Source organism: Carettochelys insculpta, chromosome 7, assembly GCF_033958435.1.
Source record: "Carettochelys insculpta isolate YL-2023 chromosome 7, ASM3395843v1, whole genome shotgun sequence".
NCBI classification, from domain to species: Eukaryota; Metazoa; Chordata; order Testudines; family Carettochelyidae; genus Carettochelys; species Carettochelys insculpta.
The window spans coordinates 39,639,379-39,711,467 of record NC_134143.1 but is presented as its reverse complement, the minus strand read 5'-3'; the positions used below and the strand labels follow the sequence as shown (position 1 = coordinate 39,711,467).

Below are 72,089 nucleotides of genomic sequence, written 5' to 3'. Positions count from 1 at the left end.
CACACTGTTGGCTCATGTTGATCTTGTGCGACCTTTAAATCCCTTTTTGCAGAACTCCCTCATAGGCAGTTATTTCCAATTTTGTACATGTGCAACTGTTTGTTCCTTCCTAAGTAGAGTACTTTGCATTTCCTCTTACTGAATTTCATATTATTTACCTCAGACCACTTCTCAAATTTGTCCTGATAATTTTGAATTATCATTCTATCCTCCAACACACTGGCAGCTTCTTCCAGCTTGGTGTCATCTGAAAACTCTGTAAGTGCACTCTACGTGTTGTTCTAAATCATTGATGAAGATATTGAAGAGAACCAGACATAGAACTGATCTGTGAGGAATCCCACTCATTATGTCCTTCCAGCATAACAGTGAATCGTTGATAACCACTTTCTGGGAATGGTTTACCAACCAGTTACGCACCTACCTTTTAGTACTCCCATCCTGGTACATCTTCTAATTTTTTAGTGAGAAGGTCACTGGAAATTGTAACAAAAGCCTTACTGAAGTCTAGGTATACCACATCTAGTGTCTCTCCCTATCTACAAGGCTTGTTACCTTGTCAAGGAAACCTACCAGGTTGGTTTAACATTATTTGTACCTGACAAGTCCATGCTTACTGTTTCCTATCACTTTATTATCTTCCAGACATTTGTAAATGGATTCCATAATTGTATGTTCCATTATCTTTCCTAGTACAGAAGTTGAGATGACCAATCTATAATTGCCTGTGTTGTCCTTGTTTCCCTTTTTATGGATGGGCACTATATTTGACCTTTTCCTGTCTTCTGGAATCTCTCCCATCTTCCCTGACTTTTCAAAGATAATAGCCAATGGCTCAGATATCACTCCAATCAGCTCCTGGAGCATTCTAGGATGCATTTCATCAGGCCTTGGTGACTTGAAGACATTTAGCTTAGTAATTTTAACTACCCCTCCCCCATTTTAGCTTCTGATCCAACCCCAGTTTCTCCAGTATTCATTAAGTTAGGTGTTCAATTGCCACCAACCTTCTTAGTACAAACTAAACCAAAGAAATCATTAAGCACCACTGCCATTTCCACATTTTCTGTTATTGTTTTTCCCTCTTCATTGACCAATAGGTCTACCACGTCTTTGGTCTTCCTCATGCTTCTAATATATTTGTAGAATGTTTTATTCTTACCCCTTATGTCTCCAGCTAGTTTGAGTTCATATTGTGTCTTTGTCTTTCTAATTTTGCTACTAAATAATTTTGGGTTGTATGTTTATATTTATCTTTTGATATTTGACCTATTTTCCACTTTTTGTAGGCCTCCTTTTTGAGTTTTAGATGATTCAATGTCTGCAGGTTATGTCAGAGTGGTCTCTTGTAACACTTCCTGTTTTTTTCTGTGCAGTGGAATAGTTTGCTCTTGCACCCTTAGTAATGTTTCTTTGAAAAACTACCAGCCATCTTCAATTGTTTTTCCTCTTAGACTTGCTTCTCATGGGAGCTTACCTACCAACTCTCTGAGTCTGCTAAATTCTGCCTTCTTGAAATCCAGTGTCTTTATTACTGTTCTCCCTCCTACCCTTCCTTAGAATCATGAACTCTACCATTTCATGATCATGCTCACCTTATCTGCTTTCCACTTTCAAATTCTCAAACAGTTCCTCTTTGTGTAGCACAATCAAATCTGGAACAGCCTCTTCCTGAGCAACTTCCTGTACCTTCTGAAATAAAATATTGTTTCCAGTACATTCCAAGAACTTGTTGGATAACCTGTGCTCTGTCGTCTTATTTTCCCAACAGATGTCTGGGTAGTTGAAGTCCACCATCACCACTAAATCTTGCATTTTGGATGATTTTGTTAGTTGTTTTAAAAAAGCCACATCCACCTCTTCTTCCTGGTTACATGGTCTGTAGAACACCATGACATCAGTCTTGTCTTTTATCTTTTTATCCTTATTCTGAGAATTTCAATAAGTCTGTTTCCTGTTTCCCCTCTCAACTTCAGTCTAAGTATATACATTTTTAACATATAAGAAAATACCTCCTCCCTTTTTTGCTTGCCTGTTCTTTCCGAGCAAGCTGAATCCTTCTGTGCCATTATTCCGGTCAGCTGTATAATCCCATTTTAAAGTACCTTTCACCCCAAAGGATAATAGCTATGTCATGCACAGAGGCAGCCCTTCAAAGCGCCTCACTTCTCAACATTGGCTCGGCCTTAGAGATTGACTGGAGAGAGTTCAATGGAAAAAAAAAACAGGAAGGATAGAATCTGTGAGGAATGAAACCTATTATATAGGGAGAGCTCAGAGAACTTAATGTGTTCAGGCTGAAGGAAAGCAGACACAAAGGAGAAACTGAAACTGTACATGCCTAAAGTGACTCCACATGGGGAGTCAGAATTAAGAAAGGAAACCGTCTTGAGTCGACAAACTCTCAAAACACATTTTAAAACAAGAAACAAAAACAAGCAACCCCCCCCAGTTTGCATTGTGTGCAAATGCATTTCTGAAGAAATAGGTATGTTCAGAATCCTTACAGGTATTCAAAGCTGCCTCTGGGTTGAAAGCCAGCTCTCTCCAGTGGGTCTAAGAACTGAAGTGCTGAGCTCTGAGGGGCTTTAGCACACCTTTGAAAAGGTAGCACTGCCAAGGAGAGGCTCTCAATTGAGTGTGAGCATTTTGAAATGCCCGAGTCCTTCATGGATCCCTTCTCAAGGGCCCAGGAGACTCCATGGGTTAAGAGCCCTCTCACTAAGTTTCTGGGGCCAGGAATGGGCCATTCACCATGGATTATTCCCAGCCAGTGCCTAGTTGGCTGTGAGTGTGGAGATTTAATGCTCACAGTGATTCAAAGAGAGGGTTTTTGAAAATATTTGGGTGGAGGAACTAGTAACAGAAAGATCTGATGCCAGGATACTGCCAAGGGATCCATCTTCCCACAGGAGTGGGAGACACTGGACATCATCCTATGGGAAGAGCTTTCAGGAACCTGTGGGAAGAGCTTCCAGAGCACATGGCTGCAACAGTCTCTGCCACCTAAACTCCTTGCAGAGCTGCTGGTGCACTAGGGCTTTACCATGGAGAGAGACAATACGGCCACCTACAGTTTGGAGATGGTCAAGTGAGAGTTAGGGAGATGGAAGTTTGATTTCTCCCTGTTTGGGCTGTTTTAGCTCCACTGCCTTTCAGTTCCACCTCTCGGAAACTTACACCAAAGCTGTTATTGTGGTGTCTGTGTAGCTTCCACCATCACATACATCTGGCCAGTAGTCTGTAGCTGGGGTATTTGGATGCCCCTTGGGTCTCGCTCTGTTGCCATGCACTTGTGAGTGGCCATCCCTCTAGTTTGCACTCTGCGAAAGCAAAAGTGAAGAGTTGACCTTTGCAATGTGTCCTGAAGTTTGTCAGTCTCATGAGTAAGGCACGGAGCAGGCTCTTGCTTGTTCCATTACGTTCCCTCACCTCATGGACAGTCCACATTGTGCCTATGGAGAGCAGACATCATGGTAGGTTGTGATGAGAGAGGGAGAGAGATTGAAAGTCCCTCAGAGAGCCCAGGCTAAACCCATTGATGGGTATGAAATTAGAGAACAGACCTCAAATTTAGCTCAATACGTTTGGCAGGAAGTCAGTTTTCTAATGCTACGTTTACACTACACACTCATAGTGGCAGTGTGCAGTGTACACCTAGTTCTATGCTGCAGAGCAAAGTAGGCTGCAACCACACTGATGTGTGTAGCTACACTTCAGTGAAAGGCTCCAGCAGTGGGGAGGAAGCCAGGGAAAGCTTCAGGAAGTCCTCACTGCTGGAGGCTTCAACTAATTTGATCTCCTCCCATCCTAGTTCAGTTTTGTCTCTCCGTTATCTCTGCTATTACAGCCCATGCTCCCTTTCCCCCTAGTTCCAACCCTTCTCCCAGTTTCCCATGTTTTTACTCACCTGTGGGCTTTGGTCACCTGCCGCCATCAAACTTAAAGTCTTCTTTGCTTGGTTAATCAGTCAGTCTCCAAATATGCTCTTTGCTTTCCCCACCCCTGCTTAGCAGTCCTTGCTGGAATGTCATCCTGTGGCCAAGGGTGCCGAAGCTCTCCTGATAACACCATCTTTGCAGCCAGGTTCTGCATGGATCTGTCTCTGCCTTGGCCCCTACCCCTGACCAAAAGGATAGAAGAGACTTTCACATTCTTTCACTTATACTGCCTCCACAAACCCTCCCTAATATCTCAGATGCAGGCAGCCAGCATGCCCGCCAGGGTGCTACATCAGGGCAACTGATGGGTGTCTCTATCCCACTCAGAAGAGCATTTCCAGCTACCATTACTTTTCATTTCCTCCTGAAAGTGGTGGCTGCAAACCTCTCAGCCCTGGGAGTACATGGCTTCCCTTCTCCTTCTTAGGCAGGTGATTCCTCCTCTGTCCTTTCCAGGTAAGTGTATTGTTTTGTCATCACCATGGTGGTTGGTTGGGAGAAGGGATGGAGCACTGCTTGCTGTCCAAAGTACCAGCAACTGGTGTTCTCCCTGTAACAGAGCCAGCTTCCAGTGTCCTCTCCATGGCAGCGTGGGATTGCATTTCACACAAGCGCTCTGACTGCAAACTAATGAATGTTTAGAACGTTTCTGAAGTCTTCCAGTGAAAGAGAAACACACTGATTACTTCAGGTTGGTCAAGTTACCTAATGTAACATCCTCACATACCATAATGTTCTTGACATGGTGACTGACCTGCTTGAAAGGTACGTTCTTGGCCCCAAAAAGGTTGCTCAGAAAAGAGTAAAAATTACCATTCTTTGAGTTGAATAGTGACCCACCAGAGATTTTGTGAAGCAAAACACAGCATTGTAACTGGAATGCAGAAAACACAGAGCTCAGGTAACAGAAATGCAGGAGGATGAGAGGCAAAAATGGAGAACCGAGGTCACTCCACAATGTGGTACAAGTTTGGAGGTTTTGATTATGAGAGCTTACGAATGCAAGTGTTTTCCAGGATGTCTGCATGGCAATGTAAGTCTGTGCTGGAGCTCAGCTCAAGTCTAGCCCTCGCCTTTATACTCAGGGCTCAAACCCCAGGTCACAGGGCCCTCATCTGAGCACAAGTCAAGGTGGGACTCGGTTCAAATCCTTTTGTTTTCCAGTGTAGATGAAACTCCTCTCGTGTTAAATCCAGTAGTTTGCCAGATGTATCCCTCAGTTCCATGGGGGCAATTTCCTTAGTTCTCTCTGTCCCAACAATCTCCAGTGCAGTCTACTGAAAACGGAAGCTACCCCCTCCCACTTGGCAAATGGTAGCAGGTCTGGTCGGTGTTCACCCCTTCGGTTCTAATCAGCAATCTGCAAACAAACTATCTGAGAACCCTGGTGACCTTTGCCAAGCAAACTACTTCATGGTCAAGGGAGTACAGACAAATTTTGGTAAATGTGTGGCGCGAGCCCAGTAAAACTGTGGATTTTAGCAAAAGCTCCTGGCATGACCACACATGCTAGCAGAGAGCTCAAAACCTGGCAGCTCTGCATTTTCCAGCCAGATGATGATTCCAGGGAGCTTATTAAAGAGCTGGGGGACAGCCGATCTTAGCGCAGCATTATTAGGGCCTTCCATGAAAGCATGAAGGGGACCGTCGTATATGATGGATCCACATCCGAACCCTTTGAGATTCTCAGCGGAGTGAAGCAGGGGTGTGTGCTGGCTCCAACACTGTTTGGCATCTTCTTTGCAGTTTTCCTCAAATATGCCTTCGGAACTGCTACAGAGGGCATCTCTCTCCGCACGAGAACGGATGGCAACCTCTTCAAACTGTCCAGGCTTAGAGCGAAGACCAGGGTGCTTACGAAGAGTCTAAGGGAGTTCCTTTTTGCTGACGATGCAGCTATTGCTGCTCACACTCAGCAGGAACTGCAGTCACTCATAACTCGCTTTGCAGATGCATGTATGGAATTTGGCCTCACAATCAGCTTAAAGAAGACCCAGGTGATGGGCCAAAAGTGGGTAATGAGCCATCTATCAACGTACTAGACTACGAACTGGAAGTCGTCCATGAGTTCGTGTACCTAGGCTCAACAGTCTCGGACAGCTTGTCACTTGACAGTGAGACCAACAAGTGCATTGGAAAAGCCACCACAACGTTCTCCAGGCTGACGAAGAGAGTATGGGCTAACAATAAGCTCACTCTACGCACCAAGGTGCAGGTCTACACAGCCTGTGTTTTGAGCACACTGCTGTATGCCAGTGAAACATGGACTTTGCGTTCAAAACAAGAGCAGTGGCTCAATACATTCCACATGCGCTGCCTTAGGCGCATACTCGGTATCTCACGGCAGGACAAGGTCCCCAGTAGCGCAGTGCTTGAGAGGGCAGGCACCGCCTCCATGTTCCCCCCTCTCAAACAGAGGCATATGTGCTGGCTGGGCCATGTCTCACGGATGACGGATGGCCGAATACTGAAGGACCTCCTCTTCGGCGAACAGGCGTCTGGAAAGAAGCAGAAAGGGCGACCTAAATTGTGCTACAAGGACACGTGCAAGCGTGACCTCAGCGCTCTCTCTATCAGTGTGAACACCTGGCATTCGCTCGCCTCAGACAGGCACGCCTGGAAACAGGGAGTGAAGGAAACTCTTGTTATGTATGAAACTACCTTGGTGAAGGAAGTGGAAGACAGGAGAGCCCTCAGGAAGATCCGTGCCCGTGATACCAGAGCGACATCTGCCTACTGCTGCTCACAGTGCGGAAAGGACAGCCACTCCCAGATTGGACTGCACAGCCACAGAAGATGCTGCTCGAATCAGTCCAACTGGGGCGCAAACCCATGATCCCTCGGGATCGAAGGATGACTACTACTATTAAAGAGCTAAGGAGTGAGTGCTGACAGACCGGGGACAAGGACCGCGCTGCAGTCAGCTTGCCAATGCCATTCACATTTGGTGATGGCATTGACTGGGTACTGGGTTTTGGGCACTATACCCAGCATGGAGCCAATCATGCTCCATGACACCCTGGCGAGCTGGAATTGTGCCTTGTTGGCCTCTGAGTCAAGCAAGGGGACTGGTCGGAGCCAGCAGCAGGCTCCCAGTGGACAGTTTGAAATGACTTTTGAAATGGACCCAGCCCCAGAGCAAGCTCTAGATCTGAATTAATAACACATTCTTGGTCCCTCTTTAGAAGATGGTTTGTTTTGTTTCCCCCTTGCCTTGAGAACAGCCTGCTATCCAGTCTGCAGCAAGCCCATTGGAGACAGAAGCTGCCCCTGCATATAGCAAGCGAATGACTCAAATTTACAGTTTATTAAAGGAGTGGGAGGGATTGCTGTTGTAAGAAGCAATAAAAAAATGAGTGCCACCTGCCAGCATATGGTCCGTAGCAGCAGCTTGCATCATGGTGCCTTGGCCTCCCACTCCTGCCCTCTCCATCACCACGTGGTGATTTGGCATTTCAAACAACCTTTACAGTTGTTTATGAATATTTTAACTGTGAAATCACAGATGTGAACTAGGAATAGATTTTCAGTAATTGGAAGTTTGCTTCCTGGCTCTGTGAAGTTGCTTGTGAACAGTGAAGTAAGTCTGTGGGTATTTGTTTGTCAAGCGGCATTCTGTTTCCAAAGCTAATCCATGTAAGCTAGCTGTAGCCTATTTCTCCAAAGCTTTAAGTGGGGTGTCAGTTTTTTCCCAGTACTGAGCTGGGTGGCGGTAGAGCAAGGCTGTAAACTTCAGTCTATTTGCATAAAAGAGTAACTCTGATAGGCTACCCCGTTGGGCAGTCTGACCCAATCCTGGCTGCTAATAGCTGCAAGCCTTTTCTGAAACAGGCATTCCACATAGCTGGTCATGGTGTGGGGAAGGGTATATTTTCCAGGCTCCCTCTATAGTTGATCAGTCCACTCCACTTGCAGATACAATGTTTGGTCACTATGTGATTGAATAGTTCCATTACATACACTGCAGGCTTCCTTTCAGGAACTTGGAATAACATCTCCCTCTGCCAGTTAGGCACCACATAACCAATTATATCTTCCAAAACGTGAAAGACCTGAAAAACAGAAATGTGTTTTGCAGCAAGGCTGCTATACACGGCAATTAGTTATGACATTTCTATGTAATAGAAAAAAGTGATAATTTGAAATTTACCATTGATTCTGCACTTCTGTATCTGCAGTTAAGAAGGCTGTGTCCAGAGAGCGCCCTTGATGATCCCTTGATTCGAGAGTGTTCTCCACCACAGATCCCAAAATCGCAACTCTGCCAGCTGTGAGTACGGACACTATTTGGTAGACCAGCCGCCTGCAGGGAGAAGGTTCTTTCTTTTTTCTTCCTTCTCTCCCTTTTCAGCTTCAAGGGCAAGATGCTTCTCCTCAAAATGGGCCACTTCCTGATGGAGGATATGATGCTATGGGGATTGGTTGGTGGCTGCCGCCTTCTAGCTTGTGATGCCCACATCAGTTTTCTTAAGATGTGCTTTCAGTGCACCTTGGTAACATTTCCTCTGATCACCACAAGCGCTTTGGCCATGGGTGAGCTGAGAGTAGAGGACTTGCCACTTAATGAGAAGGAGCTTCTAGAGGCATTGTTGGTGCTACCACTCCAGAAACATGAGGTGTTGATAGGTGTTGACCCGGGCGAAAGGTAGCAAGATATGTAGGTATATAAATTTGGGAAGGCTCGCCGATCTGACTTAAAGTGAAGATTATAGGTTCGCACCTCCCCCGAGTTAACGGTGAGATCTGAAGCAAAGCCTCAGGCCAAAGCCGGAGGTGAGTTTTCGGGATTCCCAGTCACAACACAGACAATGATCTTAACAATACCTATGCTTTATTTAATAGTACAAGAGTACATATGCAGCACTTAGCCAAGACACTACAATAAAAATATATCGCGGTTAGTACTTAGATTACAATCAAAGATCTTACTTAACAATATTACTAAGCAATACCTATTGTTTTACTGATTAATCTTATGGTTTTATCCTATGGCTAGCAAACAGGATGCAATACTCACTGACTTCTTTGGAACTTTTTAGAAGCAGAGACCAGCTCGCTTCCACCTGTCAAAAGGGAGTTATTTCAGTGGTTCAGAAAAGGAAGAGGTTAGCTAAGGGTTCTAAGAAATAACAAGAGTAGAATATAACAAGAAGAGAGAGAGAGAGAGAGAGTTGGGTGATAGGCACAGCTTCACACGTGTCGCATTGGGCGTTCGTTATGCACCCTTCTGTTCTCCCAAAGGATTGTTTTATACTCTTTTTCCCTTGTGCTGACTAAATTAGAGTCTGACATAATTGAATCTTGAATACCTGCGGAGACCCCGTATGTATGATGACCTTTTCTATTCATCCTGTTTTTCTCGAAACAGAGTTTAAAAGGGAAATTCCTATCTTAGCCCCTTTTCCTGAAGATATTGGATGACCTTTTATTCTTTTCCATAAGTGAGAGACGGTTTGGGCATATTTTGCTATTTGAGAGGTGTTTTTAGATGGCCCAGACTGAAACGATGCACCATTACTGACCTGACCTTAAACCTACTTATAAAAAATACTTTGCCCAAGCTTTTCCCCCCTCATGCCCTACTTACTGGGCAGGCCCCTTGCATTCCTGCTGACAGGAAATAAAGTAAGCATAGATTCTTCTAGGCCTCAATTAGCCAAACTATCATGGCTTCCTTATATCTACCCTAATTCTAATACGATAAGCTAAGCACAGGCAACATAGGCCATCTGGCTTTTGCATTCATAAAGGAGCGTAAGAGTAACAGTTTTCTACACCTGGATATTAGTGGCCTGCCACAGGTCACAGTGCATGACAACATACTGAAGCAATTTTCTGGAGGAAGCACTTGTGCTCGGGATCCTTTGCTGGAGCTCCCTGTCAATGTCCTGTTTTGAGAAAGTTGGCTACCGAGCGAGCAAAAGTGCTGAACTGCCTCCAAAATCTGACCCTCACTTGTGATCTGTGGCAGGTCCATGTGCAAGGTGTGACGCAGGCTGATAGAGCACTTCAGTCTTCTCAATACTGAGTGAGAACGAGCATGGAGGAAACACCCCCTCACAATATGTTTTGGTTCACTTTATAATGCTACATTTTTACATGATTTAAACAATGTTTTTGAGGGGGACCGTGCTAACCCTCAGCCATTCCTTGGGAAAGCAGGAAGTTTGTCTGCAGCTCCTGGAGGGTAAGGCTCAGGAGCCAGTGGGTGAGTCATTTAAGACTGAGAGGAATAAAATTCTGAGGGTACCACAGAAATGCTGGCTATTGGAGAGGACCCAGCCAAAGGAAAAGAGGAGGTTATGAGAGCCCACAGATCTCCTTTTATGAGGTACAGAGTCGTAAGGAGAAGCTGGAAGAGGAGATGCAGAGGGTTTGGTGCTGACCTTGGAGACAGGACACAGTCCCTGTGTTGGAACTACATCCCCCATCCCTCACTAAAAATACTGAGTCTCCTCCCACTCATTCAGGATTTACACATAGTATCTTGGATATGTGGGGATGCTTCAGCGGGCCATCAGTTATGAGAGGCACTCAAAGGCAAACTGTGGAGGGCCTGTCTCTGTAACACCTAGAATTCAGGCAGGGGATGTCATCCAACAGTATATTTCCATGCCCAGGGTGACAGGGCAAGGCACTACTGTCCAGGTAGGAACATATTGGCTCTTTTATTGTGCATTTAGCTGATGTTTTGCTATGGAGGATCTCTAAGGACAAAGAAGCATATCAATGCTCTCTCCACACAGTGTTCACAGTTAAGGACGCTCATTCTTTAGACGTGCAGAAGCATGCACCAGACCCTGAGGGTTTGGAGCTGTGCGCTCTACTTGTTGAAACTTTTGCTAAGTTTGAGCATAGGCATGGGAGGATAGATTTGTGTTCCAGGACAGGATTCTCTCTGCAGAGAGAATATTGGCAGCCTAGAGAGGCAGAGGATTTAATCCATAAGGTTGTTTACAGCCTGAGACCACAAAAAGTAATCATTCTTAAAGGGCTGCGACGGGGAGTACAGTATTGCAGACACAGCGACTAAGTCTGTCTGCTAAGCTGAAAAATGAATATTGAGGCACAGGGTTAGCTTAAAGCTGCCAAATGCACTGATTGAAAACAGCATTACTCTGGGTGAAAAAATATATGGTTTACCATCCCAGAATGCAGTAGCTAGTGAGGCCTTGGGAAATGTTTTAAGTGGCAATGAAAAGGCGGGGCTGAGTGATGTAAGGAACTGTGAGTTTAAATGTTTTGCACAGACTCTCAGAGCACTGCAGAGCTCAGAGGGGACTAGACAATTGGGATAGTACCCATGTTGGTGTTAGAGTGGAAGTGGAAGTGTTTAAGAGGATGTTTGTAATTAAACAACAATAAAAACAAAGCAAAAAGGGGAGGGAGAAATACTTAGTAGGCAAATAGAAAAATAATAATGTAACAACCAATATCACCATCAAAGAAAGAATAGTAACAGAATAACTACTGAAATCTCTGTTGGCTGAGGCCTGGAAAAGATCAGAGAAATCAAAGTGTCAGTAAAATGTAGTGTAGATAAAATATAGCCATTAACAGACCACAAGCCAAAACCAACCATAACAAGTTATCTTGCCCAGGTTAAAAAACCAAAACCAAAACCAAAACCAAAAAAACTTATTCAAAGCTGAATTAGGAGAATAAAATTACAGCTCAGAAATGTGAGCTGCTTAATTTAGGGGAAGCCTAGTGAAAAATGGGAAGTTATTTTTATGGCCAAGTTTCTGTAAAGGAATAAGAAGTGTAAGAGCAGGGGTTTGTGCAGCACGTCTCAGATAAAAAGTCATTTCCAAAAGCCATGTGTGAGGGTCCTGGCTACGCAATGGACAATGCTAGTCCATCAGGATATTTGGTTTGGTGAAGGATGGAAAAGGGGTGGTGAATCAATGGTTGCATGTGATGCGGATGAAACCATACAGGGGAGGAAGACATCTACTGATGTGAAAAAGAGGGAAATGAGAATAATTACTTCTTATGTTTGATCATCTTGTGAGGCGTAATATGCACCATCTTGGGGCCTGTGGAATTTGGGATACAGCAGAGAAGCAAAGCCAGGAGAGTGCATGAGAAGCAGAATGCCACCCAAGCCTTATGGTTCCCAAGCAGGAAAGCCTTCAGTGTTCTGGTGCAGACTGGATTGCGACCAAGGTGAAGGATCCTGCAGCCCAAACACGTCTCAAGAGCAGGGACCTGGATTGGGGGAACCTATAAAGGGTGGTTTGTTCAAGTGGGATAATAACGATTAAGCTAAAACAGTGGGAGGTCCTGTGGCACCTTATAGACTTACATGTATCAGAGGTAGCCGTGTTAGTCTGTAGCTTCGAGAACAACAAGAAGTCTTGTGGCACCTTATAGACTAACAGATATTTTGGAGCATAAGCTTTCGTGGGCAAAGACCTGCTTCATCAGATGTATGAGTGGCGGGGTGGTTTCAGAGGGGTGTTTAAAGAGTGGGGTCCCAGTAAGAGGGAGGGCCAGAGCTGACAAGGTCTATCCAGCAAGGTGGAAATGGCCCATTATCAATAGTACTTATCAAAAGAGTCAAAAATAAGTCAGATCAGATGGGGGATGTGAGTCTTTGTCAGAGTCTAATGGGGAGGTTTAGCAGATCACTGAACTACTGCCCAGGAATTCACCAACCATGTTGAGAAAGTGAAAGAGACTCAGATTTTGACCTACTCTGTGAATGTCATTAAGGACTGACAGAGTACCACTACTTTTCCTGAGCAGATGGGAGTAAGAATGCCTCCTACTCCAGAACTGAACCAAACTGATGAACTATGCTCAGAAAGAGAGGCAGGCGCTAATGACAAATTATGAACATCTGGTTACATATAATAATATACAGGACCAAATACCTGTTGTAGTGAATGTAGCCAATTACAGATTACCACAGCAGCTCACTCATGCAAAATATGTGCACTTCTCAATGCAAATGACAGCAAAATGGTGCAAAATTTTAGACAATCAGTGGCTGAGGGTGGCATTGGAGGAGATTTGGTGGCCTGAAAAGGGAAAGAGATGGAGGAAACAGAGAAAAGTGTTAGTATTAGGTGTCAGGGCCGTGGCAACATTGCCATGGAAACATATGGCTGTCACAGTGTTGTGGGAGGCAAATCAGAAAGTGAACATTCAATTGCAAAACTTGTTAACCAAGCTAAATGCACAACACAAACAGGGTATGAGGGAGGTTCTCGAGGACGCTTGGGGGCTAGAAGAAAAGGGCAGCTGTTCTAGGGTAGTGGAAGCAGTACTGCTTGAAATGGATAAAATCATGAACTATCCATTTGTAATTTGTTTGAGTCAATCACCTGTTTCTGGTACAGCAGATTCCTAATACAGGAAGTACAAGCAGGATTAAGGGAAACACCTGAGTTCATAAAAAATCAGTTGTTGGAAAAATGAACAGAAATAACAGGAACAGCTTTGTACAAGGTTAGTTGTAACTCTTTGGTCTATTAGACTCAGAAAACATGCAATCTTGATGAAACTTGGATCCTTCATGTGATACTAGCAATACAAGTGGCTACAGGATTAAGAGAGGAATTAAGAGTATAGAGTATCCTGCCTACAAAGATGCTGAAGCACATTAAAGAAACATATCGCTTATTCTCAGATACTGTGAAGGCTGGGAGCAGGGTAGCAGGTAGGTGGTGTGGAAAGTCCCAGATATGTTCTGCTGTTCCAGGACTCATTTTCCCAGGCTATGTCATGAAGATGTACTGCAAAGCTTATTGCTAGTATGGGAATTATCTTGGATAAAGAAACCCCAAAATTGCACAACATGGTTAAGGCAGTGGGGATAACATCAATGCAAGTTTGCAAAGGCTGGAGAAGGCAAATATTGTAAGATCTTGCAAGTTGCACACTTTCAATATGGGACACCATTGAGACAGCTGGCCAAATTTTGGCTTAGTTCCAAGAAAGGTTACACAAACAGGTGACAAGATAATTTTGTCATCTGCTGCTTATTTGATCCATGCAGCCCTAGACGCTGAGGTAGTGTTAAGTCAAGTCACAGCACCATTGCGTTTAATGGGCAGGCCTTAAGGAGTTGACTTTCAGAATCTTTGTTACCCTTAAGTCAGGAGAGTGAAAATATTCAAAGTGACATAGAGGTGCTGGGAAATACTCTATAGCCAAGTTTAGCATTCAGCATTGGGGAACATTCATGCATAGACATTATATCAATGGGCTTTGTAACTGTGCAAGCCATACTACTACTGGAGAGTTCACATGGAAATGCAAGATTAATGTATACAAAAGAAAAGATAGCAGAAAGTTATATCAGTCTGTGTAACTGGAGACTGAAGCGGTATTGTCTGCTCTTTGAGGTGGCTGAGATGAGCTTCTCCTGACATGCTCCCCACTTGTAGCTGATCACTACTTTTTGAATGTTTTCCCTTTGTTAGACCCATCTTCTGAGTAAATGAATCTTAGGCCTACAGTTTTGTGTATAAAGGAAATTGAGAAAATCCAGGAAACTGAGCTTTGCAGGAGTCTCTTGAATGAATCCTCACTGTCTTCCTCCCTGGCATAGGACAGAATCTTCCAGCCTTGATATATAACCAAATAATTCCTGATGATAGAATTTTACTTCTAGCTGGTTTCACTGAAACTAGAGGACCATAGAAAACTAAATTTAGAAAAACAATGTCTAAGACCATTATACTGACATGGTTAACAATAGAGAGATCAGAAAAAAAAAAACCCAGCTACATGAGCATGCAGTACATGAATTCTAACTTGTGTTAAGACCACAATTCAAGAAAATATTTCATCAACTGCTTCGGTAATTAAATGCTTTCCTGGATGGTACCTAGTTCTTTAATAGCACTTTTCATCACCAGAGCTCAAAGTACTTCACAAAGGAAGTCAGCATTAACATTATCTCCATTTTACAGATGGGAAAATTGAGGCACAGAGGCCTACTGACTTGCCCAAAATTACCCAGCAGGGCTGTGGCCAATCTGAGCATACAAACAAAGTCTCCTGTGCACTATCAGCTAGGCCACACTGCCTCATTTGAGTTGCTTTCCTGAATGGGATCTGATGGTGTCTAATTGCATGATTTTTGAAACCATTTTTTAAATAATATAAGATACGACAAGGTAATATCCCAACAGTCCTTCAGTGGGCTTATTCCAGCTCTCCTAAAGTGAACTGAAAAGGCTTTTGTTGCCTGCAGTGGAAGTTGAATCAGGCCCCAATCAAAGGACAGTTGTTTAGTAAGGGCTAGTTTGATAAACCTCTTGTGCAGTGTAATTTGGGTATAAAACTAGCCATTAAGCTGTTGCTTGCTGAGGAGACAAAAATGGAGAACATGACAGCAGCCAGGTACACTGATTAACTGGTAAAATTTGGCTTTTCTGTCAAGTACCAATGTTCTTCTTTTGTTTCAGTTTTCTAGTGGAAGCACCACTTTCTTTTCTTTGTTTCCTTTCTTTGTTTACAAAAAAGAAGTGTGGTCACTAAGCAAACCACCCATGGTTATTACAAATATTTCTATGTTTGTGACAGAAGTGATATGACAGCAGCACAATGTTTAAAATTATGTCGTCTGCTGCAAAGGCATATAAGCAGAACAAATTAGCTATTAATGCAGGGCTGTTTTGGAAATTGACGTGCTTATTCACATGCCAAATTAGTTGCAGATGTTACATTTACAAAAAACTGATTTATTAGCTAAATCCATTTAGTGTTTCTTCTACCTCATATAACCACCAGTTAATTTGATTCTTGTTTCATTTTGATTACAACCTCTGGCATTTAACTACTTGGAGGACTTAAAGTTGCAACAACAAGAAAACCTCTGTCCTTCCCAGATAAATCTGGATCATTTTAAGCAGACATTGTTGGATGATTCAGCTCTAGGGATATGTCCTCCTTTACAAAGGTCAAAATTCTGGACTGCATGCAGTTTGTCCCAGGACATGAACAGCTCTAGCTCTTTGCTAGGCACCTGGACTTGGTGGCCTTGATTTTTTTTTTTAAAGGAAAATTCTGCATTCCTTCTTTCCACTGAAGGGAGACCAAACCATTTTTTTAAATGTAAGCATAGGTCTTTTTATTGCTTATGTGCCTGTGTACCAGGACACTACTGTCATGCACAAATACAAGCAGGCACCACTGCTCTGGGCTGAGAGCTGAGAGATGTTGGTGTGGAGCTAGCCATGCTAACTCTGTGCTCATGGTAGGTTCTGTTATGCCAGGGGAATGGTTGGCTGCTACAGGGTCTCAGGCAAGTCATTTCACACCTGCTTTCATATCCCTATCTACAAAATGGGATAATATATCAAGACAGTGAATTAGCAATGGATTAGTCAGCAAATTAACAATGAGGATTAGTCAGTGAATTAACAAAGGCTGGATTAAGTCCAGGACTTCCCTTACCCATATGCAGAATACTCTGCTGGCACCACTGAACCTTAGGCCAGGTCCACACTAGACATTAAGGTCAATTTTAGATATGCAATTTCAGCTGTGGCTATTGCATAGCCAGAATCGACTAATCTACAATCGACTTTTACCTGGCCATCCTCACAGGGAGATTGATGGGCGAAACTCTTCCATCAACTTCCCATACTCCTCATGATATTGAGGAGTACAGTGGTCACCTGCCGGCCCCAGATAGTTTGATTTTGTGCGTCCCTACTAGGCTCATGAAATAGAACCCCAGAAAATCAATCCCGACCAGGTCAATCTTCTGCATAGTCAGGGTATACCCTTAATGTCCACCCACCTGCCTCTTCCAATCCATGTTCTGTGACTCCACTTCTGCCAGAAAGGGCCTAGTTAACTTAAAAGGCTGCTGTTGGGCACAGGGGCACCAGTTTAATAGTACTGTGTAGGGCCCTATAAATCCAAGGATGCCACTGATTAAGTATTATATTAAATGGAGGCAGACAATTTGGAGCTTAAAAAAGCTCAATAAAAAGAGGGACCTACAGCAACTGATTCACGAGGCGATATTCAGAATTTACTAAGTTTAGCTCAACATGGTGATGACTCAGGGTCCAAGAGGGATAACTGGTCATCTCCAAGCACAAAGAAAGAGCGGAATTGTTTAGGGTGTGTAAGAGGAGGTCTGAGGAGAAGCTTGTTGAGCAGGATCTTCTACACGTCCTATCTATCCAGTTCTAATTCAGTTGCTGAAGGCCATTTGGCAGACTAAGGGCTTGTCTATGTTGCTGCGTAAGTTGCTTGTGTTGCTTAGGGGTGTAAAAAGCGCACACACACCATGACATAAGTTACATCAACTTAAAGCAATGGCCACACAGGGCTATGTCAGCGACTTCAGGTGGAGTAGTAATTATGGTGATAGGCGAACACTCTCCTGTCCATTCAGTGTAGCTTCCCCAGATATACTAGACAGATGCAGCTGCATCAATGCACTATAGTGAAGAGAAGCCATAAGAGGGTCAAACCAGAATCCTTCCTCTGCTGAAATGTTTGCAGGAGGAGGAAAGTGCTGTCATTATAACACCACTGTGTACTTGTGGAATTTCCCATGTCGGGGGGTGAACAAAGAACACTGTGAGCTCTTCTTTTTTAAGCTGTTCAGCCTGAAGAGCAATTTCTTTATGCTCCTCAACAATTTGTTGCAGGAACGGCTTTGGCACACTCTGTTTTAACAGTTCTTGTGTGATTACTCCATACTGTTTGGCTACATCTACACTAGCACGCTACGGCGAAGTAGCCTATTGCAAAGTAAGATCGAAAGAGGCTACTTCAACGCGTATCATCCACACATCCTCCAGGGCTGGTGCCGTTGACGTTCAATGTCGAAGTAGCGACGGGGAATGTCGAAAGGAGCTGCCCCGGAAGGAAATGCGGAGCGTCCACACACACAAGCACTCCCTGTCAAAATAAGGGGCCAGGAAAGCCTGTGGACAGGGTCACAGGCTCGACTAGCCTTTCCAGGGCAACAGCAAGTCACTCCTTTAAAGGGCCCCTCCCAGACACACCCGGCTTGCACAGCACGAGGTCTGCAGAGCGCTAGTCACACTCTCGCAGACAAATGCACAGCAGCTATGGACCCCGAGCAGCAGCAGCAGCTGGAAGCCCTCCACATAGTGACCCAGGGAGCAAGCGCCCTACTAGGTGCTGCACAGGAGGCCGCCCAGCAGCTCCTAGCGGGGGGCCCTCCCAGGGGCAGATGGGGACGCCCCTGACCACTGGGCTCCCCTGTTCCTCCCCCGCCAGGTGCTCCGCTGCGTCTGGAGCTACCCCACCAGCTCCGAGTGATGGGAGCAGCTGGTCATAGGGGAGTGGGACGATGACCTGTGGCTGTGGAACTTCCGCATGCGCTGGCAGACCTTCCTGGAGCTCTGCCAGTGGCTCACCCCCGCACTGAGGCACCGGGACACCCGGATGCGGCGCGCCCTCCCCGTTGAGAAGAGGGTCACAATAGCCATCTAGAAGCTGGCCACTCCAGACAGCTACTGCTCCGTGGGACACCAATTTGGAGTGGGAAAGGCCACGGTCAGGGCTGTCATCATGGAGGTAAGGAGGCCTGAGCACGCACCCACTGGGAGGGCTGGGGATGGGGGCCTGGGTGTGGGGCTGGGGAGGGAGGGACTGGGTGTGTGGCTGACGAGGGAAGGGTGCTGGGAAGGGAGGGACTGGGTGTGGGGCTGAGAAGGGACAGGCTGGGTGTGGGACTGGGGAGAGAGGCGTGTTGGGGAATGAGGGGTTGCGTGGGGGTGTAACTGAGGTGGTGCCCGGGAGAGGGGACGTGGGGGGAGGGGCCTGGGGCACCCTGCACACCCTCATGGGTGCTTGAGTTCCCTCCACACAGGTGGTCCGTGCGCTCAATGCCATGCTGCTGCAGAGGGTCATCTGACTCGGGGACCCGGACGCAGCCGTCACCGGATTTGCCGCCATGGGGTTCCTGAACTGCTTCAGGGCCCTGGACAGGACCCACATCCGCATTCGTGCCCCGGACCACAGTGGAGGAAGACACATCAACCACAGGGGCTACCACTCCACGGTCCTGCAGGCCATGGTGGACAGCCAGGGCCGCTTCCAGGATGTCTACGTGGGCTGGCTCAGCTGTACACATGATGCCCACGTCTTCCGGAACGCGGGCCTGTGCTGCCGGGTTAAGGCATACTGCTGTCCATGGGTGTGGGCGCTGATGGGTGCTGATGGCCATGCCACTGTCCTGGGACCGTGCTGTGGCTCAGCAGTTGCAGGTCAGGGTCTGCTGGGGGTGTGTGAGGTTCCCGGTTGTGTCTGGTGCCACCCCCCCATGGCCCAGGGGTGTGTGCCCTGTGGGGTATGTCCATTGCCGCGGTTGGGGGAACCCCAATGGGCAGACGCCTGGCTGGTGCTCCTGGAGGGGAGGTCTATGAAGACCCCTGCCCTTGCTGCTGAACCCCTCCTCCTCCATCCCAAGGGGGAGCTCCTCGGGCAGGCCCCAGGGTGCGGGGCTGGCCTCTGGGCCAGACTCCAGCTCCAAGGCCTGCTGAGGTTCGTCAGCTGTGGTGTCAAGGGTGGCCTGGGGTGTGGGGGGAGGAGCCGTCCCAGGGGCCCAGGATGGCCCTGAGCTCCCTGTCATAGGGACAAGCGGCAGAGGTGGCCCCAGACAGGCTGGCCGAGTCCCAGGCCCAGGTGTAACCCTGCAGCAACTCCTTCACCTTGCTCCGGATGTGATCTGGAGTGTGGGCACGGTGACCCCGGGCAGCCAGGCCCTGGGCCAGTCAGGTGAACGCTTCCGCATTCTGCCGCTTGCTCCAGATCACGTGGAGCACCTCTTCCTCACCCCAGAGTCCCAGCAGGTCTCAGAGCTCAGCCTCTGACCAGGAGGGTCCCTGCCTCTTTTTGGCCCCCTGTTTGGCTGCAAGGGTGCCTGGGTCCCCTCAGGGGGGAGGTCTGGGGGTGCTCTGGGGACTGGCTGGATGTCATGGCACTGGGTAGTCGGGTCAGGGTCTGTAGAGCGCGTGCAGGGCTAGCACGTGCGTGTGCTGCTGCCTGCACGCTCTCAGCTTCCTGCCACAGGATATCCAGGTCCGTGGTGCTTTAAAGGGCTGCTGCTGCATGGGGACCATACAGCCCCACCTCCACAGGGGCTGGACAAAGCATCTCAACCCCTCAGCTGATTGCCACCATGGAAGACCCCACTATTTCAAAGTAATGGGATGCGGATCGTCTAAACACACCCTACTTCAACGTTGAACGTCGAAATAGGGCGCTATTCCCATCTTTGGATAGGAATAGCGATTTCGACATCTCACCACCTAACACTGATTTCAATGTCGAAATAGTGCATGGCACGTGTAGACACGACGAGTGCTATTTCGACGTTGTGCCTGCTACTTTGAAGTAGCCGGCTAGTGTAGACGCACCCTGTGTGTTTACGTTCGTCAGTAGCTTTCTCTGTCAAGGTAAATCTAACCACTTTTATTTCTTCAATAGCATCATTATCAAGCTTTTCAATGAGATCTTCAAATTCAACTGCATGATCAGTCAGAAGCTTTTGCCAATGGCTCAAGCAGTAGCTAACCTCTTTTGTGGTGAGCTCTTGTAATTGCAATGTCACAGTATCAGAGAGGTAGCCGGGTCAGTCGGTATCTTCAAGAACAACGAGAAGTCCTGGCACCTTATTGACTAACAGATATTTTGGAGCATAAGCTTTCACGGGCAAAGACCCGCTTCATCACAGAGTCAGCCGGAACTCTAGTATCACTGGTATGGAAAAGCTTGGTACCTATTGCCATCTAGTGGGCATTAAATTTAAACATAAAAAATTTCAATAAATAAACCTAGTGGATGAGGGTGTGTGTGTGTGTGTGTGTGTGTGTGTGTGTGTGTGTGTGTGTGTGTGTGTGTGTGTGTGTAACGCCATTGTTTCCACTGAACAAAAATAACTCATAATTACCTTTTTTCTTATGGTACTTTAAGTATTATTTTAACTGAACATTATTTGGAAATTGAAACAGTTTGCAGAGTAGTACGAACAACTACAGAAACTCAGTGAAAAACCAGACTAAAAACGACTTGATTGCGGAATAGAAAGTAGTTAATTAGGTCGTGAAAACTGATCCTTTTTATCATGTCACAAAGGAAGAGGAAACAAACTGATATAAAAATGTCTGGGTCCCTTCACAGCAAGATGGTAACATGCACTACTGTGGCTCTATGGTGTATGTTACATGTCTTTGGGTGTCATGTAGTGCATGGACATATAGACCTGCCTCGGCACAGAGGTAAGTAGCAGCATAGGCTGCAAGGCATGGCTTAGGTAAGGACATGCTGGAGGGGTATGGGTATGTGCTCAGTACATATCCTACATGCCCCTCTACTCCCCGCACACCAAATTCCTGTCTACAGTGCTGTCTTCAGTAGTGTCCTGCTGCCTCCATGCTGCACGAGTCTTCTCCCACCTCAAGCACAGGAAGACCAGAAGCAGAGAGAGGTTCTGGCAGGGCGTGAACAGTGGGGAGAGGCTGAACCTTCTTCCACTCCCTGCCAGAGCCCTTCATTGTCACGGTGCCAGGCTCCAGCAGTGGAGCGTCCCTGTCGCTTTCCCGGACTTCCTTCCCTCTGCCAGAGCCTTTTACTGCCATGTAGCTACACACTGCAGCGTGGCCGCAGCCTGCTTTGCTCTGCAGCATGGAATGGAGTGTGCATTGCACACTGCCAATAACAGTGCATAGGGTAAGCACAGCATTAGAAAACTGACTCCTCACCAAAACTACTGGGTTAAAATAGAGGTTTATTTTCTTACTTCAGACCTCTCAGTAGGCTGAGCCTGGGCTCTCGGAGGGACTGTCAGTCTCTCTCCCTCTCTCACCACACCCTATCATGACAGGTGCTGTCCAAAGGTGGGGAAAGATAATGGAACAGGCCAGAGCCTGCTCAGTGCCTGACTCATGAGACTGACAAACTTCAGGACACATTGCAAAGGTCAACTCTTCACTTTTGCTTTCGCAGAGTGTGAACTAGAGGGACGGCCACTCACAAGTGCATGGCAACAGAGCGAGACCCAGGGGGCGTCCAAATACTCCCGCTACAGACTACTGGCCAGCTGAATGTGATGGTGGAAGCTACACAGACACCACAATAACAGCTTTGATGTAAGTTTCCGAGAAGTGGAACTGAAAGGCAGTGGAGCTAAAACAGCCCAAACAGGGAGAAATCAAACTTCCATCTCCCTAACTCTCACCTGACCATCTCCAAAGACAGCGCACCAGCACCCCTGCAAGGAGCTTAGGTAGCAGGGGCCATTGCTGTGGGTCCTGGAAGCTCTTTCCATAGGTTGTTGTTCAGCCTCACTCATTCCTGTGGAACAATGGCTCCCTTAGCAGTCTCCTGGCATCAGCTCTATTATTGGTTCCTCCACCTAAATTTGTTCAAAAACCTGCTTGTTGAAACATTGTGAGAATTAAATCTCCACACTCACAACCAACTAGGCACTGGCTGGGAACAATCCATGGAGAATGGCCCATTCCTGGCCCCAGAAACTGAGTGAGAGGGTTCTTAACTCATGCAGTCTCCTGGGCACTTAAGGAGGGGGGTCCATGAAGGACTCGGGCATTTCAAAATGCTCACACTCAACTGAGAGCCTCTCCTTGGCAGTGCTACCTTTTCAAAAGCGTGTTACAGCCCCTCAGAACTCAGCACTTCAGTTCTTAGTCCCACTGGAGAGAGCTGGCTTTCAACCTAGCGACAGCTTTGACTACCTATAAGGATTCTGAACATACCAGTTTATTCAGGAATGCATTTGAACAAGGTGCAAACCTGATTTTTTTGTTTAAAAATGTGTTTTCAGAGTTTGTCTCCTCAAGACAGTTTTCTTTCATAATTTTGACTCCCCACGTGGAGTCACTTTAGGCAGGTACAGGTTCAGTTTCCTCTTTGTTTCTGCTTTCCTTCAGCCTGAACACATTCGGTTCTCTGAGCTCTCCCTATGTAATAGGTTTCATTTTCCAAAGATTCAGTCATTTCTGGTTCTTTTCCTTGAACTCTCTCCAGTCTGTCTCTAACTAAGACCCAGCCGATGTTGAGAAGTGAAGCATTTTGAAGGGCTGTCTCTGTGCATGACATAGCTATTATCCTTTGGGGTAAAGGGCTCTATGTTAAGAACCTCACCACTGTTCCGCCAGTACATTCACTTGATTAATGTGTTGCAGCAGCATGTTGCAGTTTAAAAAAGTAAAAGCATAAAGACTACCAGGCTTAACAGTATTTGGGTTGAGATCTGCAGACTTCTCAGAGGGAAAATATGACTCACTCCTCAGGGACTTTTTGTTTTAAACAGTTCTGACAGTACTTGTTTGGGAAATTCCACTATAACTAAACACAATTTCACACAGTGCTCTGCTACAAATGTAAAATGTTCATTTTAAGCTTCCTCTGTTCCAAACCAGATGAGTTGTTTGACCAATTCAGCCCTTGGGATACAGGCACTCATAACTTGCATGAGTCACTTCCTGTGCTGCACCACCCCACGAGTGAAGTCAAAATGAGAGCCCAAGAGGAGGGGATGTAGCCATGCCTTTAAGCTACTTCTTGTGCTCCATTAATTCTGACCTGCTCTAGGGATTGGCATGGCAGATTTCAGAACGTTATGGCCACACACTCACTCTCCCTTTTGTCCTCTGCCTGCACTGTCACTACATAGGAAAGTAGAGTGGGGCAGTCCATAACTACCTCTAGGCTACCCCTGCATTGGGGATTTCCCATCAGGTCATTCCACCCCTTTTATGGCAGCGAAACAGCCTAAAAAGGCTGCTGTGTGGGACACAATTGGCCCCAGGCAAGGGAAGGAGAAAAGGAGTAGGAATGAGATCTCTATGCAAAGGCAAACAACCTTGATACTCATTACTAATTAGTCACATAATATCGGTGTGTTCAGCTCAAGCAACTCCCCCAGTCATGTGCAATACCAAAACATAGGCATTAGGTGCACTGTCTCTTAGCTACAATTCTAATTAGTAGCGGACTCCTTGAGGTGCCTATGAAGGAAGGAAGTTTGTGAGAGATTTGGCATGCTGCCTCTGACACTGACATGCTGATTGGCATTAATATGTATGTGTGGCACATACTGACTATATAGACATGAAGTAGAAGTGCTGTCTTGCGCCACAAGTTATAAGACGCTTCTTAAAGTTCAGCATGCATGTTCCATGTACAAACTGAAGTGTAATTTTGGATTCTAAACTAGGTGCAGGCTCAAGAGCCATTAAAAACTACACAGACAGGCCAATGACTGGCTGTAATGTTGCAAATGAAAGGCTTGTCTTATCAAGAGGCTTTCCTCTCACTTTAAACTCATTTGGCATGATCAGGGTGCTGCCCACCCAGGGATGCAAAGGCATTAAAGCAGCCCTCAGGGAGGCTGTGTGGGAACCAAACCAATAAGAAGAGAGTTGCAGAGCCAACCAATGAGGGGGGAGCTTATTAGTGCAGGCACGCAGGGAGAGCCTCAAAAGAAGGGTTACTCGACAGAGTTACTGTCCTTGACTGGGAGGAGGGTTGGTTGCTTCAATGGGGATAACTTTTGACAGAACTGTGCTAAGCAGTGTCAGGGGAGCAAAAGGAAACTCCAGTGGGAGGGGCTGATATGAAGGGCGAAGGAGACGCTGGTACTTCAGGGAAGTGGCCCAGGGATATGTGCAGCAGACTTTGGAGGTGTAGTATATGATTATCAGGTGTAGGGGCAATGGGTCGTATTGGCAGGCCTGTGTCTCTGCCCCCACCCTTTTGCACCACTTGCTATTAAAAAATGTGGCCAGAGCACAGGCTGCAGTGTGCCACTGAGGGAAGCAACTGGACTTGAGCCTGAAGTCTGCTACATGCAAGCGACTGGCTTGAGGACAGCTGGTCGCCTGGACAGGGGGAAGAACCAAGTGAGGCACCAGCCAGAGGGCCATGCCCAGAAGAGCATGCTAGTGTCTGGGGAGAGATGCCATGCCAGAATGGAGACAGCAGCTGTGACACCACTAGCTGAAGGCAGACTGGAGGGGCTGAGAACTAATTCCCAAAATGGCCAGCAGGAAACAGGTAGGTGGCGAGTCCCACCTTGTTACACCCGGCTTTAGCTCTGCAATCCATTCAGGTCTAGTTTTCCATCAGCATTGTCTCGCAACAGGCAAGCCTGGCAAACTTACTGTATTTCAATGTGATCATTAGCATCACACCCCTAATATTGATCTCAGCATGACAGAGCTGCTCAAGCCTGCCCTGTAACTGATTCACAGCACCTTTGTCCTGCACCCTTGTAGTCATTTAGTGCTACTTTTCACTTACTACAGGTGTAATTGACTGCATGGTTGCAAAGGTACAGACCAACGGAGAAACAGGTTCATACTCATTGGCTACCCATTTGGCTCACCCAAGTGGTGTTAGACGGTGTGCTAAGCATGACTAGTGGAGAAGTGATAGGCAGTGAGTCAAAGAGAAAATAGAAGAGGCATCCTGTGACCAGAAAAGCACAGCCAGGAGGAAGAGTAGCATTCACCAAGTTGAAAAGTCTCTCGTAAGACTACCAAGGAGCTGCATTGAATCAGTGAGCAGAGAGGGAAAGACAAGCTCCAGCTTTCAGCAGTAAGGCAGAGTCCTGAAATGTGAGAGACTTCTACAAAACTGTGAGAGGAGCCCTTTCTTTTCAGCCAGCTGCACCTGGAGGCAAGAAAATTAACATGCTGGACAAAGAATGTGGTTGTGCACTTCACTTTGTACTGGAGCTCTATGTGGGCCTAGGAGAGAGAGGGAGAAAAGTTAATAGGTGCAGCACAAGCAATTTTGGTTCACCGGAAGTAGGATATTAACACAGGCTTACAGATTAACCTTCTCTTTCCCAGAGTAGCCCCACAATTCCCAAGGTTATCTTGGAGGTTATTTTCAGCCCAGCCATGCTTACTGGAGGGGGCTGGTGCACAGTTTTCTGGGCTTCAGATGGTGCTGAGATCAAACTCTTTGTTCCTGTATTTTACCGCATACCAGGAATCTGAAATCTTGAGACGGAGGTTATTTATAGGCCACCTCATACAAATTAAAGAAACACACACTATTCCAAGCTCTTCTTTTATTGCTGCTTGTATCTTACTAGCTTTTCAAATGTAAACATTTAAAGTATCACATCTGGGTCTTTGTCTGTCTGGCCAGCTGCGATCTCTCCTTTAAAAACTGGGGACCCAGTTCTGTCCTTCACATATGCAGACATATTCTTATTCACTGAGTTTTTGTTTTTGTTTTCTTAAAGGCCTGAAGGGACGCATGTGATTACTGCAGAAGGCAATGGAAGCTGCATCTGCATATCTGAGGTTAGTTTGGTGTCTTTCATGAAATATGTGCATATGCTTTCACAGCAGGAAGTACCATTTAAAGTAAACTAATAAAATAAGTATATTCTTTATCTTGCAAAAGCTTACACAAGTGAATAGCCCAGTGAATTTAAGTTGGACTTCTCATGTAAGTAAATCATTAAGATGTTAACCAATTACATTACACTTTAAAATAACTGAAATCTTTTTCCCTGTATGATATTGCTGCAGATTGTAAATATAACACGAGTTTTCATTCTTTTACATAAGGAAAATAGCCATAACCCATAATTTCAGCATAACTAAACACAAAGGTCATCCAGTGTCTACTACTGTTAAGTCTTTAAAACATCATTCCAAAATGTGGGCTGACTTGTGTGTGACAGAAGCATTGATTGTGAATGCTCTGCATCAACTCCAGTGTTGCTGCTTTTTAAGTGACTGCTCCCCAGAATCTGTGTTCCCAGTCCTTTACAACGCATAAGAAATTTTCAGTCTTTGAAGTACCATTGATATGTCTCCAGAGGTTAGCCGGGCTGTCTTGTTTGTTCACTCTGGTCTTGCTTAACCACATAGAAATGATGACGGAAACAGCCTTTGAAAACTTTAATATAAAAATACTAACATATGTCAAAATATATATCTACTGATCACACACGTCCATCACCACAGGTTCTTCTTTACTCATCAGCATCGACATTTGATATTGCTTTTTCCTGAGTGCTGAAAGTGACCACATTCAGTTTTTTCTCAATTTTATCAGCAACGGTACGCAGTTTTAATTCTTGTAGGCTTCTCATCAAATTTCCATAAGCACCCTTCATCCCATGACTCTGATACCACAAATGGAACAATTTGATCTTCTGCTCAGCTGAATCATTTAAATTATCATGGATGGTTTGTTCTATGTCAGTTTCTGGGATTTTATTCTTCCGAACAAAGGACTTGACTTGTGATAGTGTCATCTCCTCCACAATAGCTGGAATTTGGGTGCTCAGGTCAACATCTGGAAATATAAATAACATATCAAAACACACATTCATGGCACTAGTATTTTACTGGGTTTTCTCACAGTTTAAATAGATCACATTTTTTCTGTACAAAGCAGATGACAGTCTTTTACAGGCAATTCATAGTAGGAATGGGCCTACATTCTAGAAAATTCAAACTTTCAAGTGCTCACCCATATCCCCTTCCTGTGACTTCAAATAAGCCCTCAAACCAATCTGTAGGACCACCTCTCCTTCCCTTCCTCCCATCACCAAATTTATGAACGGTCTGTGCTTTGTGTACAACTACATTTCAATGTTACGAGATCTACAATGCAGCGTGAATGCCTTTGGAGACTGCAGAGTCCAGGAGATTGGAATACCTGAGATCCAGCAACAAGGCTGCCAATAGATCTACTAACCAGTAGTTTCCCAGTTGAGAGAGTCCTATGGGACAAAATCTCCAAAAATAAGAATGGCCATCTTGGGTGAGACAAGTTCCAGCTACCCCAGTATTCTGTCTTCTAACAGTGACTAAGGCCAGGTCTCCCAGACAGAACGAGCCAAACAGGTAATCCTCAAGTGATGCCTCCCCTGTCATCCTTTTCCAGTCTCCGACAAACAGAGGCTAGGGACATTATTCCTACCCATCCTGGCTAATAAATATCCCTGGACCTAACCTCCATGAATTTATCTATCTTTTTTGTCTTGAATCCTGTTAAAATCCTGGTCTTCACAACATCCTCTGGCAACAAGTCCCCAGGTTGACTGTGTGTTGGGTAAAGAAATGTTTCTTTTTTGTTTTAAACCTGCTACCTATTAATTTCATTTGGTGACCTCTAGTTCTTATGTTATGGGAACAAATAAATAACTTTTCCTTGTTCACTTTCTCCATATCTGTCATGATTTTATAAAGCTTGATACATTTTTATAAAAAAAATGTGCATATGCTCAAATTTGTAACAAGCAGGAAGACTTTTAGATGCATATCCAAGCGGAAATATTTTGGATTTTTCAGTAACTAATTCCTTCTACATGTGTCAAGTAATATAGGGCTTGCAGTCTTTCCTAGGGCAAAACTTTCTTTGATTTAAAAACAATCATGGTTGTGTCTTAGTCAAGATTGTTCCCATAACTGGCATTTATTTAATAAGAGTTACAAATCAGTGAGGAGTCACAGCTCTTCAAAACAGAGACTGCTCTGACATTAAACTGAACAAAGGATATTTTCTTATATAATTTCTAAACCATATTTTTCACCATTACTACAGTGAAAGTAAAATATTTCGTACCTGAGTACGTGAGAGGTTCCATTTCCTGGAAATAGATAAATGAGTGTAAAGAGAGGCCCTGCCAATTGTAGAGTCTCCGCCCACCCCCCCCACCCCCCCGCAGTTTTCTAAGTAATTTTTGTTTTTGTTTGCTTTGCTACTTCTCCTCTTCCTTCAGTGGTATGGCTTCCTTACACCTCACCAGGTAGTGGGGGTGGGCTCCCACTACCATTTTTTTTAATACCAAGTTACACAGAATACCAGTTGCCATGAACTTGGTATTTTTGCCCAGCTTTACCCATGACATCTCTCTTTAGTAGCCAGGCCAAAACAGTGCATCAATTTCACACTGACTAATAGAAATGAGGGTGATCTCTATTTGGGCCACCAGAGTACAGCAAGAACTTCAGGGTCGTAGCTACTCAGATTGCTTAAGCAAGATATGGAACATTCTTTAGGACAGAAAAGATCTTTCGTCAAAGCGAGGAACTCTTTACCAGGCTGGAGAGAGTGCTACTGCAAGAAGGCAGCTTCCCCCGGTTCCCCACCCTTCCTGTCCACAACCTACAAACAATGGGTGGAGGGGAGGACAGAAATGATGCAAACTTTGGGCCACTTTGTGCATGTTTCTGTAATGATTTGACCCTGAGTCAGGACAGCAAATGCATTACATTTCTCCCCTTCCCCCTGGGTTTCCTTGTGGAAAACACTTCTGACCCCCAATCTCACTCTCATTTCTCATGATCTTGTCACTATTGAAACTGTCCTTTGGCTATGGGGAACAAGATCAACTGAGCTCCGCAGGGCTGCTCACAGATGCACTGAAGGAGAAAGTAGTGAGGGTCATACAGGAATGACAAAATGTCCTCTTACTCCTCAGCTGGTGGTACTCATTGCTAGCCCCTTCCACTCAAACACGATGGGTGCGTCCACCTTATTTGCATATTCCTATTTTGAAAGAGCGTCTTTTGAAAGAAGAAAACCAGTGTAGATGCTGCTCTTTCAAAAGTAAACCCCATCTTCAAAAGAATCCTTCTTCCCTTTATTTAATGGGAAGAAGGATTCTTTCAAAGATGGGGTTTACTTTCGAAAGAGCAGCATCTACACTGGCTTTCATCTTTTGAAATAAGAATATGCAATGAGGTGTCAAATATGCACCTTACTTGCATTTTCAATTTCCCTCATTTGCATACCTCTTTCGAAAGAGGAATGCAAGTGTAGATGCACCCTGTGGCCGTGTCTACACGGGCACAAATCTTTGAAATAGCCATATTTTGAAGATTATTAAAGAGGTGCTGAACTGAATATTCAGCGCCTCATTAGCATTAGGATGCTTCTGGCCGTGGCGCTTCGAAAGTGCCACTTTCAAAACCGCGCGGCTCGGCATGGCTACACGGGGGTCCTTTTCAAAAGGTACAGGGTCCTTTCGAAAAGGACCCCCATGTAGCCGCGCTGAGCCGTGCGCTTTCAAAGTGCTGTGGCCAGAAGCGTCCTAATCCTAATGAGGTGCTGAATATTCAATTCAGCGCCTCATTAGTAATCTTTGAAATGGCCATTAGCATGGCTATTTTGAAGATTTGTGCCCAGGTAGACACATCCTGCATGTTTAAAAAGAGTATTTAGGGGGTTAAAACTTCAACTTTATCTCAGGCAGAGAGAGGGGAACAATCCAAACAGAATCCTTGTCCTCCTTCCTAGCTTGGGTGTAGCTGGGACAGTTGGGATTAAAAACTGCCTCTAGTTCTCCAGAGGCCTGAAGGGAGCATTTGGACAAATCCTATTATTTATTTTAGCAAAAATAGTCTGAATTTCTCCCCCACCCCCAAGTGTCATTCTCTCTGTGGTGAAGTTCACATCCCTCACTTAAAACCAGAGGATAAAAGGACAGGCCTCTACAATCTACACAACCCCAACGGGAATTTAAGTGGTGCAGGGGGTTTTGCGCTGGCCTTCTGCACCAGGATGAATTTCAGCCACGCTAAGCAAAGATACCTACAACAGAGATGGATTTTTTGTGGACATCCTGATCCAGCTGCTTCTTGCTGACATCAAAATAGTTCTGCTGTTTCTTCTTGCCTGAAACAAACCATGTCAAAGAATTTTAAAAATCAAAGCAGAGCACATATTAGTGCCAGAGTGGAACATCTAAAAGAGAGTTATAACTGACTAAGTAACAGAGTAGTCAATTCAATATATAGTATGAATGAAGAAAAGAGACTAACTTACAACAGTATACTGCTATGGCTGCCAGGCATATGATTACGATTCCAACCACAATATAGATCCAATGGACGTTTCCTGATAATTTAGAACATTGCAAAATTTATATAAAAGCAAAGCACAGGAAAAAAAACAAAATACAGCAACACACTTGGAACTCTTCAGAGGATTATATAGGCCAGACTCTATGGGCCCCTGTATAGATGTGTGCTGTGTGGGGAGGTGACCGGAGAGGTTCAAGGAGTCTTATCGCTCTGCTCCTTACGTCCCTTTATCAGAGCAAGACACAAACATGACTCCTGTTCTCTTCTTCCAAAAGGGGCTGGTCACTGTTACCTGCCCCTGCAGCACAAGCCACTCTAAAAGGGGCAACCTGACAACATCAGCCAGCAGAACTGGTCAGTCATGGAGTGGAGGCCATGTTCTACCCTTTTGTAGTAGTGGGTGTGCTCCTCTGACATTCCAAGTGTCCCTAGGAAGCATTTGATATGATGGTTCAGCTCCATGATGCCTTTTCCTGGGGCCTAATACACACTATTTGGCCTACACTAAATATCTGATTCCACTATACCCAACTAACTCTGCATTTGGAGATACGAGGCTTCAGTAATTCACCTTTGCTTTTGCAGACGGTGTCTGTGGTTGGGGTGCATTCTTTTTCAACTGCACCATTTTCACACCTAGAGAAAATATAAAAAATATTTGTCTTTCATAGTAATTTAAATACATAAAAAAACCTGATAATCTGTCATGAAGAGAAGACAAATTTATCCATGCCCACTAACACTGTTGCCAGTTGGCTTTTACCGTAGTAAGAAAGTGGAGTTTTGCATTTAGTAGAGAGGAAGAAGTGTCTCTCTAGTTTTCCAATGTTGTTGTATTTAGTCTCTACAGAGTCTTGTCCTGTTTCCTGTAAGTTACAAGTCAGAATGTAAATGATGTTAGTATCTACGGTTACAGAGTGCAGTGTCTCAGCTGTGTGAGCAGCTCAGGGTGTTCTAGACCATGATAAAACCCAATGGAGCACAATAAAAATAAAACAAAACAAAATCATCAAGATAAAGCAGAGGAGGCGCCTGATAACAGGCTGAAGAGAGAGGCACAAAAGAAGTGTTCCTTCTAAAATAACAAACACCTTTAGAATGAAGTTTTTTTGCTTGCTTTGGAAAAGTAGGGAGAGACTGGGCCTGAGATAATTTTGGTGAGGCAGAAGTAGTCCATGCATTAAGGTGTCCAATAACTAAAGCACACTTGCCTATGCCTACTAATAGCTGAGGCATGAGGGCACGCTGTGATAGAATTGAAAAGCACACTGGCCTTATTCACAACCAATCTGTTAAACACTCATGCAGCAGGAGCAAGAGCGTATGTCTATACTGCAATTCGATACCTACGGCTAGACTCTTCCAGATGATTTGGACTGAGATACTCTGACTAAGGTGTTACTGAACTGTTGTGTAGACAATAGAGCTGGAGCCTGGGTCTAGAACCCAGAAAAGATGGGAGGATCCTAGAAACTGGGCTGCAGCCCGGGCCCAAATTTCTACACAGCAAACCAGCTACCCCTTAGCCTGATTTAGCTGGCACAGGCCCGCTGTGGGTGTCTAATTGCAGTGTAGATGTAAACCAGGGCTCCATGACTGCTTGCCTACTTCTACACTACAGCAATCTGTTGACAGAAGTTACTATTGGAAAATATCTTCCAGCAAAACTTCTGTCGACAGATAATGTCCACGTACAAAAGCCGATTGAAAGAGCAATCTGCTCTGTACACGGAGAGCACCCAGACTGCCTGGCCGCTCTCATGATGGAACAGCCAACTGGAAGCTCAGCAAACAGGGCTGCCCAGTGAGCCAGAAGTTCTGCCTGTCAACCAAGGGTCCCCCGGAGCATCTACATGGCTTTTTTGTCAACAGAAACTGTTGACAAAGGCATTATTCTTCATTGCGGAGAGGAAGAACGCTGTTGGCGGAAGTGTCAAGTTTTGTTGACAGACTGTCAACAAAACACATTTTGTGTGTAGATGCTCCACAAGTTTTGTCGATAAAACCCTCTAGTGTAGATGTAGCCTTTATGAACAGCACCCTAACACCTCAATTTGCCAGTGCCACAATGAGGGATGCAAGTCAGTATGTGACAAATACCCAAAATTAGAGATTTAATAACCTCATCCCAGAAAATCAAAATGCTGAGGTGTTCATTCCTTCAGCCAAAATCACCCTTAAACCTCATTTTCATAATTTGAGATTGCTGATGAAAACTAATTTAATAAATGAAGTAAATGAAGAGATACTAAATCTGTATGCACTATAGATAGTTTTGTGACTAGAACAAGATGTAAAGTGTTCATATAGCTGTATTGGTCCCAGAATATTAGACAAATGTGATGGGTTATGCAGTATCCTTTATTGGGACACATATTTTTACTTCCCCCAACTTGTGTCTGTAAAATGAGAGATTAGAAAGGGTTGAGCCCAAGGGAGTTTGCAGAAGATTCTATAAAAGGAACCCACTGTTTCCTTGATGTTCTCTTCCTCTACAGAGTGTCACTCTATGGTATTTCCACACCTTTCAATTCTGCTTCCTCGCCCAGCCAATCCTTCATTGAATAGCTTCTCAAGATGGAACAATCTTCACTCACAAAGATACGGCTCAAACTGAGTGGGAATTATTAAAAGTAGGTTCTAAATATGTGTGTAGATTGATACATTCAAATGCATATTTTCACACAACTGAGGTAATTGTGCATGCAAATGGAGACCTATATAGTTTTAGGCCTTGTCCAGAGAATTAAATGAGCTCAGTGGAACTGGCTTATCTTAACTGAAAACCATGTTAACTTGAGCACTAAACAGGAGCTAAAAGGTGCTATATTGATGTGGGATTTTCAGTTAAGTGAGCTAAATTGATTGAAAAACGAGTATGTTTCTTTCCTAATCTAAGCAGTGCCTTAGAGGCCAAACTGACATTGAAGAACTGGCTGTGCCTGACTAATTCAAATTAAATAGCTGAATAGTTAAATAATAAAAAAACCTCAAACTTACTTGCTGCATGGGTCACAGTGTTCACATCGGCCAGAAGAATTGCAAAAGTAGTGTTGTGCACACCTACATTTCACGTTCTGTGTGACCTGACAAGGTTCTGCAGTTTCCAAACCTAAAATAAATCCCCAAGAGTTTTCTACAATTAGAAGTACTCTATTTTAGTGCTCCATTAGCAAATGCTATGCTCAGGCCTTGTGTTGTTAACTCTACTTTCATATGCATCAATAATGGCAAGCAAGCATTGCTGGGTCATAATTGCATGCATCACATGTGCAACACATGAAAGAGTAGGGAGGGAAAGAGTCTTCTGCAAGCATAAGCTGCAAAAAAAAACCTAACCATAAACGCTTCTAAGGATTTTCAACTTTCCTATGTGATTTGTGGCCCATCTCAGCTACTTAGAAATGGGCTTCAAATGCCTCTTATAATATTATTCAAAAATTTCTACTGTCTTGCTTATGAAGCATCTCTAAGCCATTCCCACACGACCGCAGAAGATCGATCCACTCAGAGTTGATCTGTGGTTTTGTTTTGTGCATGCATGAAACGGCACTTTCCGGCGTCAGCGTTGACCCTGGAACTCTTCGCGAGCGGCGACAATTAAGGAAAGTCGACGGGAGAAATGCTCCCATCAACCGTGGGGACAGCCCTAGCAGTCAACCGCTGATAAAGTCAATTTAAGCTATGCAATTGGCATAGCTAAAAATTGTGTGTCAGCGGTCGACTGCTATGTCTAGTATAGACATAGCCTGAGTTTGAGGAGGAGCAGCTGCAAACCTGCTTCAGTGAGGACTAAACTGGGAACAGGTTTATGTTGTTCCACACAGTTGCTTCATGTCATGGGTTTGTGTTTCCATTTTAAAATTCTCAATAAAACCGCATGTCTGTAAGAAAATCAAGTTTATCTCACATTGCCTGGTGCAGGGGTGGGCAAAATACAGCTCATAGGCTGGATCTAACCTGCCCTCTACAAACAGCGGCACGGCTCAAAGCATCTAGCTCTTCCCTGTGGCCTTCTGCTTTGTGGAAGAGCGGGAGAGTCTTCACGCACTGCTCCCACCCCCAGCAAAATCTCTGTTCCCATTGCCTGGTTTCCAGCCAACAGGAGTTGAGAGATTTTGCTGGGAGTGTGGGGGGTGGGGCGGGGTGTATATGAAGACTCCCCTGCAGCACAGAGAGTCACATGGAGTGGGTTTTGGGAGGGATTCTTACCTGAGAATTTGGTCACCCCTGTTGCTGTAAATATTTGGTAAGAATTTTACCTTGAACCAAGTCTAGGTCATTAACTTTTAGTTACTACAAAGTGTATTATCTTTATTTCTTTTGTAAATACATCTTATTTTAATGCCTTATACTTCGTCACTCAAGAATTTCTCTCTTTATAGCAAGGCAAACTTGTTTATTCTTCAGTTAGAGTCACCAAACAATTCAGTGTAAATACCATAAATACCACACTGAATTAGTTTTGATTAAAGTAGCAAATTGTTGTGTACTTGACCCCTTCAAAAGGAAACAGATCTATAATACCTAACTATTCGGGAGAGGGCTGGACAGAGTAGAATACACAGTGGGGTGGGGGCAGAGTCTGGGACTGGGAATGTGTTGGGGTCACCCTGCAAATGGTAACCAAGACTAGTGGCAGCTGGAGTTTGACTGGAGCATTGCTGGAAGGCTGCAGCTATCCACAGATACCCAAGGTGTGACCTGAATGTGCTGTCTGCAGGTGAGGTGCTTAGGTTGAGAGGTACAACAGCAAACGATTATAAGGTACCGAACAATGCAAGGCAGTTGGTGACACAACCCCTCGCTATTCTGGATTGCACCCCAGAATGCCACAGTGAGCTATCCATGTCATGTCCCATGGTGGGTGAAAGAGTCATCTTCAGCAACTTTTACTTGCCCTCCATCACAGGTGGGTGGTGAGTGGACAAAGTCTTAACACCATTTCCTCTGAAAGTACCAAGCAGTTCACCTGAAACATTGCTCAGGGAAGGCACTGCTATGGCATATTCCCTCCCTCCCGCATAAAAATGGGGATTCGGGAACCAAATTGTAACTCTGTCCCAATTTCCTCTCTGGTCTGTTCCTGAGATGTGATAATTATATGCTATCCTTTACACCACGCTTGTGATAACTCCTCACTCTTATCCTATGGAAAGTTTTTGTTGCTTTTTGCAGACATACCAAATTTAGTGTCACATATCTGGCACCTTAAGCAGTTCGGGAGGGAATTGAAATGATCCATGAATGATCCATTGTTGCATGGTTTGCAATCTGTGGTTTTGTTGTCTTTTGTACAATCAGCAGCCTTATAGAAACCTATAAAAATGCAAAAAGAAGAAAGAAACTTGTAGTATCTGTGCCCAGAAGTTCGCAGATGGAAGATGTGCTTCAGGTTTTTGTTCTTCTTCATCTCTTAAACTTTCTCATGTACGAATAGTTGCAGGATCAATATTATCTAACATATAGGTAAATTATACGGGTATCTATCTGTACCTGTCTTTTGGTAACATTGCATATGCATGGTTGAAGAACAATTCTAATTCTTAAAAATTAGAAGAAAATTTTACTAACCAAATGATCTGTTGAATGAAATTATCTATTCACAGGTACGAATAGGCTGGTGTGTGGGCAAAAGAGCATGAATGCATTTTTTATCTCCTTCAAAAGTGTGCATGTTGCAGCTTCTACGGACTTGTCTAAAATCCATGGGAAGTTACTGGAATTAAGTTGGTAAAATATGTATGTTCTGCATTCTGCCTAGGTGTGGAACAGGTCATGTGAAGAGCTAGCATAGCATGGAATAATCCTATACAGCTTTAGGGAAACAGCCTAAATATGGGGTTGCAGACTAATCCATAAATTTTCAGTGCCATGAGACATCTGAATGAAAATATTAAAGCCTTTGCATTCCTGTCACTTGGGGGCCAGAGGAAGGTCCAATAACACTGTGTCCTAGTAGAAGCTATGGCATGTAGAGCTAGGGTAGTCAATTATTTTTATCTTTAGGGTCCATTCAAAATTGCCTGGTGGTTCTGATTTGGCCCACGGTCCCCTATTGACTAATGAGTATTGCAGAAAGACATTTAAAATGATACCTACCTGGTTTGCAGGTCTCACAGCAGATACCTTCTGTGGCATATTCTCTGTCTCCACATTGAAGTTCTCTTTTAGAAATATTCCTCTTTATAGACAGCTTATCATAAATCATGTGTGCACCCGGCACATCACTGACATGATGTGATGCAGTAGTGCAACCAACCACCTAGGAGGGAACCGGAAAATTATACGTGTGGGAAAATTGCTCAACCTCTACCTCCTACTCTGTCTACCTGTAGAGTGCACCACAGTAGCACTGGATGCTGAGACAGCAGTTGGTGATGGCCTGGGAGCAGGACCCCACAGCAAGGGTGGGGGGAGAGATGGGGAGGGGAAAGAGGGAAAACAAGGTCTCGTGTGTTCCAGATCTCAGGGGTCATCCTACACAAAGATGCTGCAGTGAGAGGATCACTGCCTCCTTGTAGGCCTGTGTGGAGACTGGCCCTGGGAGCCAGAAGTGCTCTGGGTGCTGAAAGTGCACTGAAAATGTGTGTGTCTGGATACCTCAGTGCTTGCAGCAGCTCTGACTGACTGCTTGGCTAAGGCCTGCAGAAGGGTCTGGAAAGCTCATCCGGAAACCAGTAGGTTAGTGGTCTGACATTGCGAATGCTACAAAGGCCATTTAGTTTTGGGCCAGAAAGTGAAGGACAGCAAAGGAGCAAATACAAAATGAGCATGAAAAGAAAGAAGGTGTAATGCATGGGGTAGACATCAGGATAAAGTGGGTGACTGCAGAAATAACTTTCTAAATGACAGACAGGTGCAAAGTAAATAACTATGTAACCATGCAGAAATCACACGAACAAACTCACCTAGCTGCTCCTACATGCATGCATCAGGCACATCTCCTAGAGCTGGAAGGGACCGTGGGAGGTCACCTAGTACAGTCCCCTGCCCTTGTGGCAGGGCCAAGCACCCTCCCTGACATCTATCTGCCCCACTCCTGGGATGACCTTCTCAAGGATTGAGCTTACAGCCCTAGGTTTAATAGGCCAATGCTCAAATCGCTGAGCTATCTCTCCCTCCAACTTACATGTCTTCTCAAAACCACCAAAACCGCCTAACTTCTCAATAGCAAGATACACAGAACCATTTTATTACCACAGATAGTTCTTCATAAACATTGTGTGGACGACTACTTAGGAGCAATCTTTCAAGTAGCATCACATAGGCACTGCATACAGGAATTTTATACATTGCCCAACATGTGACATTCTTCTCTTTTTGCTTCCCCCGACATTCTAATTTTTCCCAATATTTCCTTGTATCTGAAATTCACATTATTCTTTTCTCTTTGGCATTCTTAATCCCACATGACATCCAATCCTTTGAAATTAAAATTTCATTATTAGTAAAACTAAGACCACTACTGTTAACATAGTTTGATGGTACACTTCGGAGATGACTCGTGTTCTCAGTAGTACCCATATTACTCAGTGACAGCAACTGTAGTTACACACGTGCATTAAGGGGATGGTAGGTGCTTTCTGGTCTGTTTTCATACAAACGGATGTATACAATGTATGCTTAGAATGACTCATTGAGGCTTGTTTTTGTTCTTTTCCTAATCTAAAATAAATACCATTTTAATTTAAAAGTTTAAACATTTAATAGGGACAAAATTAGTAGGGGGCAACTAACCCCAGAAAAACCCTTAGGAATCATAATTTGGACCAGATTATTGGTTCCAGTTCCATTTGCTCAGATCAGGTATTAAGCTTCTTTCAGACCCCTCCCTATACTGGGGAACCAATAGAAATGGGTTCCAATAGCAGGCACCAGCTGGGGAGTCCTTGGCAGTTTGACAAGTGAGCCAGGCTACCTCTGGAACTCAAGCAGAGCCAGGGAGGGTCTTGTTGCTCCTCACGAATCCATGCGATTTCTGGATCACGCCCTGGTCTCTTACATAGAGGGCATACAGTAATCCCTTGAAATACATGTATTCAAATGCAAAAAGCAGTCAATTAGCACTTTAAAGACGAGCAAAATAATTTATTAGGTGAGCTTTCGTGGGACAGACCCACTTCTTCAGACCATAGCCGTGTCCCACGAAAGCTCACCTAATAAATTATTTTGCTCGTCTTTAAAGTGCTAATTGACTGCTTTTTGTTTTGGTATTCAAATGCATGTACCTTGCATTTACATGACATGGTGTGGACGGGGGCTGTGCCATGGGGAGGGCAGGGAGATCCCACAGCTGGAAGCAGGCTCGGCAGTGCCCAGCCAGCAGAGCCAGCCGTGGGGTCCCTGGTCAGGGATGGGGAGATCTCGCAGTCCTGCAGCTGGTGCCTTTTCCCTCCCTTCCCCCACCCCAGCTGTGTGGCTGTTTGACAGCCATGCAGCTCGGGGAAGGGAGGCAGAAAGCTCTTAGCCTGGTTCCTGGCTCCTGCAAGCAGCTGGGAGCTGGGAACCAGGTGGCAATGTGGCTTCTGGCTCCCCTCTGCTTGAAGAGCCAAGAAACTGACCAGCCCAGCAGCCCTGGTCAGTTTCCTGGCTCCAAGGAGCAAAGGGGAGCCAGGAGCCAGGCTGCCCTGGTTCCTGGCTCCCCTCCACTGGCTGGAACCAGGAAAGCCAGGAAACTGAACAAGGCTGCTGCCCTGCTCAGTTTTCCCTCTCTGCAAGCGGAGGGAAGCTGGGAGCCAGACTGCCCCCTGGTTCCTGGCTCCTGCAAGCCCGGGGGAGTTGGGAACCAATCAGCAGCCTGCTTCCTGCCGCCCCTCCACCTGCACAAAAATTTGAGTTATGCGGGGGTTGCAGAAACGCAACCCATGTGTAACTCGAGGCTTTACTGTACTTCCCATCTGTGAAAGTCTTCAGAGGAAACAACATGTAGAGGCATAATGATCTAACCCTTCCATATCCATAACACATACAATATTTGTATAGGAGGCTTAGACAGTGGAAGGACAATTTCTTAAATATTAAGTTTAAAAAAACACTCTTCTTTCATTAATTTCCCAGTTCCCCATGGGAGCATGCACCTATTAATTGGGGGGCATAATTTTCACTTGTTCAAAACCTCCCATCTGTTTTGGCATCAGACACACAGCAGCAAGTGCGCAAAGTTCTCTAGGGGCTTTCAAGAAATTTAAAAAGGGGGAGAGGAAATTTCCTTGATTTGGTGTTGGACAGCACCATGTGGGAAGTTTCATTCATATTCTGTTTGCTCAAAGTAGTTCTTTCGTAAACGTTGATATTATGATCTGTTTATCCCCCTTTTGTTACTTCAATTATTTTTTTCTTTTGCAAATTCAAAAGCTTACATTAATCCTAGCACAATGGAACCGTCAATCAGAGGGTCATTTAATACAGCTTGGAAAATGGATCCTTTCCTTGCACTCTTTTATAAAAAGTAGACTTCTTACTATGGCAGGGGTTTGCTAGTCCCGCTTCCAGTGGCAGATTTCTCTTTACACTCCCTCTTCCTTTTGCTCTCTTTCCTTTTCTTTTTTCGACACTGAGATGAACTGCGCTGAAGCGACCACTCAAAGTGATAGCTCCTCATGCTCACTAGTGTTCAGTGCACTTGAGGCATGAGAACCAGTGGGGCCAGAAAGAGGAATTGACTTTTGTTTTGTGAAGTCAAAAGAGTTGCAGTGGTGAAATACCCCTAGAATCTGTGTATCTTTGGCACAGAGGTTAATAGGACCTTTGTGAGTTCAGTGCCTCTGGAAATCTGACCCATAGGGGTCTAAATCCCAGTATGCCCAAAACGAGATCAAATTTTTGTAAATGTTGGCATTCCTTTTGTCTTAGTTTCCCCATGTGTACAATGAGGATAACAACACGTGGTTGTCCACATGAGGGGCTCTGTCTCAATTAATGCAGATTTATTAATGATTACTGTCTATTGTTAATGCTTGCAGCCACATTGGCAGCTTCTTCTATCTCACTGTTGCTGATCTGTGGCCGGATGTCATAATGGAAGATTCAGGGGAAGCTTATGATCTGTTTAACTTTTATACAACGCATTGTAATTCACTTTTCAGCATTTCCTGGTTGTTCAGTGTCTTGCATCAGAGTAGAAGAAAACACACATGTTCATCTTAGCAACAAAATGTTGTGTAAATACAGACTGAGTTATGCAAGCACTTATGGCAAGCTTAACTTCATACAAGTCATCCAGTTGACTTTAATCTGATTATGTGTGTACATTTTAAGCATGTGCACAATCAGAGTCATAAGGAGTATAATGGGTGGAGCACTTTGTGAGGTGCTTAACTTCTAAGAGGTCTTTTCTAAATTCTCAATAATTGGCTGGTTATTATATAAACAGTCTTATTATATGAACTAGAAAATCATTGCCTAGTATTAGCTTGCTGATTTCAAGGTATCCAAATACGTTCCTGTTAAAACTAGCTGTTTTTCCTCTATTCTGTTTTACATAGGTTCTGGTACCATGTCCACCATTGCTGTAATGAGCGCTTTGCTTTTTTCAAATGGTCTATGCTTTGCTTTTTATATGAGGGCAGGCTTACAACAAATCTTTCAGTAGCACAGAAGGAATATTAAGAGCATAAGGAGGGTCACCTGATCAACCCAGACATTGCTTAATGAATTAATAGGAAGTGGAAGAAGTACTTTTTCATGATACACACAACTAAGCATTGGAACTCACTGTCATGGGATGTGACAGCTAAAGTGTCACTGAGTTCAAAAAGGGACTGGTTAAATCAATGACTGCTTGGAGCAATCCTAAACCTCCAACTACCAAAAGATGGGAGTGGAAGATAGGGGTTGAGAAAATCATAATTGCTCTGCCTGTATACTCCCTCCCCGCCCCCCGAAGTCCTGGTACAGGCCACTGGGTAAGATGGCCCATGATCTGATACATTCGGACAGTTTTTATGTTCTTAAGGATTTGTTCCACAACTAATGTGTCATGAAAGGAGACGTATTCTCCCAGGGAATAATTTGCAGAATCAAGGCCTAAGAAACCCAACAACTCCCCAGTTCTGCTGTAAGTAAATTAATTGGCTAGACACATACTGCAGAACATTTTTTTTAAAGGTGTGGTAAGATCATATGGTAGAAAAATCAGGGAAGAGGGAACAGTAGGTTTGTAGGAGAGCAACTTCCTCTCAGGCTAATGGGACTGGGATTTGACACAGAGCCTAGTTCAGATGGAAACTTCAGCCCATTGTCTATAACAAAAGATTTTGTTAGTCTTTTAAGTGCTACATGACGGCTTTTTTGTTTTGTTAGAAGACAGACTAACATGGCTACCTCTCTGTTACTACTCAACCAAAGAAGGGATGAACGTAAAAAGTTCTGTTTATAACACTATCTGACCTAAATACACCCAGCGTATAGCTACACTTCTATTTTTTGACTGATTTATATCTATATAAGCATGATATATTTGGAGTGTGTCTCTGCCATGGGAGTGCAGGAGGTGTTTCTCCCCTTTTGACACACACTCTCATGCTTTGGATGTTAAGAATCCTTTCTACAATTTAATTTCTATTTTGTTGCTCTGTGGAGTGGCTCAGCTGTTGTAGGCTCCACAGTAGAAGCTGAGTAACACAGCTGTATTAGCAAAATTAATTTTACACAAGTGATAAAAAGTTCTGTTAAAATTTTGCTGCCGATCATCTTAATACTAGCCTCTGCTCTGCAAAGAATCATTCAGTGCCAGACGTAGTCATGCTGTAAGGAAGATCTAATGTGTGAAATTCAAGACCACAACTCAAGAGTGCGGACAGCAGAAACTGAGGGGAGATTCATGCAGTTCTGTCCTCAGACAAAATGACAGAAAATGTCAGAGTCTCTTAGGTCCAAGGTATCTCCCTGGAGTGGAAAAAGGAAACAATAAATCCCAATCAAGAATGTACTTAAATGCTTGCAGGATCCGGACTTTAAAAAATAAGTTTTATAAATTAAGGGTGTCAGCTCTTCAGGGCCCTATCCTGCACCCAACTGGTATCGATTGTAATTTGGCCATTAATACTATTGAATTTCACCTCAATTCTGCAGTTGGCACTGGTCACCATTAAAGGATTAGTAACTGCCAGCTGCTGAGCCCATTTTCCTGTACTAGAAAACAAATTGATGGCAAATGTGCATTTTTAAAAACAGAACAACAGCTATCCAAAATAGAAAATCGCCTGTAACCAGCTCAAGGAAACCCACTCTGCAAAACCTTCAATTTGCATCAAACCCTCTATCGCACCACGCAGTGCAGGGGTGTGCAAAGTGGGCGGCACAGCCCCATCACAGCTGTGTCTCAGGCTCCTCCCTCTCATTGAAATGCTGAAATCCGTTACTGTGTTTCTGTCTCACAGAGGTAGCCCTGTTAGTCTGCACCTTCCAGAACAACAAGAAGTCCTGTGGCACCTTATAGACTAACATATTTTGGTGGACAAAGACCCGCTTCACCAGATGCCTTTATGTCTGTGTGTTCACATTTACATAATGATTAATAAAGTTTTTACATTCTACAGCCTTGTTTTCTTACAGATCTCAACAGTTTTTTTTTACTTCCCTCCCTCCCCTCAAGAACATAACTGAAATTTCTGTCGGGTTGGATTACATTGGACAGATGGGGGCGGGGGCGGGCTGCCAACTGCAGGGACAAAAAATGGGGCCCCGGGTAAAAAGTTTGCTGACCCCCGAGAGGCAATGTCCTTGTGAACTGCGGTGCAGCGGAGGGAAGGAGAGAATTCCCTCTCCCCGCAGGGCTCTACCCCACGGAGGGAGGCGTTCCCTTCCCAGGCTAGCTAGCGGCTCCCCACGCTGCTGGGGAAGGGCGGCGCGGATCCAATGAGCAGGACGGGTGCCTGTTTGCTTCCGCAGCCGCCCGCAGCGGGCAGGACTTCTCCACACCTGCCACCACGTCCCGGAAACCAGCGGGGTCAGGAGAGGGCAGCGCCAGCGGCTTCACCCGGCTGCCCCCCTGCCCGAGCGGCCCGCGCAGGGCGGCGCCGCGGAGCTATGGGAGCGCCCGGTGCTGGCCGCCGCGCTCCCGGCGGGTGTCAGCGCTGCCTATTTACCGAGAGCGATGGCGGGGGGAGTCGGCCCGGCTGGAGGGGCGGCCCCGGGGAGACGGAGCAGCGCCCGCCCGCAGAGGGCAGCGCGGCGGGACTTACCAGCAGGAGGCGGAGGAAGAGGAGCGCTGCGCTCATGCTGCCGCCGGCCGGCCGGCGCGGTGCCCGGAGGAGCCCTGCGGAACGAATGTGCCTGGCGGAGCTGCCCTGGCAGCCGTCCCGCGAGCCGAGATGCCGCTGGGCCGCCCAGGACCAGACCCCGCCTCCGGCTCAGCTGCTGAACGGGGAAGCAGTGACAGTCCCGTAGAGGCCGCGCAGGCGATTGATCGGCCGGATCCGGGAGGCTGGGCAGAGCCTCCGCGGGCGGGCAGCGGGGCGGAGCTTCCTCCCATAGCCTCCCGCGGTTATTTTTTTGAGACTGGCACGAGTGCGCTTACTCTGAACAGCCACCGGAGCCGGCGGGCGGCCTGAACACGCGGCCGAGAGCCGGGAAGGGGCGCTGCGGCAAAGGCTCAGGAATGCCCAAGGTGCAGATCCCCGCTGCGCCCAGGACCGGTGTGGACGGCGGGCGCGCTGAGAGCCACTGAGCCCCATGGGCAGCCCCGTGTATAATGGCAGCCTTCGCTCGGCCTTAGTTCCAGCACCTTTGACTCCGCCTTGCTACAGCATTGCCAGGTGCCTCCCACCAGCCGCCTGCGCGACACGGGGCAGAGCCTTGTCTCCATGGCTTGTCCTCAGCAGGGCGTTCCTCTCGTGCTGCTCCTGCGCAGGCTCTGCCAGGGTTGTATCTGAGTTTGTCAACAGCCCGGGGTGTGTTTTGCCACATGCTGCTCTTTCCCGCCTCTGGCCAGAATAGTCTTGGCCCTCGGGTGCACCCAGTGGCATTTCCGTGGTGACCTATGGTATGACACAGGGATCTATTGCACTCCTATAGCACCTTACCTACAAGGGTCTAGGTACAGGTTGAACTGCTCTCGTCTGGCACCGTTGGTACTTGACCTGTGCAGAGCCAGAGAATTTGCTGGACAACAGGAGATCACTATTGTCTAGCACATTACCAACACTTTCACTGCTCACTGGGCTCCTAGAAGACATTTAGGGGTGCATTATAACTAAACAGCAGCACAGAACGCTGAGAGCCAGAACTGGTGGCTGTAAACAAGCTTTATGGAAAGGAAAAGCACTGCAGTGGCTGGGCTGCTAAGTTGGGACTTGAAAGAACTGGCATCAGTTTTGTTTTCTGCTTACAGACTTCCTGCGTGACTTTTGGGAAAACTAGATTATTACATGTAAGCACATAATCCTTGCAGGTGGCTGTGGAGTGTGATTTTCAAAATGTCCAACTGTATAATTCCCACTGGTTTCAGTAGATACTTTTGAAAATCCCATGAGGTGTCTGTGTGTGTTTTTAGGTGCCTAAATATCTTTAAGATTTGGAATGTTAAATAGGGGAATAGCATTTTCCTGCATTGCAGACGTGTTGTGAGAATAAACAAACATATTAAAGGCTGTGTGGTGCTTACGTATTACAATAATGCAAGCTACAAAAGCACCTAATATAGATAATATTATCACTTGTTAAAAGTTTATGCAGGAAATGAGAGATGGAGCCAGGAACAGCGCTCATGTCTCCCCATGTTAACCACTAAATCGATGCTTTTTTCTACTAAATAAGTCTCTTATCATGGGTGGGTGGGTGAGTGGAGGCTGGGCAGTAGCCAGGGAGCCAAGATAGGATAGAGATGAGTGGAAATAAGAAAAAGTCTGAAACTCACTGCAGGAGACATGACTGCGTTCCACTGACCTCTGAAGGGGCACTGACAAAGCTGCTAAGCTGACTTGTCGTCTCTGGTGTTTCATGGCCTTTCACGTGCACGTAATGTACAGTCCTCAGGCCCATACACAGGACGTTCCAAGGTGTGTGTGCTTTTTTTGGAAATGTAGACCACCACCCACAGTGGGCCCTGCCCTTCTCCCCCCAACCACTAGCTTTCCAGCTGGTCCTGCCTCCTGTCTTCCCCTCCAGCCAGCCTATCCCTGCCCCTCTTCCCCAGCTCCGCTGCTGTTGGCAGCCATGCCCATGTGCACCAAGGCCCCTGATGCCCTATCCTTCCCCCATCTCCTACCTGGCCTGCACACCGGGGTCCTGGCTGCTGCTCAACAGTGGCTCTCCTAGCTGCCCCCAGCCCTGCACAAGCACCACGTCAATCTGGACAGCATGCAGGGCAGGGGAGCAATGGTCCCTCCAAGATTTTGCATCCTTGGATGTGTTGAATTTTCTTTGGGGCTGGTTAATATTTCTTACGTGTGACGCCAATACTGAGGGAGTGTGTGGATGTGTACCACCACCACAAACAAAAAAACCCAAACATCCTCACTCCACCCCACTTCTGCTCAGACTGAACCTCCCCATCCCCTCAGCCCAAACGCAGTTTTCCACTCGGCCCAACTCTGCCCCCTAGCGAAGGGGGAGGATTACCTAAAATAGGTGCTAGAGGGGGCAGGCAATGGTGGCAGCAGCAGGGGATTGCCCCTCCCGTGGGGAAGGCCCTGGGCAGCTCATTGCAGGGAGTGAATGCACCCTTTGCACCACCCCTGCGTACTGGCTTGATCATCCTTCTTTGCTTGCCTTCAATGAATCCTTGGTCTTGCAGGCTGTACCTACAGCCATGGTGTCCAACTGGTTCTGTAGCAATAGCCGCTATAGTTATGCCTACTGCTATAGCAAAGTAGCCACATTAGTCTGCTATTATTATTATTTATTGTTCAAGTCAACTTGTCACACTCAACTGGCCAAATAGCCACATGTGGCCAGTGGATTGGATCCTATGGACCTACAGTGCCATCACCTCTTATTTATTGTCCAACTCAACTAGCCACACTCAACCAGCCAAATAGCCACAAATGGCTAGCACCATGGACCTACAGTGTCAGTTAAAAGTAAGATGACAGTCTCAAAAGGATACCAATTACTGAAAGAGTTAAACAGGTTTCAGTTTTTGCCATGATAGTAGTCTGTTTGTAAGACTGTGGTTGCATCTGAGTTAGTATTTCCATTTTAAAGCCCATTTTTCGGGGGTTTATGACTCACTCTTGTATTTGCAAGCACGGGAGCAGCTGCACTTTGAAAAATGCTGCTAAACCAGTTAAACTATGTTCAGAAACATATTTGAAAAGTTTCTCTTTTAAATATTTCAGACATTTTAACCACTTCCGCCTAAAACAAAACTCTTCATCTAGAACTACGGCTGCTTTGAGATGCTCTATTCGTTGGTTTAGAGATTAATGGTGAACTTGCCTGACTTCCATAGTTTCAGTTCATAACAGGCCCAAATCCCAAAGTGCTTATTCTGTTCACACTCCAGGCTGGTGATTTTAAATAGGAGCTTGTCTGAGTAAACAGGACAAATTAAGTGCTAGATTGTCCTCACTTGCTGGAAGGGCTCTGCAAGACTACAGAGCGATTGCTGAATTTGACAATCAAAGGAGCCTGATTTGCCTTATACAGTAACACCCTCTCCCACCTAAAACAATTTTTGTCCTCTTGATGTGTATCACTTTAGTATAAAAATCTAGACTCTGTTCTATACTAATCACATTACCCTAGTCTCTAAGTGCCTTCTGACAGTGCACTACCAAGTAACCTGACTAACATCTCTTATGTCAGTTGTTTTTTCTGTCTTCCTCTACCCAGGGGAAGAATTGTGTGTTTGTGTTTTATTTTGGTAGGTGTAGTGTGTGCAAGTCAGTGTAGCTGGACAAAGTCTCCCCCTTACAAGCCAGCTTGCTCGTTGCCCCCCCCCCACTGAGGAGCACACAGGGCACAGAAACGGCTGCTGACAGCACAGTCTTTGATGCCCTCATTGAGGCCCAGATATGCTAACTTATCATGACCCTGAGAAGCAGAAAGTACAGCTAGAAGGCTAACAGGCCAGACTGTCAACATGAGAGGAGTGGGGGGGACCCTCAGAAATCACCCCAGCTGGCATTGATCAATATGATGCACACACACAATCACCCAGAAGGGGACGTGCCCCGCCCGCACAAAAGAATGTCCTGTACTCCTAAATTGCTTATCTCTTGTCTTACAAGTGCAAACTAAGTAAGAAATGCCCTTGTAACAAACTGGTGTCACAAAGACAGACCAGTATGATCTGGCACCATAGATAAGAAAGAGAATATATAACCCAAAAGGGGTATAAAAGATGAGTCCAGCATAACTCTAACTTTGAGTGCATTCAACCAACTTCCTGCTGGTCGGGTCAGGTGATTGCCTCCCAAGGTCCACAACTGGGGACGCCCAACCTCGTATTCTTCTTTCCGCGGAATTGAGTGACCGATCCGGCTTGGCTACGCTGGTATCGAGAGACGCAGAGAGGGTAAGATACACCCATGCTAGGTCTCTGACTTTTTTGTGCACAGCTAAAGAATTAGAGCTCTGTAACTAGTATCAAGATATCATTGGGTTAGATGGAAACAGATATCTTTGTATTGGATTGTAACGTAACTTGTTAACACCTGTACTTTGCTAGCATATAAGAAGTAAACAATAGCCTTTTGTAACCCCATGCTTATAACTGTAGCTTAATAAACTTGTAACTAGTTAAGATCCAAGCCTAACCATTTTGTTAACCCTTTTGTCACTGCAACACAGCCGGCACAACAAAAAGAACTTTAACCGTTTGGTTACTACAGCCTGGCCGTGGGTGAGTGTGCTAGGAGCTGCCTGCTCTAACAGCAAAATACTGGGTTGTTTAGGACCCAGGGGAGTACCTCACCGCACATTACCTGGCCACCGGCTAACAGAATTGGCGCAGCGAGCAGGGTTGTGACACAGACTGTACCACAGTGACAAAAATGAAACCAGTCATGATAAACAACATGGATTTCCCCAACATAGAGAAGGAATTCACCCGGGAAGGATGGGGTGACCGTAAATGGGACGAGGAAATGTTGGAAAAGAACTGGGGACAATCAGAGGAATTATGGTTGCAGCTCTGTAAGCAGAGAACTGCTTGTAAACTAAAAGAGAAAAAGGAATATTGGAGTAGTTTTGTATCTGGCTGTGAGATACAGCTCCTTGGACAAAAGCCCAGGTTATAAGACCTTGAAGAAACTGCCCAACTCTGAAAGCTTTAGTTCAAGTTCTTAACTCTTTGTGTTACAAAGTGTAGTTGTGTAAACATTTATGTTGTGGTGTATGTGTATGTGTCATGGAGTTTTGTTCACATTAATTGTTTTGCTAACACGTGTTTGTGTCATGTCATGGAGTTTTGTTCAATGTTGTCTGTCTGTCTGTCTGTTTGTCCTGCTGGTGCATCCATAAGGAGGGGACGCCTTCCGATATGGACACCTTTCAATATAGGTACAAAAGATCTAAATCCCTTTAGTGATACTTAAAATGGTAATATCCAATAACATGTCACTTTGGAAAATAAGCATGTGATTTGAGGTTAAGAGTAAGTGAGTAAGTCCTTAACTCTGAAGGGTCTGGAGAAAATTCAGAGTCAGTAACTTGCAGAGTTTAGAAGGAACTGAGCATATTTGTAAATGGAGTATTCCAATATGTAACCTGCCACCCCAAAGGGGGTAGAAAAGTATTCTTTTGTCTTTCAGATACAGGAAAAGCTGGTAGTTACTGAAGAACAACCTAAACATCATGAATCTCCTTTTAAAATGAAGAATGTGGTTTTGTATTTTATGTTTGTGCTCATCTTATTAATAGCATTATCAAATTGTGTATGTTGGTAAGTTAAAGTACACATGGGCTCATGAAAACAAAATGATCTGTATATTGCTGCCTTATTAAATGCCTTGGCTGACACAGCAGCTAAAGCTGCAGACCTTTCCCCTCTTGGGCCATTTCACGGTTTCCCATTTTTACAGATTCCCAGTCTCCTATTGCAACCCTTATTGATACTGTACTATTCCAAGATCAGGCCCTAAATTCAGAAGAAGCTATCTGGAGACTGGACGAATGCCTTTTGCACCCTGAACACCTTTGGCGCTCCCCGGACGGCCGCCTGGTTGCACCCAAGGTCCTTCTCCCTTATCTTGCTTGCATGCACCACAGCCTGACTCATGTAAGCGAAGCAGGGGGATGATTACTGCTGTTCAAGCAAATTGGTTTGCTTCCAAATTCTCCTAAGTGGCCCAAACAACTGTCTGGCTTGCCCTGTCTGCCAAGCCCACGACGTGGGCGAACCTGTAAAGACAGTTCTGGCAACTAGATCTCTGCCTTTAGGACTGTTCCGCAGTTATAAATGAGTTTCATTCAGCTACCCAAATGTAAATCTTTTAAAAATTGTGCTGGTTATTGTTTGTTTGTTCTCGGGATGGGTAGAGGAATGTCCATGCCGGAAAGCTGATACCGCACAGAACTCCACCTTAATTAAGGAATCCCTATGGAAGGTGGAAATGCCTAGTGAGTACCACCATGCCACCAAGCAACCCCTAAGTATAGGACATGTGTCAGCCCAGCAAAAGAATAACACCCCAGCTGCACAGCTAAATAACCTGGCAGATGCAGCAGCCCAGATCTCTGCCACCCAAGTATATTGGGAACGTTTGTACCTATGGCTACATGAGACTCTGGGGCACACAGGGAGTGATGAGCTGGTGCGGCAAGCACATGTCGGGGGTGGCCTATCACCCACCGACAGGCCAGAGACCTGTTGCAAGCCTGTACTATCTGTGCTAAAACCTGAAAACACATAGCTGAAGGACAACGATTTGCCAGACCAAGAGATGGGCAAACACTATGGGCAACCTGGCAGGTTGATTACATTGGCCCACTTCCTACGACCAGGCAAAGGTGTAAGTACCTCTTGACTGGAATGGAAGTTGTTTCAGGAATTGGTTTTGCACACCCTGCCCCATTGGCAACAGGACTGTCCACAATTATGGGACTAAACTGCTTAACAGCAATTGTCCCAGCACCCCATGAAATCCAGTCTGACAACAGCTCACGCTTTAAAAACAAAGTAGTACAAGAGTGGGCTACTAAGCATGGAATTCAATGGACTTACCACCGCCCTTGCCGACCCCTGTCCAACGGCATAGTCGAGCACTGGAGTGGGCTGTTAAAAAGCCACTTGAAGCCCACGGATGGCACTTGGGAAAACAGGCTGGATGAGGTGGTACAGCAGCTAAACAATGAGCAAACCCCTACAGGCAGTCCAGTCAGCAGAGGATTCTTCCCTACAGGGGAAAATTCCTCAAACTTCGGCTGCACCACTCAAGGACTCCAAATCTAATCCTGGAGACACTGTTGTAATTAAACACCCTAGCCTGTGAACACAGACTCATGTACTGCACTCATACAAAGGTGGGGGTGTAGACTGCTTTAGACTCTAAAAGGGAACCAATAACCATTACCAAGGCTTGGATCACATCCAAGACCGGCTGACCTTGTGTTTTCTCTCCAGAAAAGAAGGAACCACCTGGAATATACACCTCCCTGGGAGGAAGCAAGGCAATGACCACCTGTAACATCAGTACACACCAAAGAACTTTAATGTATATAATATATGCATGCTGCTAGATGCCATATTAATACTAATAGACTCTTAGTAATTGCTATAGGCCTAGTTGTGTTGTAGCTACCTTCAACCCAGATGACAGCATGGCACCTCAACTCCTCGTCATCTTCCTGACAACCTCGCTGACCTCTGCTACACCTAAGCATTCCCTCAGGAATGCCATCCAGTCCATCGTCTCCACCGCTGGTGCCACAGATTGCTGGATGTGTACCCTGCTGAACTCCTCTACCACATTGGGAATTGAGTTTGTCCCTCTGAACCTGAATGATTGGTGGGACAAGAGCAACATCTTCCGGTGGGGACCAGTCCGTTTTGATGACAGCGACGTTCACTCCTACCTTCGCCGCAGCCCCTGGGGTTCATGCTGTGATAGGGTGAACTCCTACTTGGATAAGGAATCTGGTTTTGTTATCGTACCCTGTAACGGGATGAGGCTTGCTGGGATTTGAGTCCCTGACAACCTTGTTATCCCGGGTGCTGGGAGGGTGGAACTGAATGTCTTGCTTGTAATTCCTCGGAGTGGAAGCCATCGCGTGTGAGGAAGCTCCAAGGTTAAGCTGGGCCCTTCTGTCCCGTCCTCCCACCCAAGCTGGTGGGGGTAGAAGTAACTGTTTTGAACTTTCTGGATTAGACCATAATTCTCATCTGCCTTCCTGTCTAATTGTTCTCTGTCTGAGTGTCAGCAAGGGATGGGTGGGTCTCAAAGTATGTAGTCCTGGCCCAACAAGGAAGAGTTTGTGCTGTAATTAACCAATCTTGCTGCTTTTAGGTAAACACTCAGAACAGATTAAACAGGATGTATCTGCCATCAAAGATGCAGTTAAAATCTTACATGCTGTAACTAAGAATGGAAAAACCTCATGGCTGGAGTGGTTAGCTCAACAATTAGAATTTTCTCTTACTCCGTTCCTGCATTCTATTGTAACCACTATTTTGATTGTTCTTATCATAGTAGTTGTGTTTTGCATAACACTGTGCATTGTTAGGAGACTAATTGACGTGGCTATCTCCTCCACGCAAATCCGATACATGGAGCTGACAAGTGATCCTAGCCAGTTCCGCGATAGCCCACATACTGATCGGATCATTGGGCACTTTTAGACTTCCCCCAAGGAGGGCAAAAGGTGCTGGCATCACCACCACCTTGCGTTCTGGGATGTGGTGTGGTGCATCAGGGGGTGGAATGTAGCCAGACAAAGTCTCCCCCTTACAAGCCAGCTTGCTCGTTGCCCCCCCCCACTGAGGAGCACACAGGGCACAGAAACGGCTGCTGACAGCACAGTCTTTGATGCCCTCATTGAGGCCCAGATATGCTAACTTATCGTGACCCTGAGAAGCAGAAAGTACAGCTAGAAGGCTAACAGGCCAGACTGTCAACATGAGAGAAGGAGGGGGACCCTCAGAAATCACTCCAGCTGGCATTGATCAATATGATGCGCACACACAATCACCCAGAAGGGGACGTGCCCCGCCCGCACAAAAGAATGTCCTGTACTCCTAAATTGCTTATCTCTTGTCTTACAAGTGCAAACTAAGTAAGAAATGCCCTTGTAACAAACTGGTGTCACAAAGACAGACCAGTATGATCTGGCACCATAGATAAGAAAGAGAATACATAACCCAAAAGGGGTATAAAAGATGAGTCCAGCATAACTCTAACTTTGAGTGCATTCAACCAACTTCCTGCTGGTTGGGTCAGGTGATTGCCTCCCGAGGTCCACAACTGGGGACGCCCAACCTCGTATTCTTCTTTCCGCAGAATTGAGTGACCGATCCGGCTTGGCTACGCTGGTATCGAGAGACACAGAGAGGGTAAGATACACCCATGCTAGGTCTCTGACTTTTTTGTGCACAGCTAAAGAATTAGAGCTCTGTAACTAGTATCAAGATATCATTGTGTTAGATGGTAACAGATATCTTTGTATTGGATTGTAATGTAACTTGTAAACACCTGTACTTTGCTAGCATATAAGAAGTAAAAAATAGCCTTTTGTAACCGCACCGCTTATAACTGTAGCTTAATAAACTTGTAACTAGTTAAGATCCAAGCCTAACCATTTTGTTAACCCTTTTGTCACTGCAACACAGCCGGCACAACAAAAAGAACTTTAACCGTTTGGTTACTACAGCCTGGCCGTGGGTGAGTGTGCTAGGAGCTGCCTGCTCTAACAGTAAAAAACTGGGTTGTTTAGGACCCAGGGGAGTACCTCACCGCACATTACCTGGCCACCGGCTAACAGTCAGGTAGGGTCCCTTTTAAATGGCTTGAGCTCTCTCATGGCATTCACTTGCTTCGAAGTTTCAAAAGTCTCCAGAACTCTGTAGGGCAGCCATTTATTTATGTCGCTGGGCCTTGCATGTGGAATATAAATTCAGTTGTTATTCAGTCCCCATTCTTTGTGTGTAATTCCTTTAATAACCTTTGTGTAAAGAACAAAAAACACAACAGTGGGATTTTTGGAAGGGGGAGGGGAGTGTTTTTTGGTTTTGGAAGGTGAAAGTCGGTTAGTATTTCTAATCCACTCTGGTGAAAATGATTTGTGCACTGCTATCTAGGCTCTAGCTGCTTCTTTGGCTGAAGGGTGTGGCTGTCATGACTCTGAATTTTCTTTCTTCCACTTCCCCCATCCCCCAATATTTAAAGGCCTGTCTGTGTTTAAAACGCTACAGTGACGCAACTGTGTCACTGCAGCGCTTGAGTACATGCAGTAGGCCCCCGACTTACGTGGAGGTTGCATTCTTGCCCAACCCTGCATAAGTCAAATTTTGCATAACTCGGGGGAACCAGGAAACTGACCAGCGCATTCAGTTTCCCTGCTCCTGTGAGTGAGGGGGAGCTGGCGCCTGCCTCCCAGCTTCCCGCTCACAGGAGCTGGGAAACTGACCAGCGCAGCTGCTGCAGTGGTCAGTTTCCCAGCTCCCCTGAGAGGCAGGCAGCTCAGAGCCAGGTGCCAGCTCCCACCCCCCCACTTCAGAGTCGTGTTAACCCAAGATTTGCACAACTTGAGAATCTCGGGGTTCTGCTGTACACTACCTACTTAGCCCTGTGCTAGCCTTAGCATTTACTTTGTTTAGCAGCAATGCAAGGAGATTACAAGGCTTTCTCCTGTATAACATTGGCTTCAGCAGCATCACATAGGTGTTGAAACTAGGACTGTGGGGGAGGGCAGGAGGAGGAGTGCTATGGCACCTCCTGGTTTGAAGTGGTTTCCACTATATGCAGGGTTTCCACTTTAGTTCAACAACTCTCAGCACCCCCCACTATAAAAATTGTTCCAGCTCTTCTGCTGCAGCATGCAGTTGCCCTGGTCCTCATGCCTGAGACACCTGGGGGGGGAGATGTGACCCCAGGCCCCACACTCCCCTCCGCATGGCCCTGATGACAGTCATTGGTGATGGGGATGAGGAAGCTAGCAGCGAACATTTCAGGGGCTGTTCTGCAAGGGAGTTTATGGCTGTTCAGATGTACCTTCTGCATGATAGCTCTCTACCTTGCTGGGTTGAGATTTTTGTGACTTGGATATTTAATTAATAAATATTACAAATACAGAAAAGTTCTGGAAGTGTTAGTGTTGCACCAGTGCACATCGGGGCTCCCAGCTGAACCGTAATTTTAATAATATAATCCACAGTTCAGGCAACACAGACACCAATGGGAGGTGTTCTCTAGTTCAGGGGTGTGCAAAGTCAGGGAGCAGGCTGCCTCGGCAGGGCCTGAAATATCTTAAGGGGTGCGCAGCATGATGGGCTGCTGGATCTCCGGCTCATCCAGCTCGTTAAAAATGTTGAAATACGTTACTGTTTTATATATGTGTTCACATGTATACTGATGAATAAAGTTTTACATTCTACAGGCTGATTTTCTTACGTGTGCCAAAAGGGTTTTTCTTTTATTTTTTTGCCATATGAACATAACCAAAATTTCTATCAGTTTGGGTTACACTAGACAGAATTGGGGGGGGGGGGGCTGCTAATGTCAGGGACGAAAAGTGGAGCCAGATGTAAAAAGTTTGCACACCCCTGCTCTAGTTGGTGTAAGTAATCCATCTCCAGGAGAGGTGGCAGGTAGGTTGATGGACAATTTCTGCAGTTGGCTTAATGCTGTCTGCACAGGGATTTGGGTCAGCTTAGCAGCACCTCCGAGGGGTGTGGATTTTTCACACACACCGCCGACCAATTTTGTTAAACTGACCTAATTTTTGAGAGTAGGGTAGGCCTAATTCTTAATGTGGATTGTGGTGTTTTGGTTTAGAATGTTATCTCTGTCCTTGGAATACACGCTTTTGCCACTAGATGTGTTCATAGCTCTCACCACACAATAGCTATAAAAAACTGGGAGTTGTTCCTCCAGCAATGGTTAATACACAGGATCCTGAACTTTGTAGGTCATCAGCTTCTCAGTCTTTGGAAGTGTACGCTGTTTCAGTGAATACATCCATTCATAGTTTAATCTGCTCTCCACACTCATTTGAATCACAGTGTCCTTTATCGGAGGGGTAGCCGTGTTAGTCTAAGCATCTGAAGAAGTGAGTCTGTGCTCACGAAAGCTCATGCTCAAAACTTTTCTGTTAGTCTATAAGGCACCACAGGACCCTTCGTTGCTGTTACAGTGTCCTTTATGTCACACCCATCATGATGGCTTAATCATCACAGAGTAGACTGGAGAGAGAGAGCAGATAGAAAAATCAAAGGAATAAAACTTTGACTTCAAAACATGTGACTGTAGTACTCTGCGAACAAGAATCTTGATGTTTTAATATATATTTGTGCTTGAGATTATGTCAGGTTTTCTCTTTTCTCTGAAGGTGATCTGACATTTGGGAAGATGGTACCCAAGAGGTATTAAGGCTTCATAAGGAGATTATTATCACAGTTGTCTCAAAAACCTGCCTCTGTAGGGGCAGAGAAGCAGAAGTGGTTTATCCATTCCTGGTTGTAAGCTTGTAAGCAGTAAGTGAAGTACAGCATAGGACAGTGGTGGGCAACCTGTGACTTATTGGGGTACTCTGATTGCAGGCTGCGAAACATGCAGTCAGCGTCAGCTGGCAGGGCCCTTGCATCTCCCAGTGGCCATGATTCACTATTCCTGGCCAATGGGAGCTGCGAGAAGCTGTGGCCAGCACATGCCTGTGGCTAACACTGGTTTCCGCAGCTCCCGTGGGCTGGGAACAGAGAAGTGCCTGAGGACAGTCCACATGAGCAAAATGGCTCACAGCCTGCAATTGATTACTCTGATGGGCTGTAGGTTGCCCACCCCGGTATATATCCTAGTGGCCTCAACCCATAATGGGTGTTTTCAAAATTTTTGAGTAGTTTTACCTTTTGAAAGAGAGAAAACCAGGAAAAGAAGGAAAGAACCAGCAATCTTGGTTACTATAACACAAGCTTTTATTTTTTTAAAAATATCATAAGTCCACAAATGCTATAGTAACAGAGAGGTAGCCATGTTAGTCTGTACTCCAACAAAACAAAGCAGCAGAAATATACCACTTTAAAGACTAGCAAAATTTGCTTTCCCATATCGTGTCTTTCACCAACAGAAGTTGATCCTACAAGAGAGATGACCTCACTCACCTTGTCTCTTTCATACCCTGGAATGAACACAGCTACAACATTTCACATGGTATTACAATGACAATCATTTTGCATTAAAATATGCTGTGATTAGGTTAAACTGTGCTTCACTAATTCACACAAGTACTCCCATCAACCTGAATTGCCCTTTGGGCCATTTTTCATATTAGGATTGTAGCACAAAGGAATTATGGTTGTTTTGATGCTAAATTATCAAGACAAGACTCGTGCTTTGTAACAAGATGTGGGCTAGATGCGAGGGTCTTTTCCAAATACGAAGAATTAACTCAATACTAGCTTTTATACAGCTTCCTTTTTCTTTGTTCATATGCCTTATTCTGTAACTTTATTTTTTACACAAATATTAGATTTTTTTCAAAGTTGCTAAGGAATCAGAATAATGGAACGGGCAATCAGTCCTCCAGTGTGGTATGTCTTCATTCTGTCAGATTTTATAGATCCAAATATCCATTTCATTGCCTAAGCTTGCATCTTTATTTCTAACCATGCAGACATGGAAGTGAATGCAAGGATCTCAGAGAATCAGGTCATAAAATATTTCAGAGGCCCAAATGTGAATGCAGGGCAGCTGACATGGAAGTTTGTTGGCAGGAAGATAGCGCATGTATGGAGAGCTATGGCAATGACTCATTTTCCACCCTCACCTATGATCACCCATTGCATGATTGTCAAATGGTAGTGGTACCATAAGCTTTGTGTGGTAGGGGTGCATCAGATCTGAGAGGGTACACGTGGGGCACATCCACTGTATGAAACATGCTCCCAATAACAGAAGCCTTAAAGTGTGCAGCAATTTGATGGCCGAGCTGTTAAATTAACTCTATGGAAGATGTTGTAATGTACATCCACTGGGGACATATTCCACAAAAACCAGGCATGCTGCCGGAGACGGGATCTTGGAGAACACATCTATTTCATGAGCCAGTCAGGCTCCAAGGCTACATTTAACAATAGATCTGTGGACTGTACAGCCCCATTTACTCTCCCATCTCTGAAGCCGCTGTCCTTGGTATCTGTAGGCCTGATATGGCTTGAGGCATTGCAGCAGGAGCCTTGTTATCCATAGCAAGTAATCTTTCTCCTCCTGCAGTTTTTTCAAAGAGGGGATGTTTGGTCCATAAAGATCAGAGACTTGAAATAGTTGCTGTCATTCTTGAGCTGAGCTAGCTTATATGCATGGCATGTATGTTACAGATCAGCTTGTTGTCACAGCCCTCAGCCCCATGTTCTCTTTAAACAGAACCAAGTTTGATGAGGTCAGTGAATTTTTTGCAGCTGAAAAAAAAAGAATAAAACCAACTGAACATTTTCTTAAACTGGAAGAGTGAACTGGCTGGGTGCCTGGTGACTTTTGGAGCCAATCACTGTAACATTACCATAAATGTAGATATGTGCCATCTCAGTGTTGACTGTGTTATTTTAATCATGGAGCCACCTTCTGTCCAGTGCTGTAACACTCTCATGTGTGTTCTACCAATGGATACCATGTTTTGTGCTGGTGCCTTTGAAGACTGCGTTATTAAGCAGTCATTTCTCATCCCTAGGTAGGTGCTCTTTTCAGAACATCTCTTGGGTTGTTGTACTGTAAATGCAGCTGGTTGTTGTAGACACTGAGCTCTCCCTGGCTTTCCAGAATTTTAGCAGCATCAGACAGTGTCAGTACCTGGCCTGCTGTCTATTTTCATGTTTGGCTCTGGTCAGTCACTCCTGTGGAAGTGATAACACTAAGGTTATTATACGTTACACGCACAAAGCTTGGTACAAATAGAGAACAGCTGTGCAAGCTGCTCAGGAGAGCATGAGGTGGAAGCAAAGATCCCATCCAGAGATTGTCAAGGAAAGGCTTCAGTCTTTCCCTATGACTAGAAAAAGTTTGACGGATTCATTAATACCCTCCAACATGATTTGTGTGGAATGAGGGTCTGAAGTTGGCAGCCAGACTCAGGTAGAAAAGACCCATGAAAAACAAAAGGATAATGCAACATTTTGAAGAGCTATTTTAGGGCACCAGCCACATGTAAAAAGGTATTAAAGCATTAGTGGGGTTTCGGATTTGGTTTTGGACATGTTGGTTGATGAAACTCACAGACCATTTGTCTCTTGCCATCTCTGTGTTTTACAGAAGTAAAAATAACATACTTAGAAAAAGTGATGCTTACGGGATGACCCTTCTCTGCAAGTCCCTCCAGCCCCCACCCTTACCTTTCTACCTACTGCATGACAACTGGCTTTTTAAAAAAAGCTTTAATAGCGCTACTCCCTGTGTGGCCGCACACCATCAGTTAGTCTGCTGTGACATCTGTCTCCTTCAGAAAGAGAACCAGATGCAGCGATCTAAGTCTGGATGTTAGCTTTAGAGGTTTGCAGTGTCATTCATTCTCTGCTTGCCAAAGTTTAAAATTCCCATTCAGTCAGTGGCATGTGTTTTAAGTAGGGTTGCCATTTTTGGTGCATGATGAAGAATAAGGCTCTTAAACAATCGCTGTTAGCACCAGAGGTAGCACTTGTGTGGTTTGATGGATAAAGCTAAATTCGGCCTGCTTTCTGACAGGTCAGCCGTGCCAGCTGGCGGGGTTGGTGGTGGGTAGAGTAGTGTGGCTTTGCCCATAGCCTGCTCTTTCTCCGCCCACCCCTACCTGTTCCTACTGCACTACCTGCTTCCTCCTGCACACCTACACCCAAAGTATGGGAAGGGCATGTGTGAAAGGGGGTCTTACTTCTCCAGGTCACCTCTTCCAAGCACAGCCCAACAGGTGATCCAGTTATAGCTACTGTCTATTTGAGTTTGTCTGTGTGTCTGTCCTTCTCCCCACCCATCTGTTTGTTCAAGAACTCCCATGTGGTAAGAGCTAGAATCACCAAATTTGATGTGCAGCTTCCTCTTACCATAACTTCAAGCAATGTCAGGGTTTGATTGTACCAGGATAATGGGATGTGCCTTGAATGTGATTGTTTCTCTTAAAACAGAAAGGGAGGACTATGCTAGCAGGAGCAGTTTGACAAGGTCTTGCACCGGGGGTTTTTAAGCAAGGTAAGCAGCCATGGGGTAAGAGGGAAGGTTTTCTCCTGGATCAGTAACTGATTAAGTAATCAAAACAAAGAGTAGGAATAAATGGTCAGTTTTCATAATGAAGGGGGCTTGGTCCTCTACTGCAGAAGTTCTCAACCTTTTTATTTCTTAGGCTCCTCTCCCCACAAACATGCTATAAACAATTCAGTGCCCTTCCAGGCCACAGTGACTGGTTTTCTGCCTATAAAATCTGGACTTGGTGTTAGGTGGAAGCAAAGCAGGGCAATTCTCTGGGCACCCATGCCACTTGGGCACCCATGAAGCTACATTGCTCACACTTTGGTTTCAGCTTCAGGTGGCTGGGTTCAGGGCCATCCATATGTTAAGACCCATATCTTGGGGTTTCTGCTTTCTGCCCTCGTCCCCAGTGGGTCCAAAGCTGACTGTGGTTGATGGACCCCTTGAAATCTTCTCAGGGCTGCCCAGGGGGCTCTGAACTCATGGTTGAGAGCCACCCTATAGATCAGCCCTAGGACCTCTGCTCTTTGACATATTCATAAATCATCTGGAAAAAGGAGTAAAGAGTGCAGTAGGTAAAGTTTGAAGATCATGAAAAATCAGTCAAGATAGATCCGGTGCTGACCACAAAAAGTTGCAAAGGCAAATGAAAATGGCACATGAAATTCTATGTTGGTATGTGCAAAGCACTGCACACTGGAAAATATAATCCCAACTATAATTACAAAATGATGGGGTCTATATTAGCTGTTACCACTCAAGAAAGAGGCCTGGGAGTCATTGTGGATAATTCTCAGAAAACATCCACTCAATGCGAAGCAGCTGTCAAAAAATCAAAACTAGCTCCCCTTCCCCCTGCCCCAAAACAGAATGTTAGGAACCATTAGGAGATTTTATATATGTGTGTATACACACACACACACACACACACACACACACACAGAGGGACAGACACGGGGCGGGGCGGAGAGAGAGAGAGAAGAAGACAGAAAAGGATCATAATGTCACCATATAAATCCATGGTACACCCACACTTTGTATACCTTTCTATCCACCCATCTCAAAAAAAGTTTTGGTCAGCCCATCTCGGAAAGATGTATTAGAATTGTAAAAGGCACGGAGACAGGCAATGAAAAGGCTTAGGGGTATGGAACACCTCCGATCTGAGGAGAGATTAAAATGTTTGGGACTGCTCTCTTCACAAAAGATGGGCTACAGGGCAGGGAGATATGAGAAAGGGTTTATACAATCATGAATGGTGTGATGAAAGTGTCATTTATCCCTTCAGCAACCAGGGGTCACCTTACCCAATGAAAGTAATAGACCGCAGCTTTTCAATATAAGGAAATACATCACACAATGCCCAATCTGTGGAATTCATGCAAGGGAGTTTGTGAAAACCAGGAATATATCTGGGTTCAAAAATGAAATAGACAAATTCACTGAAATTAGATCCCTCATTGTCTCTTAGCCAAGATGGCCAGGGCTGTAACCCACACACCTCTTAGGAGCTGGGACTGGGGATGGATCACTAGGGCTGTGGCCACACTTGGCCAAAACATCGAAATGGCCATGCTAATGGCCATTTCAAAGATTACTAATGAGGCGCTGAATTGAATGTTCAGCACCTCATTAGCATTAGGACACTTCTGGCAGCGGCACTTTGAAAGCACTACTTTCGAATGCATGCGGGTCAGTGTGACTACATGGGGGTCCTTTTCAAAAGGACCCCACACATTTCGAAATCCCATTTTTCCCCTCAGCTGAGAGGAATAAGGAGATTTTGAAATGTGCAGGATCCTTTCAAAAAGGACCCCCGTGTAGCCACGCCAAGCTGTGAGGTTTGGAAAGTGGTGCTTTCGAAGCACCTTGGCTGGAAGCATCCTAATGCTAATGAGCCGCTGAATATTCAATTCAACGCCTCATTAGTAATCCTCTAAATGGCCTTTGGGATGGTCATTCCGAAGTTCTGGCGAAGTGTGGCCACAGCCTAGATGAATTTTCCTGTTATGTTCATTCCCTGTGAAGCACCTGGGACTGGGTATTGGCAGAAGACCGGATGCTGGACTAGATGGACCATTGCTCTGACCTGGTTTGGCTGGTCTTATCATCTTAGATCCTTAAACCATCATTCATTTGCTCTGCATTGCCCCATGTCAGATTTCTCCCTGGCTCATGAAGGTGCTCAGGAGCCGTGAAGATTTGACATAGCTGATCCAGAGGTACATTGCTTCATTCCTTCCTTTTTTTGTGTGAGAACCAAGAGGCGTTCAGGGAAAGTCTCTTGACCCTATAATTAAATGTTCTGGACCAGATTCTCAATCTTTCTTAACTCCCATTGTTGCACTCGAGTGAGGCTGGGATTTCACATCTGAAACCAATGGGAATTTTGCTGTTGACTTGAATGGGACCAGATTTTTTCCCCAAGCCAGCAACTGGGGAATTCTTCTATTGTTGGGGAACTTTTCTGAGATGCAAGGCTGGGTACCACCCTCTGTTAGTCCTGATGGGAGGGACCTTAAATGCTGCTCTTAATTATACAGGGGGTCACATTTGCCCCTGGAAAATCCAGAAGTCTATGTGGTGAAAAGGTGTCCCAAAGCCAACTCCTTTGGCTATACCCTGAAAAGCTCAGTCAAGAATCTCTCCCCACTGTTTTTATTCTGAATTATCAAAGTGAAGCACAGGATCTGAGAGAAAACTCTGCACACAAACAACTCCACTGCAGGTGTACACTTTATCAAAATATTTTCCTGGGGGCAAATCAATCTGAGAAGGAAAATATGGCTCTAGTAAAAGAAATAGCTTAGTTATATTGTAAATTTACTAATCCTTAAAAAAGCCTATCACAGTGACACAAATGTTAGACTATTTCCTTGTGTGTGATTCCTTTCCAGTGTTTTAAGACTTATCCAGGCTGCTTACAATCTCAGTATACCCCTGAAAGATGCTTAAAGGATAACAAGCCTAAAGGCTAATAAGCCTAGTCTGTTTTAATGACACACTGTTGAGCAACAGGGAAGGATTTATTCTTAAGAAATGCTAATTGCATAATTTTCTCATTTATTAAACAATACATATGCACAGAGACTGATCAATGTACAGCAAAGGTTTGTGGTCTGAGCAGAGAGGCTTGACCATGTGACATTATAAATGGATTCCCAGAGACAGTGAAATTCCGGCTGTTAAATAACAAGGGTTGGCTGTGAACATGAAAGTGAGAGATGAGCAAGGCTCTTCTACCTACAGAAGTTAAGAAACTGAAACCTGACAGGATAGCTGGGTAGGCTGCTGTGTTCCGTGCCAATGAAACTAATGGACACCCATTGGAGTCTTTTTCTAAGATGAATTTGCTAAATTAGACTTTGAAGGAAAACTGTACTCTTACAAATGCTAAGACAGAACAAACAGGCCGTATGTGCACGGGGTCTTGTCTGGTCACAGAAGCCCAAGATTTAAGGTATGTATAAAGCTGTGTATGCATTTTGTTTTAATCTACTCTCTCCTTTGTAAGAACAGGAAATCATTTTTAAACAGGCCACCTTACTCCTTCCTCTCTATTTATATCTGAGACCAGTGCTTAATTTGTAATGAGAAAGGAATGAATGTGAGCCGATGCCCAGGTGCCAGCTAAGGGTCTGGTGAGGCAAAGGTGGTGATGCCACACCTGCAGCTACGCTAAGCAGCCAGGGCAGGCTGGGTTCTTTGGTTTGTGTTTAGTTCGGGTACAGCAGCAAGAGGAAAATTACACTTAGAGAGGCTTTAACAGTTACTTTTTATTTAGATAAAGATAGAAACAATTTAACTAAGACAAATGATTAAAGTACAAGTTAGTACTTGCAGTTTTTAAAGGGGAAACAACACAATTTAACTTAAGAAAAGTTTTAGACAAACTAGCTAACTTAAACTAATACAATTAATGTGTACACAAGAAAGGCACGTTGCAGGTGTGATTTTCACCCCTGCCTCTTAGACCTGGTGGAACTAGAGTCTTTCCCTCAATTCCTATAGGAAAGAAGTGTAGTACAGGTGTAATTCTTACCCCTGCCTCCTAGATCCGGTGTGACCCAGAATCTTTCTCTCAATCCCTTGGGAAGAAGTAGATACGAACCAGGCGTCCCCAGTCTCGGGAGTTAATTCCAGACCTGGCCAGCAGGTGTAGGTGATTGAAACTCAAAGTGGGGTGGTCTGCCAAGACCCTTTATACTCTTTTTGTCACGTATACTTCTTCCTGGTCTCAAGTGGCCAATCGGGAGGAATATGTTTTGAACCCCAGGTTTCCCAGGGAAGGTGCAAGGCTCAATTCACACCTGTGAATTGTGGACAATTGGGCATCTTTGGAGGTGATGGGCGGGGGTTCCCCATCCTTCCTGGGGAAGTGATCAAGGTGTGTCAATTACCGAGATCAGCCAGAAGGGCGGCCATTAGCTAGTCCATTCACTGTCTGGTTTTTGTGTATAGTAGAGAGGCTGGGCGAGACAGCACACCTGCGTTCCCAGGACATCAAAGGCTACCTGTCTCCCCTGCGTATTTCTCTCTCTGTCTCTCCCAGTGTGGGGGAGAGAAAGAAAAGGCCAAGTGGGGGGTTTATGTCTGGCTACAATGAAGCATTGCTGGAGACGCTCTCCAGTCACTGAGACTGTCCCAGTGATGCCAGCTAATACATTTTCTCTTTACTGAAGTGGATGCATGAGAATGAGGTTTGTGTTTAGCAACAGACACTACCAATCAATATTGACTATAGATTTATATCTAAATTGCATAGCCTAATATAAGTATTTTCAGTACAGACAGATGGAAAGACTCCTACTGACTTTAGTTAGCTTTGGCTCAAGCCTTCCAGGGCAAATCCTGCTCCCATTGATTGCAATGGGAATTTTGCCAGTGTCTTCAGTGAACAAGAAATTAGCCCTAAATGGCACCATATAAAATAATTAGGAGCCTTGTGGAAGCTTCATCCTAAGCTGACAAAGAACTAGTGTAACATCTCTCTGAAATTAGTGGGCGTAGGACTGTCATAGATGGAAAACTGAGCAAAATAATGTTCTTTGGTCCAGATACAGAAGAGGAAGTCTGTGGGCATGAACAATCCAATTTAGGGGAAAAGAAAGAGCATTACCTGTCCATAAAATATGCCTGGGAAATGAAACCAGAATGAGAGAACTCTCCACTTAAGCACAGTAGATAATATAGCATTACGTACAGTACATGCCTAACCTCTCTGCAGTTGTCTGTTAGGTCTTGACTCAAAGTCTATTTCTGCATTGACTTCAATGGGCTTTGGATCAGGCACGTTATGATGATCTGAAAAAGTGAGATCACAAGTGTTGTGTGTGTATTGATTGCCAGGCAGAGTCAGAGCAGGGTAGCCATTTTAGTCTGCAGCTGCACAAAAAACAGGCAGTCTGTAGCACCTTAAAGGCTAACACATTTTTTTATTAGGTAAAGAGGAATTAGATGAAGTGAATCTTACCCACAAAAGTTCATTATCTAATAAATAATTGTGTTGATTTGCTTCAGGACTGGTTGTTTCTTGTCAGACAGAGAATTTATCTCAATCCAACATGCAATCACAGCTGATAATGATGCAGGTTGAATCTCTGAAATCCAGAACTCTCTAGTCTGGCAACATCCATGGTCCTCCTGGACCATGAATGTTGCCAGAGCCCTGTCAGCTGGGAGCAGGGGCCGGCTGGGACTCTGGAGGGAGGGGGCCACCCAGAGTCAGGAGTGCAGCTAGGCTGGCACCAGGGGAGCCATGGGCCGGGAGCCCAGCCAGGGCCAAGAATGCAGCCGGGCCAATGGCAGGAGGGCTGGCAACTGGGAGCCCCAGCTGGTGCAGAAGTACAGCTAGGCTGTCAGCAAGGAGCCCCAGCTGGAAAATGCAGCTGGGCCAGTGGCAGGCAGCCCTGTCTATGGCTGGGAAGTGTAGCTGGGTTGGTGACAGGGTGACCAGTGGATGGGAGCCCTGCTGGGCCAGCAGCGGAGCCCAGAGGCCAAGGCTGGTGCCTAAGAGGGGGCTGGTGGCCTGGCAGAGAACCCAGGAGCAGGGGCAGGCATCCAGCAGGGGATGACCTCCTCTGGTCTGGCAAACTCCATGGTTCAGGATGCTCAAGTCTTATGGGTGCCAGACCAGGGAGGTCCAATTTGTATTTCAAAATACAGCCTATCGGTTTGACTCCCCAGAGCTTGCAGAAGAGGCTGTCAAGACCTGACTGCACTGACTGCACTGTCTGTGGGCTTGTTACTTCACTGGAGGAAGACAGAGAGTATGTATGTGTGTGTATATAAAAGTATAGGGACAACTCATTACCTAGGTCAAATCAATAAAATACATTTGAGAAGTTCTTCCTGGACATTTACCATATCATTATTAATTGGCAGTCTCCCATGTGGGGGTCAGTAGATGCAGGCCTTGCACGGTTAATTAGCAGGGGGGGTTCCATGAGTAATGGTCAGTATGGAAGGAAGCATGAAGGTGCTTGTGTGGGAGAAGTAAGTGAACCGTGTCACTGGTAGAGCAAAGGAAGAAACTAATCACTTTTCTTTCCTTGCTACATCTAGTGAGTAATACAAGCTCTGAGCTTTCACGTCTCTCTGATCTTCCTTATCAAGAGCCAAATGATTTTGTTCCAGGCGTTAATGCTTGGGGTGAGGCTGAGGGGTTCATTTACTACATAGTCAAACTTTGCAGTGGCCCCACGTCATGGCCAGCAACTTAAGGAGAGGACTCCCTTCTGTACTTGGCAGTGGCAAGGTCACTGTTATGCAGCACAAAGTGATTGCTTCCCCTCAGGGCCATGCTTTAGCCACATCAAAAGCCTGGGAGAGCAAAAGTGAGAATGTTAGTCTAATAGTTGCACTGGGCAGAGGTACGTGGATGACACTAAAGAGTTGCAGTTTCCCTCAAGTTTCCCTCATCTCCAGCAGCTGGACGTTTGGTTCCCGAATTTAGTGACCTGCAGGTGGGAACCTCCCAGCCCAAACAGCTACAGAAAGAGACTGGAAATTGTACCTTGGTCTTTTGCATAAGAAAACCCATTTATATACTGTAAAATTTGTTGAGATTGTCTGACACAGCAGTTTTTGCTATCCAGTTTACATATGCAAATAAGGAACAGATAGAACCGATAGAGAGGTCAGAAGGCAAGGTTTCACTCTTCTGCTTTCGTAAAGGAACATGTTTAAATGCAGAAGTGAGAAAAGAGTCCTTCTATAGGTCAGCAAGGAGACCAGAAATGGGGAGAATATGTAACCATGACCTTCAAAGAGGAAACAGAAGTTAGGGTTCTTCTGAAATGAGAAAAAACTGATGAAACATCAATGCCTAGAGTTTCTGAAACCCGAAATGAGGCTATATCAAAACAGTAGAAATAACTGTTGGGCAATTCCCCTACACTCACCAATGTGTTATTGTCAACCAAGCAATAAGATGACAGGTGGCACAATCACAGGCATCATTAGGGTTGCTAAACTGTTGATAGGGATCATGTAGAACAGTCGAATAAATGAAGCAATTACATATAATGTAAACTGTACATGGTCAAAGTTATGATTTATAAACAAACTTTTCTCCTTTGAAATTTTCATGACACTGAAATTGAAAATTGAAATTAATCTTCAGTATTTCTGAAACTTTCCTCACTTTTATTTCAGATGTCAAAAACCAGTAAATCTCAAGCAGTGAAGGGTCATCATGAAGTCAAGAGGTACCCAACTTTGTATGTACATTATTTTAAACAGATTTTTAAAAATATTCTTTAAAGACCCTTTTCCACAGGTCCATGACTTAGCTAGGGAATTTCAATGGTTTGAAGTTAAGGCCCTGTGCACAGAATATAGACACACTGCACCTATATGTATGTATCTTTTATTGACCACTCCTGGAAAACTAATGGTTCTGGAGTTGGTTAGATTTAGAAAGAAAATTACCAACCAAGTAATGGTTCCAGGGCAGGTTAAATTTAGAAAGAAAATTCTGTTAGGGATGGTGATGGGGGCTGGACTCCCTTCCAGCTCTATGAGATATATATCCAGCACTGGAGATATTTAAGATCAGGTTAGATAGACACCTATCGGGGATGGTCAAGATGGTGTTTGGTCCTGCCAAGACAGCAGGGAACTGGACTCAGTGACCTCTTGAGGTCCCTTCAGGTGCTAGTGTTCTAGGATTCTATTCTATAAACTAGAATCTCAGTGCAACTGAGCTTTGCCTGGTACCATTGAGAAGAGATGGGTGAGGAAGCCCTGAGGCTGGTTATGCCCATTCTCCTGGCCATATTCCTGTCATGCCACCTCTGTGGAGAACGGTATGGGCAAAAATGCAGGGTTTGCATGCAGTTTGAGAGGCAGATTTAGAAATTTGGCCTCTCACATGTTGCACTTAGATTCTGATTCTCAGTATCCTCATTCTTGTCTATCCTGCTTTGTTCTGTTTGGTTCCTCCTATTCTTCTAGCATCAAATAACAAATAACAAAACAAACTAAGTAGCCAAGATAGAGTCCACTTCACTTGGCTGCTATTTCTCCCATGCTCGAGGTGTGTCTCCAATGTCCCTGAGATTGGAACACATATTTTTTTATATTTTATATTTTTTATTTTTTTATACGTATAGTTTTACACTATATCTCCTCACCCCCATGCCAGCATGGTGTTATTTTCTTGGTTTCTTGGCACCCCCCTGAAGCAGTGATGTGGATGAGAATGAGCTGTTTGAGCATCAGTCTGGGTACAACAATCATGTTGCTGATTACCCATGAGAACAACTAGAGGGTTTAGGAAGGCTCTAAACATGCTGTCTATTAGTAGCAGGTGTTCATCTTTATCCTAAGAGGATCACTGCCTTTGGATACTTTGGGACCTAGCCTAGTCTTGGACTCCCAGTTAGCAGTGACAGCCTGCACCCTGTTTTACAATCTGTTGTTACCTAACTGGTTACACCCTTGCTTTGGTGCAGGACCTCCCTCCACCCCCACCATTAATATCTGACACCTCCAGCTTGGACTCCGGCCATAAATTCCAATTGTCACTCTTCCTGAAGACCATGTGGAAGCATTGGGTGGCATGGAGATTTGCCTGCTGAGTTGACAGGACCAGCACAGACGCAGTACCTTTGTCCTTGCATACATTGATTTGCCTATCCAATTCAGTGCATAAAGCTATGTATACACACCAGGTTTTGGTTACCTTCCAAATTTCCTGCCCTTTTCTCTACATCATTGCCACAGCTAAGAGCAGCTGCGATACCCTGGGTGACAGTCCATAGTTGGGCATAGCTAAGAATGGAGGGTGAGGGTCTCAACTCTCTTCTTGTTTGTAGCAATGTAAGCCAGCATGTCAATGAAGTTACACTGATGTAAAACTGGTGTGTGTCAAAATCAGGCCCAGATGTCTTCAGATAGGTCCTGATAGAAGAAACTCTCATGCCCTTTGGTTTGACCATACTAATTTATAGAGAACCATACAAGTGATATCATTTTGGTCAACACTTTATTTGGCTGTTCTTTCCTGGGGAATATTTAATTTTTCTAATGGTGATGACCTGAAGCAATACAAGGAAAAGCTTATATTGCTTTTTTGGTAATTATTTTATATCAGATGCCCAGACATCATTGTGATGGGTAAATGTAAATCATTATATAAATAATTCTGTAGTTCTGGCTCCATAATTTCTTAAAAAGTTCCTTTTGGTCCTCTTTCCCTAGTTCTTTCCATTACTACCTGCCTAATTCCTAAGTCTAGACTGAGCAACAGGATATGGCAAAACAACAAACTGACAGAACATACTGTGTATTGTGTGTGTGTTGTCAGGAAAAGAGGCCCAGCAACTTTCAGCCTTTGACAAACCTTTGGAGTCTCCTGGAGCTACAGAGTGACAATACTGAGATGCTCAAGCAGGCCAGTATATCCAGTCTGCAAACACTCCTCAAACAGAGAAGCCTCTGCTGGCTTGAGCATGTGTGCTGAATTAATCATGGGTTCATCCCAAAGGACCTCCCAAATTGGCATCCGTGAAAAGACCCAAAAAATGTCCAAAATTGTGTACCAAGGATGGGTGTAAGCAAGACCTCAAAGAAATGCATATGGACAACTGGGAAGATCACGATCAAGACTTCAGCCTTTGGAAAAAAGCACTTAACAAGGTCTCCAGAGTTACAAGAGGAAGTAGTTCTGCTCAGCTGTGCAGAAAACAGCTTGTAGAAGGCAGAGCCCAAAGGGTCAAAACATCACCTTTAAATGAGACAGATTCAGCAGAGATTCTCGGTCTCTCTCAAATGGTTCTGTTCAGCCACAGCCACCAAAAAAACCCAACAGAGTAAATTCGTTACCTCTCAGGCCATGGTCTCTCCAGTCTGAAGGATGTGTACTAATCCTTAAACCTTCGCCTTGAGAAATTTCCCTTTCAAGTCATACGGGAATTTTTCTTGCTACAACATTGGACAGCAAAGACTTTGTGGGCGTGTGCCTGCAGAGATACGCATCCAGTTAAGAAAAGGCGCACAAAGTAGGGATTGCATCGGGAATGTTTGGGACGGTTTCATTTTCATAATTACTCAGTGGTACAAATTTTAGAGAATATGGTTCTTGGTCATCGTTTTTTACTACAAGCCTAATGGGAAAACAATTATCCAATGAAAGAGCTTTTCTGCCAAAACCTGCTTCTGAAGTGAACAGTGGGCTCCAGCTGTAAAATTTTGCCACTCCCAAGCTGCGTCTACACGTGCACGCTACTTCGAAGTAGCGGCAGTAACTTCGAAATAGCGCCCGTCGCGGCTACACGTGTTGGGCGCTATTTCGAAGTTGAAATCGACGTTAGGTGGCGAGACGTCGAAGTCGCTAACCCCATGAGGGGATGGGAATAGCGCCCTACTTCGACGTTCAACATCAAAGTAGGGACGTGTAGACGATCCGCGTCCCGCAACATCGAAATAGCGGGGTCCTCCATGGCGGCCATCAGCTGGGGGGTTGAGAGATACTCTCTCTCCAGCCCTTGCGGGGCTCTGTGGTCACCGTGTGCAGCAGCCCTTAGCCCAGGGCTTCTGGCTGCTGCTGCTGCAGCTGGGGGTCCGTGCTGCATATACAGGGTCTGCAACTAGTTGTTGGCTCTGTGTATCTTGCACTGTTTAATGAAAGTGTGTCTGGGAGGGGCCCTTTAAGGGAGCGACTTGCTGTTGAGTCCGCCCCGTGACCCTGTCTGCAGCTGTGCCTGGCTCCCTTATTTCGATGTGTGCTACTTTGGCGTGTAGACGTTCCCTCGCAGCGCCTATTTCGATGTTGGGCTGAGCAACGTCGAAGTTGAACATCGACGTTGCCGGCCCTGGAGGACGTGTAGACGTTATTCATCGAAATAGGCTATTTCGATGTCGCTACTTCGAAATTAGCTATTTCGATGTAGCGTGCACGTGTAGACGTAGCCCCAAGGAATAACTTTTCTATCTGGAAGTAGAAAATCTTGTTGTGATCACTAAAGTTATAGTTAGTTGTGTGCTTATAGTTCAGCAAATTTCATCATCAAACACATCTGAGGTGTAAGTTTAAGGGGCCATGTTGGCCCAGTAAGTTACATAGGAAAGAATTGGGCCTGACATTTTCAGTGACTTAAAACTCAGCTCTGGGAGAAAAAAAGAATCCCAGCCTACCAACAGTGCCTGACTTGAAGGAACCATGACTATCTTTTTTCCATGCATCTTTACAACCCACACAGAATTAAAGCAATTCTGCTATGCCCTGTATAACTACATGCCTCACAGAGCCAAATGAAAATGCCCTCCACAGCTCCTATTCCCATTAGCCTGATGGATGCACTGGATTTGTTGGTTTATGTGGCCCTTTCAGCAGCATTTGTGGCACAGTGCAGCACCTTGTGTATTTACCATACTCATTTTTATTGCTTTTGCCAGATCAGCTACTCTGAACCTGAAAGAATGGGTTCTCCAGAATACTCCTTTCTGTTATCCGCTGCTGTCTCTGCTCCATAGCTTTTTGTGCTACTTTGCATGCTGCGGAAGAGGTCCTGTGGCAGTGGTACAGTATTTCTCAGTGCATTTTAGCAGCTATCGTGAAGTTTTAGCGTATTTATTTT

The 72,089-nt window shown here is 45.2% G+C and overlaps 1 protein-coding gene across 1 annotated transcript; it reads right to left on the bottom strand.

The window, feature by feature from the left end:
- Window positions 1–25,986: 25,986 nt before the first annotated feature.
- On the bottom strand, window positions 25,987–45,413 carry FAS (Fas cell surface death receptor). The gene is made up of 9 exons (XM_075000350.1): window positions 43,945–45,413; window positions 36,860–37,022; window positions 35,942–36,076; window positions 33,758–33,869; window positions 31,329–31,393; window positions 30,720–30,791; window positions 30,490–30,569; window positions 28,515–28,539; window positions 25,987–27,239 (listed from the first exon to the last, which is right to left on the bottom strand). The coding sequence occupies exons 1-9, from the start codon at window positions 43,978–43,980 to the stop codon at window positions 26,914–26,916; spliced, it is 1,014 nt and encodes a 337-aa protein (XP_074856451.1). The 5' UTR covers window positions 43,981–45,413; the 3' UTR covers window positions 25,987–26,913.
- Window positions 45,414–72,089: the final 26,676 nt, after the last annotated feature.

Excerpts from the sequence above, each read along its gene's own strand:
- FAS (XM_075000350.1), bottom strand. The coding sequence starts at position 43,980 with ATGAGCGCAGCGCTCCTCTTCCTCCGCCTCCTGCTG. Across the intron at positions 31,394-33,757 it reads CACTGTGACCCATGCAGCAA|GTGTGAAAATGGTGCAGTTG; the intron begins GTAAGTTTGAGG and ends TATTTTCTCTAG. Across the intron at positions 27,240-28,514 it reads GGAACCTCTCACGTACTCAG|ATGTTGACCTGAGCACCCAA; the intron begins GTACGAAATATT and ends TTATATTTCCAG.